Source organism: Callithrix jacchus, chromosome 19 (genome assembly GCF_049354715.1).
Source record: "Callithrix jacchus isolate 240 chromosome 19, calJac240_pri, whole genome shotgun sequence".
Classification (NCBI taxonomy): Eukaryota; Metazoa; Chordata; class Mammalia; order Primates; family Cebidae; genus Callithrix; species Callithrix jacchus.
The window spans coordinates 26,841,200-26,913,288 of NC_133520.1; the positions used below are offsets into that span (position 1 = coordinate 26,841,200).

Consider the following 72,089-nt stretch of genomic DNA (forward strand, 5'->3'; position numbering starts at 1 on the left):
AAATTCACTTCAATATAACATTATAGACAGGTTAAAAGTAATAGGGTGGCTTAAAAAATATGCAAACATCAGGCCAGGTGTGGTGGCTCACGCCTGTAATCCCAGCACATTGGGAGGCCGAGGCGGGTGGATCACGAGGTCAAGAGATCGAGACCATCCTGGTCAGCCAGGTGAAACCCCATCTCTACTAAAAATACAAAAATTATCTGGGCATGGTGGCACGCACCTGTAGTCCCAGCTACTCAGGAGGCTGAGGCAGGAGAATTGCTTGAACCCAGGAGGCAGAGGTTGCGGTGAGCCGAGATCGCACCATTGCACTCCGGCCTGGGTAACAAGAGCAAAACTCCATCTCAAAAATAAATATATATGCAAACATCAAATGAAGGAGAAGTGGCTGTGATAACATCAAATGGTATAACCTCCAGAGAAAAGAAAATTATCAGAAACAGGAAGAGACCTAATATAAAAATAAAAGTGTCAATCCACCAAGAAGACAGCAATTCTAAATGCTTAATTTGTATCTATCAGACAACAGAACTGAAAACCATGTGAAGCAGAAACTGAGAGAACTGCAAGGAGCCACAGACATCTTCACAATTATAACTGGAGAGCTCAACATCCCTGTCTCAACAATTAATAGAGCAACTAGACAGAAAATCAGCAAGGAGCCAGGTATGGGGGCTCTTGCTTGTAATCCTAAGACTCTGGGAGGCCAAGGCAAGAGGATCCCTTGATCCCAGAAGTTTGAGACCAGCCAGGGCAAGACAGGGAAACCCAGTCTCTATAATAAATAGATAAATAAATAATCAGCAAGATTATAAAAAAACTCAACAATACTATCAGGATTTACCCAACATTTATAGAACACTTCACCCAACGAAAAAGAATATGTATTATTTTGAAGTGCCCATGGAATATATGCCAAGATAGACCATATTCTGAGCCATAAAACAAATCTCATCAAATTTCAAAGAATTGAAATTATATAGCAGGTATTCCCTGAGCACCACAAAACCAAACTAGAAATCAACAATAGAAACATAACAGAAAAAAATCAAACACTTTGAAAGTAAAATATGCTTCTAAGTAACAAATAAATTACAAAGGAAGTCTCAAGAGAAATTTTAAAATAAATGGAACTGAAAGAAAATGAAAATACAAGATATCATAATTTATATTATGCAGCTTAAGCAGTCCTGAGAAGCATTAAAGCATACATTAGAAAAGAGAAACAATCCCAAATCAATAATTAAGTTCCATGTCAAGAATGTAGAAAAGGAGCAAAATAAACTCAAAACAAACAGATAAAATAAAATAATAAACGGAAGAGTAGAAAATAATGAAACAAAAAACAGAAAAGCAATAGAGAAAATCAGTAAAACAAAGAGCTGTTTTTTTGGAAAGGTTAATAACATTGACAAAACTCTAGCAAGACTGACAAGGACAAGAAAGAGAACAATATCAGGAATGAAAACAAGGGATAGCCATATGAAAAAAAAAGCTTGACATCACTGATCTCTAGAGAAATGCAAATCAAATCACAATGAAATATCATCTCATAACTTCAGAATGGCTATTAACCAAAATGTCAAAAAGTAACAGACGCCGGCAAGGTTGTGGAGCAAAAGGAACACTTATATATTGTTGGTGGGTGTGTAAATTAGTTCAACCATTGGGGAAGACAGCGTGGTAATTCCTCAGAGAACTAGAGGGAGAAATACCATTTGACCCAGCAATCCCATTACTGGGTATATACCTCAAATAATATAAATCTTCCTATTATAAAGATACATGCATGCATATGCTCATTGCAGCACTACTCACAATAGCATAGACATGAAATCAACCTAAACTCCCATCAATGGTAGACTGAATAAAGAAAATGTAGTACATATACACCACAGAATACTGTACAGTCATACAAAAAATAAAATCATTGTTTTTTGCAGGCACATGGATGTAGCTGGAGACCATTATCCTCAGCCAATGAAGGCAGGAATAGAAGCCCAAATACCACATGTTCTAACTTATCAATGGGAGCTAAATGATGAGAACACATGGACACCAACAGGGAAACTACATGCACGGGGGCCTGTCAGAGGGCTGAGAGTGGGAAGAAAGAGATTATCAGGAAAAATAACTAATGGGTACGAGGCTTAATACCTGGATGGTGAAATAATCTGTACAACAACCACCTGACACAAGCTTACCTATTTTACAAACCTGCATGTGTACCCCTGAACTGAAAAGTTAAATTAAACTTAAAAACAAAAGAAAAGAAAAGAAGGGATATCACTGCAGACTCTGCAGGCATCGAGAATGAAGGGAAATCAAGACAAAACAAACAACTCTACATATATAAATTTGACAACTCGAGTGAAAATAAACAATTTCTCAAAAACCACAAGTATGACCATTCATCCAGTAGTAGACAGATGATTTAAACAGTCACAGTGGCTCACGCCTGTAATCCCAGAACTCTGGGAGGCTGAGGTGGGCAGATCATGAGGTCAGGAGTTCGAGACCAGCCTGGCCAACATGGTGAAACCCAGTCTCTACTAAAGATATAAAAAGCCAGGTGTAGTGGTAAGTGCCTGTAATTCCAGCTACTCTGGAGATTGAGGCAGGAGAATCACTTGAGCCCAGGAGGCGGAGGTTGCAGTGAGCCGAGATCACACCATTGCCCTCCAGCCTGGGTGACAGAGCAAGACTCCATTTCAGATAGATAGATAGATAGATAGATAGATAGATAGATAGATAGATAGATAGATCGATCGATCTACTATTAAGGACATTTAATTTGTAATTTTTAAAACTCCCACAATAGAAATCTCCAGGCTCAGAGGATTTCAATGGAAAATTCTATACCCTCCCCAAAAAATATTAACACTAATCCTACATAATCCCTTCAGAAAATAGAAAAGAACACTTCTCAAATTCAAGGAATTTACAATGAAACACCTAAAACTAGTGAGTTCAGTAAAGCTTGAGCATATAAAATTAGTATACAAAAGTCCATAATATTTCTTCATACCAGCAATGAACATGCAGACATCAAAATTAAAAATACAATAACATTTTCATGACTGAAAAATGAAACACTTGGATATAAATGTGACAAAACATGCACAGAACTTGTATTGTGAAAGCTACACAACACTGCTGAAAGAAATCAAAGAGGGTCTAAATAAATGTAGACACGTACTGTGTTCATCAAACGTTAGAAGAGTCAGTACAGAAAAGATGTCAATTATCTCAAAATCAACATACAGATTTAACGCAATTCCTATAAAAATCCTTGAAAAATACTTGTACACATAGAAAATTTATTCCAAAATTTATGTTAAAAAGCAAAAGAACTAGAGTATCCAAAATAATTTTGAAAAACAAAAATTATAGTCAAGCATGGTTGTGCCTCTAGTCCCAGCGACTCAGGAGGCCGACATGGGAGGATTGCTTGAGCCCAGGAATTCAAGGGTACAGTGAGCTACGATTGTACCACTCGAGTCCATGTGACAGAGCAAGACCCTGTCTCTAAAAATCATAATAATTTTAAAATAAAAGAATACAAGAAAGAATTAAGTCAGAAAAAACAGTCTACCTGACTCCAAGACTTACTATATAGCTACAATAGTCAAGGGTATGTGACATTGGTGGAAAGACGAACATAGAAATTAATAAAATAGAAAATGATACACAGATGGTATATAAGTACATCATATAATTAGACTTTAGGGAAAGGCAAATTCAATCCACAGTGAGATGTTGTTACACTCCTGTAAGAGTGGCTACAATCAAAATAGTGACATCACCAAATACTAGATGCAGAAAATCTTTATCCTTCCTCCATCACTGGTGAAATTATAAAATGGCACAGACATTCTGAAAAACATATTGAGAGTTTTTTAAAAGGCTAAACATGAAACTACAATATGACACAGGAATTGCACTCATGGGCATTTACCACAGAGAAATGAATACAAAAACACTACTGTTTATATTAGTTTTAATCGTAATAGCAAAAAGAAAAGAAAAAAATATGTTCTACAATGGGTGAATGGTTAAACAATGGTGGTATATCACACCATGAAACACTAGTCGGCAATAAAAAGGAATAAACTATTGACCAAGTCAACCACCTGAACAAATCTCCAAAGATATTGAATGAATAAAGCCAATCTCAAAGCCACATGATTCCATTTATATAATATTCTTGAAATTATAAAAAGGAGAACATTAGTAGTTGCCTGGGCTTGAGAAGGGTTGGGAGTGAAAGAGAAGTCAGTGTGACCGTAAAACGGCAACATGAGAGATCCCTGAGGTAATGGAAACTGTGTATCTTGATTATTAATGTCAATATCTTGGTTGTGATAATATACTAGAGTTTTGCAAAATGTTAGAATTTAGGGAAGCTGGGTAAATAATGCCTGGACTCATTCTGTATTATCTCTTACAAGGGCATATGAAGCTACAATTATCTTAAAATATAAACAAAAGTTTAATGTTAAAAATCCATTTTACCAGCCCTGGGCAACATAGGGAGATTCCCCAGCCCCCTCCCCTAACTGTCTCTACAAAATACAAAAAAAATTCGCCGGGCCGGGTGGTACATGCCTGTAGTCCCAGCTACTTAGGAAGATGAGGCAGGAGGATCACTTGAGCCCAGGAGGTTGAGGCTGCAGTGAGCTATGCTACTGCATCTAGCCTGGGTGACAGAGTGAAACCCTGTCTCAAAACAAAAAAAAAAAATCATTTTAGATACACATAAGTCAACACCTAACTCACATTAAATGCATATCAGTTTTTAAACAGGACTAGTCAATAATTCAATATGACACAGAATTTCATGTGTAGAATTGTATTGAATATCTAGAATGCTTACCATATTTTACCAAATCTACTTATTAGTATAAAAAAATATGAGAGCAAACAAAAATTGAAGAAAAGAAATCAGAATATCAAAGAAATCTCTGCACCTTCATGTTTGTTGCCGCACTATTCACAACAGCTAAGATTTGGAAGCAACCTAAGTGTCCATCAACAGATGAATGGATAAAGAAAATGCAGTACACATACACATTGGAGTACTATTCAGCCATGAAAAGAATGAGATCCTGTCATTTGCAACAACATGAATAGAACTGGAGATCATTGTGTTAAGTGAAATAAGCCAAGCAAAGAAAGACAAATACCACATGTTCTCATTTATTTGTAAAAATCAAAACAATTAAACTCAGCTGGACACAGTAGCTCATGCCTGTAATCTCAGCACTTTGGGAGGCCAAGGTAGCTGGATCATTTGAGGTCAGGAGTTAGAGACCAGCCTAACCAACATGGTGAAACTTCGCCTCTACTTAAAAAATAAAAATAAATATATAAATAAAAATTAGCCGGATGTAGTGGTGATGGGCACCTGTAATCCCAGGGGCTACTTGAGACACTGAGGCATGAGAAGAGCTTGAACCCAGGAGGTGGAGGTTGCAGTGAGCCGAGATCACACCACTGCACTCTAGCCTGGGTGACAGAGTGAGACTCAGTATTTTTTGTTTGTTAGTGTTTTTAAAGAGCTCTCCCCTTCTGTTTTTCCGTCTCCCTCTTTTCCTCCCTCTGTTTCTTCCTTCCTTTTCCACCTCCTTCTTTCCTTCCACCAATCTTTTTTTTTAAAAGAGCCATTATTCCTCATTTTGACAAATTCACAGTTGAAATTTTAAATTGAGAAAGATTATATCATGGATTTAAGACTTAGAAAGAGACCAGGCACCATGGCTCATGCCTGTAATCCCAGCACTTTAAGAGGCCAAAGTGGAAGGATCACCTGAGTCCAGGAGTTCAAGACCAGTCTGGCCAACATGGTGAAACCCCATATCGATTATAAATACAAACATTAGCCAGGCGTGTTGGGGGGCGCCTGTTATCCCAGCTACTCAGGAGGCTGAGGCAGGAGAATCATTTGAACCTGAGAGGTGGAGGCTGCAGTGAGCCAAGATTTCGCTGTTACACTCCAGGCTTGGGCAACGAGAGCAAAACTCTGTCTCAAAAAAAAAAAGGCTTAGAAAGAATCAAAAAGGGAAACAAGAAAATAAGTGAAGAAAAAAGAGAGGAAAGAAGGAGAAATTCTTTACTTAGGGCTGCTGTGTGCCAAGCACTGTCACCGTTAATCTCATTTTGTGCCCATAACATCCCTGTAAGGGAGATACTAGGATATCTGCTATACAGATAAGCAAATTGATGGCCACGGAGAATGAGTCAACTGCCTCTAAAAAGAAATTTAAGATAGCAAATAGGAAATACAGGTAAGGTGCAAATGCACCATGCTGATCATTTAGATTATGTAAATATTTTATATTAAACACAAAATATTAAAAAGCAGGTTTTTTTAAAGCCCAAAAAACAGGAAAGAGTAAACCAGAAAACATGTTACTCCCTGGGATCCTTAAAACGTGCCCAGGGAATCATTACTGGGTATATATCCAAAGGGCCATAAATCGTTCTACTATAAGGACACATGCACATGAATGTTCATTGCAGCACTGTTTACAATAGCAAAGACCTGGAACCAATCCAAATGCCCATCAATGATAGACTGGACTGGGAAAATGTGGCACATATACACCATGGATTATTATGCAGCCATCAAAAACAATGAGTTCGTGTCCTTTTTAGGGACATGGATGAACCTGGAGACCATCATTCTCAGCAAACTGACACAAGAACAGAAAATGAAATACCGCATGTTCTCACTCATAGGTGGGTATTGAACAATGAGAACACATGGACACAGGGAGGGGAGCATCACACGCTGGGGTCTGTTGCGGGGAATAAGGGAGGGACTGCAGGAGGTGGGGAGTTGGGGAGAGATAGCATGGGGAGAAATGCCAGATATAGCTGAAGGGGAGGAAGACAGCAAATCACACTGCCACATGTGTACCTATGCAACTATCTTGCATGTTCTTCACATGTACCCCAAAACCTAAAATGCAATTTAAAAAAAAATACCCAGGGAATAAGTGACTGAACAAAGAGATATGTCATATATAACCAGCTTTGTTGAATCTGCCTTTAAATTCGAAGCATTATAAGCATCATTATTCGTAGTAATTATTTACTGATTACAACTTTTGCTTTTAAGCATTTCTTTTCGCAGACATTTTCACTTCATACTTTCTTGAGCTCTGAAAGCTTGAGGCAAAGAGCACTTTCCACAGGAATAATCTCTCCCTTCTACACTAACCAAATAAATACAAGAGTCATTGTGCAGTAAGTACGCAGGGGAAATAAATCTTAATCAGCTCTTGACCTCCTGTCTAGCCCCACTGCGAATGCCACGCCAGCAAACATATGTTCTGCTCTTTTATTTTATGTATTAATAAACACCAGAAGTGCATGTCAGTCAACAATGCATTTGAGGTGAGAAGAAAGTGCGTCTCAAATCTTTTTATCCATGTGGAAATTGTAAAATAATCTACATTAATCATTTACTGTACTTCAAATGAAGTATGTGTCCAAAGAGACCATCTAAAGCATTTATTGTCATTGAACATACGGCTTGTTTTCAATATCTCCCTGATTATTTTCAACACAAACATTAGTAGGAGAGTAAAGGAAGTGTAATCTACCAGATTTCAAAACAGATGTCAATTATACTGAAGTGTTCCATGAGGGCACTAACTTTGTTACTGACATCATAATGGAGGCATCCAACTACTGTAATTAGCAATCTATTGAGTGGTATCTGTAATCCAATGAAAAGAACTTGGATTCCATTCTTAAGGTACATAACACCAGTAACAGTTTGTAGCTGTCCAAAGTGCCACATGCTATAAAAAGTTAAATGTGAAATATAATCACAAATAACAATCTTGGTAATAATTTACTGGAGCTATTTTGAAGTGGTTGAAAGCTAAGTTGGATCAAGGGAAAGATGATTTTTAAAATATGTTTACAATCACACTAGAATCTTAGAATCATAGTTTAAAACTCCATGTCTTTTTTTTTTTTTTTTTTTTTTTTTTTTTTTTAAGCATCAGGGCTTTGCTTTGTTGCTCGGGCTGGAATGCAATGATTTGATGATGAATCACAGCTCACTGCGATCTCAAAATCATGGATTCCAGTGATCCTCCCACATCAGTTCCTGAATAGCGCCACCACACCGAGCTAATTTTTTTTCCTTTCTTTTTTTTTTTTTTTTTTTTTTTTTGAGACGGAGTCTTGCTCTGTCACCAGGCTGGAGTGCAGTGGCATAGTCTCGGCTCACTGCAACCTCCGCCTCCTGGATTCAAGCGATTCTTCCGCCTCAGGCTCCCAAGTACCTGGAACCACAGGCATGTGCCACTCCGCCCAGCTAATTTTTTTGTATTCTTAGTAGAGACGGGGTTTCACTGTGTTGGCCAGGATGGTCTCGATCTTTTGACCTCGTGATCCCCCGCCTCGGCCTCCCAAAGTGCTGGGATTACAGGCTTAAGCCACCACACCCGGCAGCTAATTTTTTTTTTTTTTTTTAGAGACAGGATCTCACTATGTTGCCCACATTAGAACTTTGTTTCCAAGAGACATACCATTATATTTGAATATTGCCTTCAAAAATAAGTAAATTCAATAAGAATAACATTTTTAAGGAAAGATACGACTGCTGAGAAAATGGCTGTTGTGGTACAACATATTTATTTTTACAATTGGGGTAAAATAAGTGTATTTTTAGTTAATCTTATTATAAAAATATATATATATAATTAAAAAATTTTTAATTACCTTTTATTCTTTATTGTGTGTGTGGGTGTGAGGTGAGGGTGTTTGTTCCTCTCCCCTTCCTGGACTCCAAAGGCAGATAAATGTATATTTAGTACCCGTTCTTTTTTCTGCAACCTCCGCCTCCTGAGTTCAAGTGATTCTCCTGCCTCAGCCTCCTGAGTAGCTGGGATTACAGGTGCACACCACCACACCCAGCTAATTTTGTATTTTTAATTGAGATGGGGTTTTAGCATGTTATTCCAGCTAGTCTCCAACTCCTGACCTCAGGTGATTCGCCCACCTCAGCCTTCCAAAATGCTGGAATTACAGGCATGAGCCACCACACCTGACCTTGGTATGCTTCCTACATTGACGAACACTGTCACCATTTTTCCAGTGAACTAAGCTAGAAACTTGTGTCCTCACCACTGTTGCACACACCCGATCACTTACAAAGCCCTCTCAGTTCTGCCTCTTCCATATTTCTTCTCTCTGTGCCCACCTGTCATTTCTGACTGCCCTTCTCCACCATATAAGGCCCTATGATCTCTCATCTAAGCCACTGTGAGATCACTTCAGGGTCTGCTTCCATCTACCCACAAACCTCTCTCTAATCACACATCTCATTTTGTTCACCTGCACGGTGTGACTCTAGTTGTGCTCTTCACACAGATAACAAAGACAGTTTTACGTATAAGGGCCCTCCAAATCATTACAAATGGTGTCCATTTAGTCTCTTCACGTGAGGCAAAGCACGCCCCATGCGCTATTTCTTCATTCATTCCTTCCAGTAGCTACCAACTAACAAGCAACAAGGAACCATGCAGTCTGGAATGATATTTCCACTTTCCTTATGAACTTGAGCAGGTAATTTAACTATTTTAGACTCAGTCATCTCAATATTATTGTCTCAATAATAATAATCCTTTTATTATTATTATTAATCTCTTTTCTAAAAACAAAAATCCATTTTTTCTCAGTTTTGTTAAGAGTTTAACAGGGGCTGGGTACAGTGGCTCACGCCTGTAATCGCAGCACTTTGGGTGACTGAGGCAGGCAGATCACCTGAGGTCAGGTGTTTGAGACCAGCCTGGCCAGCATGGTGAAATCCTGCCTCTACTAAAAATAGAAAAAAAGTTAGCCAGGCGTGATGGCAGGTGCTACTTAGGAAGCTGAGGCAGGAGAATCGCTAGAACCCTGGTGGCAGAGATTGCAGTGAGCTGAGATCATGCCACTGCACTTCAGCCTGGGCAACAAGAGTAAAAATTTGTCTCAAAAAAAAAATGTCATAAGATAACAGAAGTAACTTATTTTTTTGTTAGAGGGGCTATAAGTTATTTTTCAATATACTTAAGGCTTTTAGGCTGGGTGCAGTAGTCCACACCTATAATTCCAGCACATTGGAGGCTGAGGCAAGTGGATCACTTCAGGTCAGGAGTTCAAGACCAGCCTGGCCAACATAACAAAACCCTGTCTCTACTAAAAATACAAAAATTAGCAAAGCACTGTGGTGCATCCCTGTAATCCCAGCTACTCATTAGGCTGAGGCGGGAGAATTGCTTGAACCTAGGAAGTAGAAGTCGCAGTGAGCCGAGATCACACCACTCAGCAATAGAGTTAGACTGTCTCAAAAAAGAAAAAAAAAAAAAAGACTTTTAGCTTCAGGAGAGACTCCACAGAAGCAAGACCTTAACTGTATCTAATAATCAGAGAAGGTGAATTCATTTCCCATGGGAATACAGATAGGTTGTATCTGTCCAGTCATAATCCCTCCTTGGCACCCCTGCTCCCATTTCCATTCCCTGGCCATAGTTCCTCCTGTAGTTCTTAAGCATGCCATGCCTCTGTTTGTCATGACTTCATCTTCAGCCAGCCTTCTACCTCCAGCCAAAGACCCAGGAAGCATCTTTAAGTCTACTCCTTCTCTTACTCCCTACATCCACTTAATCCAACAACAAAACCTGCCAGCTCCATCTCCAAAACAGATCCTGAATCCATCACTTGTCTCCATCCCCACTGTTAAAATTTCTGGTCCACACCATCATCGTGGGTCCCTCCTGATCGCCTGCCTCTTTTCACTCTTGCCATCTGACTCTTCATTCACAGAAGACAAGTTATCTTTTGAAAGTGTCACATCTGCAGTGAAGGAACAAAGTATTCTCAATAGAACTGGGGAGTGCAGAAGTGGAAATCTAATCTACCGAATGTTGCAGCCAAACCTCCCACCACCTGCTCTCTATCACACCGTGCTGTTTTATTCTCTTCATAGCACTGACCACAACAGGTGCATATTTCATGTGTCTTCTAAACGCTCTACACACACACTCCATGACAGCAGGAAGCTTATTTATCTGGTTTACTTCTATATCCCCAGTACCCCGAACAATGCCTTTACACTGTAAATATCCAAAAAAAACTTTCACATGAACATTCTTCCCTCTGCCTGTAACACTGTGCACTCACCTCATCACCTTGTTAATTTCTGCGTGTCTTTCTGCACCGCTTTCTTGGGAGCGTCTTCCTGTTCACCAGGTCTTGCCCATGGATAAGCCCATTTCCTTAAAGTGCTTGCTCTGGCTGGTGTTATATGCTTATCTGGGACTCTCTCCACACTAGAATGTAAGCTTTTCAAGAACAGGGATGTGTCCCATTTTTGCTCACTATCATTTCCCTGCAAAATGTCTGGCACATTCTCTGTCAACAGCTTTTAAGTGAATGAAATAAGAAATGAATGCAAATAACTAACATTACTAGAATCCATTCACTTAAAATTCATCGCAAGTTTGGGGAGTCCCCATCCTCAGGCCCACCAGCCTCTCTGGGACTTGTACTCATTCACTCAATACAAGCCCATGATTGCCAGTATTTAAAGGTATTATGCTAGGTGCTGTGAGCACTGCAAAGAATACCACACAGGCCACTGGCAGGGAGGTTTCTGCCTCAAGGAGGTACTGTGTCTTAAAAAAAAACCTGACCATTGTATTTGTGTATCTGAATTGTACAGCTTGAAGGAAAGAAAAGATAGAATGAAAGAGATAATACATTGGTTTGTTCACCTTAAGCTATAAATAACCTATCAGAAATCTTTGGCAGGCTGTGCACGGTGGCTAAAGCCTGTAATCCCAGCACTTTGGGAGGTTGAGGTGGGTGGATCAGGATGTCAAGATATCGAGACCATCCTGGTCAACATGGTGAAACCCTGTTTCTACTAAAAATACAAAAAATAGCTGGGCATGGTGGTGCATGCCTGTAATCCCAGCTATTCGGGAGGCTGAGGCAGGAGAATCATTTGAACCTGAGAGGTGGAGGTTGCAGTGAGCCAAGATCGCACCACTGCACTCCAGCCTGGCAACAGAGCAAGCCTCTGTCAAAAGGGAAGGGGAGGGAAGGGGAGGGGAGGAAAAGGGAAAGGAGGGGAGGGGGAGAAAGAAAGAAAAAAAAAAGAAAGGAAAGAAAGAGAGAGGAAGGAAGGAAGGAAGGAAGGAAGGAAGGAAGGAAGGAAGGAAGGAAGGAAGGAAGGAAGGAAGGGAAAGAGGAAGGAAGGAAAAAGAAAGGAGGGAGGGAGGGAAGAAAGAGAAAGAGAGAAGAAAAAAAGAAATATTTGGCAGAGAAGAAAGAGAGAAGAGAAATGCTTTCCAGAATACAACAGAAAGTTGAGGGCCAGGGCAGGAGCCCGTGGCTTCATGCACAATTCTACCCGAAGACAACTTTGATCAATCACTGGTGAATGTTCAGTCTAGAAAGGAGTCTCTGTTTACAAAAGCCCTAGTTGGAAAACAAACGTGTTTTATTGTTTGTATTGTTATTATGCAAGTATATGAAAATATATCCTTATCAGGTAAATGCAATGCTTCACGCTACTAGGACTCAAAGCCAATCCCAGGGATGAAATGGTCAGAATTCTGTTCTCTTAGAAGGATTGTGGACTGCAGCAAGTATATGACCTCAATATTTTTTTTCTTCCCCTGTAACAGAAAAGGATTCAACAAATCCCCATGAATGATGGTGGTGCTAAACGACAATGATTGATTCTAAGGGTAGTCACCTTGGAGGAGGAGGAGTTAGGTTGGAATCTCTTTGGTGAGCAAGGTATGCCCAGGCTGCTGAGCTTTTATATGGAGTTTCTTTCTTTACATTCTCCTCCTCTCTCCAAACTAAGAGGGAAGCACTGCCTATATTCAAGAGCAAGTATAATTCATTATTCATATTTTTTATTTTCTTATTTACAGAAAAATAGACCCTATCTGGCACTCATTGAGTGGTGATTTTTTTTAATGAGATGCTTAAGCCAGGACTGGTGGCTCACACTTGTAATCCCAGCACTTGGATCATTTGAGCTGAATTCAAGACCAGTCTGAGCAACATGGTGAAACCCAATCTCTACAAAAAATACAAAAATTGGCCAGGTGTGCTGGCACACACCTGTAGTCCCAGCTACACAGGAAGCTGAGGAGGAGGACAGCTCAAGCCCAGGAGGCGGAGGCTGCAGTGAGCTGAGATTGTGCCACTACGCTCAAGCCTGGGTGATGAAGTGAGACCCTGTCTCAAAAATGAAAGAAAAAAATAGAAATTAATAGATTCCATAGAGAAAATACTCCATTCATTTTGGGCAGACTTTTAATACTGGAAATTGTTAGGCACTATTTGTGCTTCCATGAAGTTATACATAGGTCCAACTAAGGTTTCTAGAAAAACAGGCCACAACAGTTCTGTCATCTGTCACCGCACCATCTAGCCGTGTGCCCGGTGATCACTTGCAAACATTTGCAGAATGACTGATGGTATGGAATAGCAAGAATAGCCAATGCCAAGCCCCAGAGTGGGAATGAGACTGAGGGCGGAATAGAACCAAGGCCCTCACTTCATCAACACCTTGTATTCACCATCTACAACAACTTTCAGAACCTATTCCTTTGGGCTAAGAATAGCAGCTTTTAGCAGCATCTCTAATTTTCCGATCTCGTAACCTCACAAAGCTGTTAATTCCACTTTTTTTCCTTTAATGAGAGTAATGCATTCATTGTACAGACCACTAAATAACAACAGGAAAACCAACAGGGACTCGAACTCTTGGGTTCCTGGGTTCCTAAAAGATAATAAGAAAGAAATTGTTCTGAAAACAAAAATACCTTGGCCTGGCATGGTAGCTCACACCTATAATCCCAGCACTTTGGGAGGCCAAGGTGGGCCTATCGCTTGAGATCAGGAGTTCAAGATCAGCCTGGCCAACATGGCAAAACCCTATCTCTACTGAAAATACCAAAATTAGCCAGGTATGGTGGCGTGCACCTATAATCCCAGTTACTTAGGAGGCTGAGAGGCATAAGAATTGTTTGAACCCAGGAGGCAGAGGTTGCAGTGAGCCAAGATCACACCACTGCACTCCAGCCTGAGCAACAGAGTGATACTGTCTCAAAACAAACAGAAAAAGAAAAAACCTATTGCCCTGCTCCGTCCTATTTTTTTTTTTTTTTATGGTTGGAAAGAGAGATGATCCTGTGCTCAGAGCTTTTGAATTACATCATTCCTTACCACTACTAACTTTTTCTAATCCTGAAACTGAGCACACCTGCTCTTTCCTAATGTGACTCTTCTTATTCACCGAGTTCAGAGGATCCTGTATCTTCCATCATAATGCTGCAACATTATAAATTTTCCCCAAGCGTGTCATGACTGCCCTGTATGGCATTTTGTACAGATTTTTTTTTTGAATGACCCTCTCAAAACAAAGTCCTGTGCAGGAGGATCAAAAATCCCTCAGGGAACTTCCTTCCTTTAGCAGATTTTCCAGAAGGAATGTGCTGTGGGCTCTTGATTTGATTTCCTGCCCCAGTTAAAAGCATCATGGTATAAGACATGTTTTATCCCTATTATTTTTACTTTACCAATGATGTTTGCTTAAAAAGAACGCCTATATTGGCTCTAAAACAAAGTAACCAATGATACTGATTGGATTGTCACATCCACACATTGGTCTACAGAGGGAGAAATTGACCTTTAGTCCAGTTGAAGCTGCTGAATTTGAATCACAGAAGTGCTGAGTCTTTTGACACTGTTACTCACAGGCTATGTGAACTGGGTAAAAGGTATTGTAGCAGAGATAACTGGAAAGAATCCTGACAACATAGATGCTTTCCTTCCTTCCCAAGGATGGGATGTTGACTGTTATCTTCCTTACTATTCCCCAAAACCAGCAAGTAGCCACCAATACTTTCCATGTGGACAGACATGCATCTTTTCTAAGATAACAGCTCAGCAAATAGACCTTTATTGCCTCAAGGATGCTACAAGCTCTCGTCCTTATTATTTTTCTAAAGTAAACAGTGACAGCCATTGTGTGTTGACTTGTTCTCAAAAAAGATATATTCAAGTCTTAAGCTCCAGTAACTCAGAATATGGCTGTATTTGAAAACAGGGTAACTGCAGATGTCATTAAGTTAAAATGAGATCATAGAGGCTCGGCGAGGTGGCTCAAGACTGTAATCCCAGCATTTTAAAAGACCCAGGTGGGTGGATCACCTGAGGTCAGGAGTTTGAGACTAGCCTGACCAAAATGGAGAAAGCTCGTCTCTAATAAATACAAAAACTTAGCTGGGTATGGTGGTGTGTGCCTGTAATCCCAGCTACTTGGGAGGCTGAGGCAGGAGAATCACTTGAACCCAGGAGATGAGGTTGCAGTGAGCCATGACTGTGTCATTACACTCCAGCCTGGGCAACAAGAACAAAACTCCGTCTCAAAACAAAATGTGAGTCATGTGGGTTTAAGGTGGGCCCTAATCCAATGCCTGGAGTCCTCAAAGGAGACAAGACACAGAGAGAAGAACACCAGGGGCTGCTGGGAATCGCCAGAAGCCAGCACAGGCACAGGGGATGGTTTTTATTCCTCAGAAACTTCTCAGGGGGCAAAGTCCAGCTAATACCTTGATTTCAAACTTCTGGCTTCCAGAACTGTGAGAATACATTTCTGTTGTCTTAAGCCTCCCAGTTGTGGTAATTTGTTGCAGAAGATTTGGAAAATTAATGCAATTAAGAAAGTTTCTCTTTCTTATAAAGACAGATGCTATTTTGCAAAAATGTGCTCATCCTCTGGGTCTCTGCAACACCTTTAAAAACTAATTAGACCAGGCACGGTGACTCATGCCTGTAATCCCAACACTTTGGGAGGCTGTGGCGGGAGAATCACTTGAGGCAGGGAATTGGAGGCCAGCCTGGTCAACATTAGGGAGACTCTATCTCTATTCTTTAAAACAAAATGTTTTCAACTCATTGATAAGCAAATTCCTCTGTCTTCAGTTCATTGTCTCTAAATTAGAAATAATACTCTTTGATACACACTACAGTCCTCTTCTCATAGAAATTGGAAGGTTATTTGACCCAAGATTCTTCCTATTGAGGACAGAACATCCACCTTGTTTAAGGAAAGGGGCTGCTGTTTTCTGTTATTTGAATTTCCACCCTTTGAAGGGTCTAATTCAGGATATGGAAAACAAAAGGTCCAATAGTTACTTCTCCTCTTCAAATAATACTGAATGAAAACAATTCTTACAGCATGTTTATTTTCAATTTGAGTAGTTATTCCAGGCTATCTCTGTATCAATAGGTTCAAACTCTTTGCAGATTATAGAAAAGTCAGGATATGAGGAATTCCCTTTTCTTCGGATTTAATTCTAAAGTATTATCTCAAAGAGGAATTACATGCTTCTTTTATACCCCACATAGTTCAATACAAGAAACACTGTCAGACAAAAGAACAAACATTGTACGATGCCGCTTCTGTGAGGTATCTACTCAGGTCAAAATCATAGAGACAGAAAGTAGAATGGTAGTTGCCAGGAGCTGGAGGGAGAGGGGAATGGGAGTTAATGCTTAATAGGTGTGGAGTTTCATTTGGGTAAATACCTGGAAGGGTTCAAAGAGATATGCAAAAAAAGTGGTTTTTTTTTGTTTGTTTTTTGTTTTTCATTTTTTTCTCTTTATTGTTACAATGTATAAACACATAAAACAAAACAATAGGGATCCTCTTGGATCTGTAGGAAGACAGTAAGGTAGAAAGAGGTCTCAGAAAAATATTTTTAAAGTACAAGACATACAGTGCCAAAGGTGTAGACCAAAGGTGTAGAAGGTTTAGAGCCAGCAGAGCGCTGGACTAAAGGCTCCGTTTCTCTCCCCAGAGCCAGGACAACCCCAGGGAGCCCTCCACCAGCAGCCAGTCCACTGCTGAGAAGGCTCTATGCTGAGAGCATTCCCCACGATGGAAAGAAGGGCAACATGAAAAGGTGACTAAGAGCTCCTTCCTCCCTTGAGGGTGACAACTGTGGAAAAGGAAAGGAGTGTCCCATGGCACGCTGACCCTCTCCCCAACTGCCCTGGGCCCAGATGCCCCCATACTTAGCATTTGCCAGAAGTTGTCCCAGGTAAGACCCTGCCTAGACCCACGAGGTGCCCAAAGTTCTCTGGGGAGGGTTGGGAAGAGGCTGTGTGTCAAACCAAACAGTTCTTTATTTGCGGTCATCACTGGGGCCGTTTCTTACGGCTTATTTGTCTGCTAGCCTGCTCTTCCAGCTGCATGGCCAGGCGCAAGGCCTTGATGACATCTTGCAGGGCTGAGAAGTGTTTGGCTTGCTGGGCCAGAGCAGATTCCGCTTTGTTTACAAAATTCTCCAGGTCATAGTCCGGCTGCTCAGTCATCTCAGAGAGCTCAAGCCAGCCTGGTCCTTGCTGTATGATCTCCTTGAGCTCTTCCACGGCCCTCTCCTCCAGCTCCCTGATCTGAGTCATGGCTTCATTAAAACTGGACAACTGGGAAGACAGTTGTTCTTCTTCCTTGGATAAATTGCCTGGAATCAGTGTCCCGTTAGAGCAGGCTTCCATCTCTTCTATTTCCATTTGAATCGACTGTTCTCCACTGGGCCCACTGTGGGGGCTTAGCTCCTTGACCCTGTCTGCATATCTCAGTGTGTTTAAAGTATAGTCACAGGAGCTTATGCCCGGTGAGATCATGGCAATCGTGCAAGTCCTAGAGTTCTCCCCGATGAAGGAGTCTCTCAGCACCTGTGTCAGCTTGCTCTCACGGAATGGGGTGTGAGCCTTGTTCTGTCCCAGGGCCCTGATGCACTCCCTCAGGGCTAAGAGACTCTTGTTGATCTCTGCACCTGTTTCCAAGATAACATATTTGCATATGAAACAAACTGTGTGTGGATAAGAAGGCTTAATAGAATTTTGAAACGATTTTGGATTCATGAGAAGTTGCAAAAAAATGTAGGAGTTTCCATGTACTGTACTCAGTTTTCCCTAATGGTTACATCTCATATATCTAAAATGACAATACCAAAACCAGGAAATCGAAACTCACAGTTCGAAACATGTACTGTACTCAGTTTTCCCTAATGGTTACATCTCATATATCTAAAGTGACAATACCAAAACCAGGAAATCGAAACTCACAGTTCATTCTGGTTTTACCACTTTCACATGCACTCACTGGTGTATGTATGTGTGAACCGTTATACACAATTTTATCACATGTAAATTCATGTAATCACTACCATCATTCAGATATAGAACTTGCCAAGTGCAGTAGCTCACACCTGTAATCCCAACACTCTGGGAGGCCAAAGTGGGAGAATTGGTTGAGTCCAGAAATTTAACACCAGCCTGGATGATATAGTGAGACCCTGTCTCTAAAAAAAAAAAATTTTGTTTTAATTCGCTGGGCATGGTAGCACACACCTTAGTTCCAGCTACTTGAGAGGCTGAGGTGGGAGGTTGATGCTGCAGTGAGCTATGACTGTGCCACTGTGCTTTCACCTGAACAACAGAGTGAGAACCCTGTCTCCAAAAAAACAAAAATACATTGGGTTATTTCCGTTTGGGGCTATCGCAAATAAAGTTGTTATAAACATTTACATGCAGGTTATTGTATGAACATAATTTTTCATTTTTCAGGAATAAATGTCCAAGAGTGCAACTGCTAGGTTATAAAAGTGCATATTTGTTTGCTTTTTTTCCAGAAAGCTGCCAAACTATTTATGAATACTAGAGTGGATGCACCATTTGACATTCCCAGCAGCAATGTATAAATAGTCAGTTTCTTTTCATCCTCTCCTCATCCTCATCAGTATTTGGTGTAATCACTATATTTTACCTTTAATAGTTGTGTAATGATATTTCTTTATGATTTTAATTTGCATTTCACTAATGTAGGTGTTTAATGGTGTTAATCACCTTTTTACCTGCCGTCTGTATATCTTCTCCAATGAAATGTCTATTCCTATCTTTTGTTCATTTTCTAATTGTATTGTTCGAGGGGTTTGTACTATTTTCAGAGTTTCTTCCATAGTCTGGAAAAGATACAAGGCACTTGTCAGACAGATGAGTCACAGATATTTTCTCCCAATCCGTATCTTATCTCCTTATCCTCTTTGTGGGATCTTTCACAAAGCAAAAGTTTTTAACTTTGATGTGGTCCCATTTCTCAATTTTTCCTTGCATTAACTGTTCTTTCGGTTTCAGGTCTATGAATTCTTTGCCTACCCCTAAGATCCAAATATTTTATCTATGTTTCTTCTGAGAGTGAGACAGATTTGAATGTTCTATTTTTCATGACCTATTCTGAGTTGATTTTTGAGGCTTATTTTGAGTTTCATTTATTTGCCTTTGGATGTCCAGTTGCTTGAGCACTATTTGTTGAGAAGTCCATTCTTCTTCCATTGAATCACTTTTACAACATTGCTAGGGGTAGAGCAATGAATAAGACAAAGCCCATGCCAACAATATATACATAAATTTTAAAATGTGTGTCATAATGTGAAATAGCGTTAAGTGTTATAAATGAGGGTAGAGTAATGCAGTGGAGAAGTTTGCCCTGATGAATTGAGTTATACAAATAGCAGAAAGAAAATTATTCCAGGTAGAGAAAACCAAAAGAGTAAAGGGCTCTGTGGCAGGAATATGCTCAGTATGTTCGGGAACACAGAAAATGGACCCCTATGGTTTAAGAGGTGTAATCTAAGGCAAAGAATGGAAATCAAGAAAACCAGAGCCTTGTAGGTGTCATTGGCTGAGGCTCAAAACCCCACTTTGTTTATGTATTTTGGTCAAGATAGCCAAAGAAAGACAACATAATAAAACTATCATTGCTCTTGGTTTTATTGGCATTGTCAATAACTTGCAACACAACTTCGTTCACTTGATAAAATTTGTTGTGTACTTATTATGAACAATGGATTGTGACTAAATGTCTGAAATGCAAAGCAAAGTAGAATCTGGCCCGTATGCTTGCCCAATTCATAGTTGAGTGGGGGTGCAAGGACATTAGGTGCCAATATAATGGCTACACTGTGATCATGAGAGATCATAAATAGCCAACGATCCACGTATTCATGATCTCTAATGATCTAGATACCTCACAGTAAGAACGCTGTGAAAGCACTAAAGAAAAAGTCTCGGGGTATACAGAGGAAGCCGTAGAGCCATGAGTAAGCATTTAAAAAAATATTTGAATTGGATCTCATAGGATGACTCAGACTTTGTCAGGAGAAGAGAACAAGAACAATTTAGAAGGAAGAACAGTGGTGGCAAAGGCATGTAATCCCAGGGCTTAATCCTATCTCTGTTAGTTAAAAGAGAAAATTATTCATCTTCCATTCATGGAAGTGTAATTCTGATGACCAGGATTATCTGCTTGGTTGGGCATGGTTCAACAGAAAAGAACACCAAGATAATTAGAAATTCTGACAACATTATCACTCTGAGGTCCATTATCTCAAAATTTACCTAATGTACTCAAAATGTTCTAACCCCAAACTTAAGCCTAATCATTCTGCTCCATGCCACTAAACCTCTGGTTCAACAGGCATATTTGCCTCATATCAGCCTCCAGTGACTTCTGCCTGGGGAGTATTGTTAGAAGAATCATTCCTTCATTGCTACAACTATATTCTTTGATCTCAGATTTAAGGTTCCTACTAACCATTAAAATTAAGTAAGCTTCTCTTAAAAGTATCATCATCATTAATATTTTCAATACACCAAGAATTGTGCTAATAAATAAAGGTTTTAAGCACAAATACAAAAAGGTTTCCCCCCAGGACATTCACTAAAGGAACTGACGTTACTAGGGAGACCCTCCTCAAAATTATGAAATAATTGGGAAATAATTACAGCCTCCAAATATTGACAGAGTAGTATAGTTCCTCCAATGGATGCAACACATATGCTGGGGACACACTAAATGAAATTCAATGAGAAATTCACTTCTCCACATTTTCAGTGTCTTTTTTGAAATGCAAATATCCAGGAAAGAGTAGGCTTTCTGAGGAAATTCCTGAAATCAAAGTCTCAGATGAGTTCAGGAGAAAGGCTTGATTTTTGTTTCACGTGGTTCTGGAAGATGCGAACATGCAGAGGTTGCCCATGAAGGTATTATTTGTGTGGTATGTCAGTATAAGAGGAGATATTAGAAAGAAATAGGTAGACACAATACAAAGCATGCCTTGCTCAAAATTTTGCATTATTGTATAACAAAATTTGCAACTATTTTTAAAAGTCAAAAGAAGTTACCCTTTGGACAAATAACCAAAGTTATTTATACATGGAACAAATATGCAGTTATTAGCCATCAGAATTTCAAGTATTTAATGACATGAGAAACCATTCATCAGTATGGGAGACAGCTAGAAAACCAATCATAATCCAAAGGAGGGAAAATGAGAGGCAGTAAAATATACCACAGTGTAAACGGTGGTTGTTTCTCACAGTGTATGGGGCATGTTTGCCACCCTATTGCTTTTTAAAATTTTTCTATGATGAATATGATTTACTCTATTAGCGGAATAACAAAATTTATTTGAAAGGGAAAAAAAAAGTTTCTCCCTGACATTAACTTCTATGCCAGCTTCCACGGATTTTGGAGATAAACCATTATACCGAGTCACCACTGCTGTGTTTGAAGGTCAACATTGTTTAGGTTGCTTTACCCCAAGTCAATGCATTCCTGCTCCTGGCTGCTCCCCTCACATGCCCTGCATGTTGCCTTTGACTTCAGGGAGATAATGTGACTTTTCCTCTGTGGCCTCACTATCTAGCTTAGAATACACACTATGTTCAAGATGGAAAGGAATTTTGAAGAGTCATGGTTTAAAGTGATATGATGAAACATTCTACAGGAAATGAAGGGTGAACTGAATGTTTCTGAGCTTGCAAAACAGAATAAAGTTCAAAAAACAGAGTCTCATTGTGATACCCAGGCTGGAATGCAGTGGCACAAATATGGCTGACTGCAGCCTCTACCTCTCAGGCTCAAGCGATCCTCCCACCTCAGCCTCCCAAGTAGTGAACTCTGGGCATGCACTGCCACGTCCATCTAATTTTTGTATTTTTTTTTTTAGAGACAAGATCTCACTATGTTGCCCAGGCTGGTCTCAAACTCCTGGGTTCAAGCAATCCACCCACCTTAGCCTCCCAAAATGCTGAGATTACAGGCATGAGCCACCACACATAGCAAAATATTTTAAATATCTAGTAGAAAAGAGTTATTTTACCTAACTTTCTTAAAATCACAGATAAATATGAAATGCAAAGGAGTATTTAATACACACATGGAAGGAATGACCTAAAATTGTTTTAAGTGTTTTTTAATAATTTGTATTATCTATTTTTCCATATATATATAACACACACATACATACATATATACACACATATACACACAAACACAAGTATACATATCTATAAATTTAACACATCCACATTACTAATCTTCAAACTACTTTTTTTTATATGACCAAATAAAGAACACCAGCACCTGCCTAAAAAGTAACTTGAGAATCTCCCCATAAACACAGACAGCCATGACCATCTAAGCCAAAGGCACATACATAGTTCCATCCCAACCCATGGCTGCCACTGGTCCAGTCTGACATTGCTCCCTGACTCTGTTTTGGCTTACACGCAGAATATAGTCAGAGTATTCCAAGGGTACTATGGCGTAGTGGCATTGTGTACTGACAAGTTCCTGTCAGTATCAAGAGACCACAATAACCTCAAAAGAGTAGTGCCATGAAACTCAGATCCCAACATTACTTAGCTTCTCTTCTGGCCTTGCAACAACAATTCCCAGTGCTGAGTTTCAAGAGAAACAGTGCGGTAGGGGAGCTGGCCACAAGGACCTCTCCTTCTCATTGGAGTATGCTGTCAGGACGAGGCCAACGCAAGTTTAGCAAAATCACTAACCATGGAAGGAGAATGCACCCACGCCAGCCACTGTGAAAGAAAATTTACAACTCCACAGAGAACACTTGACTGTGAAATCAAAATATCCGAGGAAAGAAGACAAATGTGTCTACCTCTAAAGAGAACATTCCACACAATTTCACATAAATGTAACGCAATTGAAACTTTTTGTGGAGTTTATAGTAATTGTACAGCATCAGAATTCTACTGAGTGATTTATACTTCATTTCAAATCATGCAATGTTCCAGCACCTTCATTTTTCAAATCAAGAAAGATAACATCACCGTGAATCACATAGATTCTTTAAATTTTCAAATACATGCTTGCTTTTTCACTTGACATTAGATTTGTCTTCAGAAATTGGAATTTGGAATCACTGAAGAGCAAAGAGCAATAACGTATTTTCCCCAACCACTCTGACCTCAACATCACATCTCCCCCATTCCACATCCAGTGGTCTCCTAGCTGGGGCAACCTTAGTCTAATTATTTGAGATTTGTGACCGCTAGGGATAAGAAAAATGACATGAATTAAAGGGGCATGAAATGAGTTTTGGAAGAATCTATAAATGAGTCTAATGTCCTAAAGATTAAACAAGAAAGAGAGAGAGAAAACTCCAGCATGACATACAGTCTTTTAAAAGACATATTTTTGTTTCCATTTTTGGAGGGTCTTTTTATCTTTAAATTCCAAGCTTCCATCTTCAAAATGCAAGACATTTACATGCCCTCTGCTTGCCTCTTATTTTGCAAGATGTGTTAAGATTCTTTCTTAAACCCCAAAATGAGAAAAGTAACTTTTATGTTTAATTTTTTTGTACATTCTAGTATCTATTGAGAAAAAAAGCCATGATAAAAAGGAAAAACCAGGAACCCCACATCTGACAACAATAAAAAAAAAAATCTCAGCTTCAAACATCACTCAATTGGCTGACATTTCTTTTTCCTATGGGCCAACAGCTGCATGACTCACTGATGTATGTTTTCCCTGCCTTAGCTCTGAGTGGGCTGATGTAAATAGGAAGTGATGAGGAAAATCAAATTGGAGCAAACACATTTTTTCAAGACTGTAACAGGAAGAGATAGGAAGCCCAGGAAGATACTTGATAGGTATTCAACTCTGTAGAAAGGAGGAAGTAGCATGTTGAAGCACTCGGCTAGTTATTTTCAGTTGCTGAACGGAAACGGGATACAACAGAGAAAGGACGCAGATAGGATGCGTTTTGTTGCATAGCAACACAGAGGATAGAAGCTACTGTACATAATTGAGGCCATCTGTCTGTATGAAAGACTGAGGAGAAACGATTTAAAACAAAGAAGAACAACCAGGTTAATAAAATATGTTTGCAAAGAATAAATGAGTTTCCATATTCCATCTAAAAAGCAAATTTTGTCATCATATAAAAATACCTTAATATTCAAATGTGATTTCAAGGAGCTCAGGGGGTTTTTTTGTTTGTCAGTTTTTATTGAGAAGAAGTCTCACTCTGTCGCCTAGTCTGGAATGCAGTGGCGCCATCTCGGCTCACTGCAACCTCCACCTCCCAAGTTGAAGTGATTTTCCTGCCTCAGCCTCCCGAGTAGCTGGGATTACAGGCACACCCACCACCATTATGGCGAATTTTTTTTTTTTTTTATTTTTAGTAGAGCCAGGGTTTCGCCATGTTGGCAAGGCTGATCTCAAACTCCTGACCTCAGCTGATCCACCTCCTCAGCCTCCCAAAGCATTGGAATTACAGGCATGAACCACCACATCTGGCCAAGTAGTTGGTTTTTTAATTTTTGGTTTTTGGTTTTTGGAGTTTTCTTTAGATGGAGTCTCACTCTGTTGCCCAGGCTGGAGTGCAGTGGCACAGTCTCAGCTCACTACAACTTCCACCTCCCAGGTTCGAGCAATTCTCTTGCCTCAGTCTCCTGAATAGCTGAAACTACAGGCACCCACCACCATGTCTGGCTAATTTTTGTATTTTCAGTAGAGATGGGGCTTCACCATATTAACCAGGCTGGTCTCGAACTCCCAACCTTGTGATTCACCTGCCTTGGCCTCCCAAAGTGCTGGGATTACAGGCGTGAGCCGCCTGGCCAGGAATTGCTTGTAATACATGAACATGATGCCTTGTGCTTCCATCTTGCCTTTGTATTACATTCCCTGCTTTGGATCAGCCACTTGCCTGGAAATTTCCAGAAAGTTTGCAGGTGGTTAGGCTGGTGAGGTGGGTTGTGTTTGCGAACTCTGAAAGACCCAATTCAGCCCTAAAAGTCAATGCTCAATAAACATTAGTGGTCAGCAAAAACACAAATCAATGGGGTGAGGGTGAGAGGTGGGGAGGGAAGTAAGAACACTCAGCCCACCAAAGATAACCCCCACTTCTGTCCTGTGAGTTCCCCAAAAAGCTTCTTGGGGAGTCACTTCTATCACAGACCCCTGACTGAATGGAAAGATGGGGAGCCACACACAAGAGTATTTCTGGCCAGGCATGGTGGCTCAGGCCTGTAATCCCCACCTTGGGAGGCCAAGGTGGGCAGATTACCTGAGGTCAGGAGTTCTAGACCAGCCTGGCCAACATGGTAAAACCCTGTCTCTACTAAAATACAAAAATTAGCAAGGTGTGATGGCACATGCCTGTAGTCCCAGCTAAATGGGAGGCTGAGGCAGGAGAATCACTCAAACCCGGGAGGCGGAGGTTGCAGTGAGCCGAGATCACACCACTGCACTCTGGCCTGGGCTACAGCAACTCCCTGTCTCAAAAAAAAAAAGTATTTCTTTCTTAGGAAGCCCCTAGTACAAGTGGGCAAATGTGAGAAGTGGACAGGTTTACCCATTAGGAACAGGAAGTTCTCTTCAGAAATAATGTCTAATTTCCTGCTGCCACAGGCTGTCAGCCCTGAAGCTCATTTTGCTTCTACAGAAACGTGATAGCCTATTTCCTTCCCTCTACTCCTGATATTCCCCAAACCTGCCCTTCTCTACACCATATGTTATCAGCAACACTTTTCCAGAGGCTGTGCTGCTGTCACCTCCTCTTCCCTGGCTGACAGATGCATTCTTGCTTCTCTCCTACAGTGGGGCATACCTGAGGGGACAGAGAATCCATGTAGTCACCCACCAGCGGCACCACAAGGCACCTTTTCAGGGGAAATCATGGTCTCTCCCAAAAAAAGCTCACATCTACTTCATAGAAAAGTTCACTTTGGCATTACACAAAGCAGAATGCCACCCCCGCAATATTCTAGTTGGAGGAGGTCTTTATACAATATCCAAGGGACAGAAAGGAGATTGCCAAAGAGTTAAAAAGAACATGAGCCAACACTGCCCTGGAAACAGATGAGACGCAGGCGTGAATGTTTGCCTATTTCCCAGTTATCCTTTTTGGGGTAATGTTTTCATGTGAGGCATTTTTTGAGTATTAACTTCTTGCACAATAATGTTATAGACACACAGCACATTTAAGAACGTGGACTTCAGAGTCAAAATACTGGGTTCCATGTCACACTCCCCTCTTTGCCAGCCTGATAGCCTTTTGGCTTTCTCATCTGTAAAATGAGCATAATTACACCAGAAACATCATAGGTTGGGGAGGAATCTGAAAGACAATTCATACAAAGCATGTAGATAATGAGCATATGCATACATAGTAAATCCTCATTAAATATCACCAATGAGCATTCCGGCAAGCCAGTTTTGTCAGATAAAGTTAAGAATATATCCGTAAGATCTTGGCCAGATATGGTGGCTTACATCTGTAATCCCTGCATTTTGGAAGGCCAAGGTGGGTTGATGACTTGAGCTCAGGAGTTTCAGACAAGCCTGGGCAACATAGTAAGACCCTGTTTCTACAAAAAACAGCCGGGTATGGTGACTCACACCTGTAGTCCCAGATACTCAGGAGACTGAGGTGGAAGGATCATTTTAGCTCAGGAGGCAGAAGTTGCAGTGAGCTGAGATCTCGCCATTGCATTCCAGCATGAGCGCTAGAGTGGGACCCTACCTCAAAAAAAAAAAAAAAGATCTTAATTCATATACAATAACTGAGACTAAAATGATGCAGAACACTTGAAAGTCACTGCAAAAAAAAGAAATGTGAAAAATAATTTTCCACATTGAAATATTATGAAATCACAATTACATGGTTTGTGCTATTTTTTCAAATGTGCTATTTGTTAAATGTATATATTAAGTAGTAACTCTGTACACATATTGAAAAATAAGCTTCATTTTTTTCTATATTAATCAAAAGTTGATTTATTATAATCAGGCATTTCTTTTGATGCTCACCCAGAAGAATCTGGATCAAGATTTCTTATAGCATATTAAGTTTTAAGCAATGGAGTGATTTCTGAGTTTTAGTCCTCAATTTCCTAAATCTTAAATATACCAGCAAGTTCTCAAACTCATGTGTATAGCCTCTTATTCTTGCTTAACATAGTTTACAGTCGTATGTTATAGAGCGCTCATGAAATGAGAAAGTCAACTGGAATACGTTTACTCCAGGAGTAGCCACAGTAGAATGGTTAGGTCCCCATGCCGACACTGTACTAGGAACGTGGGCACCGTGTGGCTTAATGTTACTCCTGCACTTTTATCTCCTGCAGAGTAAGATAATGCAAAAAGCCAGGTACTGGGAGTCCAGAGGCCGAGTTCAAATACCAGCACCATCGCCTCTAGTTGAGATACACTGGGTCCCCTCCTTAACCTCTCAGGGCCTCAGTTTCCTAATTTTTTATGGCATAAAGAATACAACTTGATACTACAGAATTTTTTAAATAAAATTAAATGGGGATATGAAAGTACCTAGCACAAAGGAGGCATTCAACAAATGTTAATTTCTTTCCATCCTACAATTCATAAAGAGAATTCCCTGTCTACATTGCTTTATCAGATACTTAAATGCAGGCACTATGTGTTCTTGATCCTCAAAAGACAGACATGGAGTAACAACAAATGAGTAAACTGTCTTGGTAACTGTCTCTCTCCTGTAGAGAACTGGCCTTCATAAATCCAGCATGACTCTATAATGTGTGGACAAAAGACCCTACAGGAACCGCTCCATGTATCATATGCCCTTAGGTGTAAAAAAGAGATAGACATTAGTTTCCATGCATTGCCTCAATTTGTGCTTATTTTATTTTTTTTTTGTTTGTTTTTGAGACAGAGTTTCGCTCTTGTTACCCAGGCTGGAGTGCAATGGCACGATCTCGGCTCACCGCAACCTCCGCCTCCTGGGTTCAGGCAATTCTCCTGCCTCAGCCTCCTGAGTAGCTGGGATTACAGGCACGCGCCACCATGCCCAGCTCATTTTTTGTATTTTTAGTAGAGACGGGGTTTCACCATGTTGACCAGGTTGGTCTCGATCTCTCGACCTCGTGATCCACCCGCCTCGGCCTCCCAAAGTGCTGGGATTACAGGCTTGAGCCACCGCGCCCAGCTGTGCTTATTTTAATTTTTTTTTTTTTTTTTTTTTTTTTTTTTTTTTGCCAATCAGTTTGAGCTTATGAGGTTAGCCTTGAACTGATGACCTCGCCTTCGCGAGCGCCATGACCTCTGGCGGGAGCCACTTTGGACCCTTAATATGTATTTTTACTCATAAGATGATTTGAAAAGTTCGACTCTCTTTTATGCTTATGTAATATTAGTTCATAACAAGCTATCTGTCACAGGTGATAGTTCTGGTTACATAATTTGCAGATCAATTTATGTCAACATAAACCTGTCCCCCACAGGGAAATCTCAGAGATTCATATCTGGAATTTGCTAAAAATCCTCACCTTTACTGTGTACCTTATTCCCCACTCCAAGTTATATAGTAATCAAGAAAAGGTGAACTCTGACAATCATACTGGCCAGGAATGCCAGGATTAGATTTACTAATTAAAAGAGGATATCTGTGTTAAAACATGTTCATCCTGCTTGTTAAAAGAAAGCTATTGGCCGGGCACAGTGGCTCACACTTGTAATTCCAGCATTTTGGGAGACCGAGGCAGGTGGATCACCTGAGCTCAGGAGTTCAAGACCAGCCTGGGGCCAACATGGTAACACTCATCTCTAATAAAAATACAAAAATTAGCTGGGCGTGGTGACACACACCTGTAATCCTAGCTACTGGGGATGCTGAGGCAGAGGTTGCAATGATCCGAGATCACACCATTGCACTCCAGCCTGGGTGACCAGTGGAACTCCGTCTCAAAGAAAAGGAAAGCAAGCTATTGCTCTGAATAACTCTCAGTAATGACCACATCAGACCTAACTGCTGTCACATAAAGAACTTTCCGTTACAACTGAAAGGGTTTCTTTTTCTATAACAGGATTTTCATTACATCAATAACCCCATATTTCAGAGATTTAATATAATATTGAAAGAAATAGGCTTAGTCCACTCAGCCAGTCATATTTTTAAAGTACAGATTTGATGTCAGATCCAGCAACATATTCTCTTAAGATTTTCTTTCTGAAAAGTTTGAACTGGGCACAGTGGCTCACATCTGTAATCTTAGCACTTTGGAAGGCTGAGGCAGGCAGATCACCTGAGGTCAGCAGTTCAAGACCAGCCTGGCCAACATGGTGAAACCCCATCTCTACTAAAGATACAAAAATTAGCTGGGCATGGTGATGCTTGCATGCCTGTAATCCCAGCTACCTAGGAGGTTGAGGCAGGAGAATCTCTGGGACCCAAGAGGCAGAGATTGCAGTGAGGCAAGATTGTACCACTGCACGCCAGCCTGAAGCAAGACTCTGTCTCAAAACCAAAAAAAAAGAAAAGAAAAGAAAAAGAAAAGTTTATAATCTGTAGCACACAAAATATCTCCGTTTTAAAATACAATTCCTACAAATTAGTAGGAAAACCCTAATTCTAGTTGGCTAATAATGAAAATTGTGCTTAATTATAAATGCAAGACGGGTATATCTCTAAGAGAGAGAGAGAAAAAAAAGAGAGTGTATAGAGAAGGAGGAAGAATAAAGTGGAGAGGAGGAGGGAAAGGAAGTCTAAGTGAAGAGGAGTGGCAGAAAAAGGAGGAAAAAAAGAATTTCGTGCCTCATCCACAAGTTTTTTTTTAAATACTTACATAGTAAAAGTCGGTGTTTTTATTTTATTTATTTATTTTGGGACAGAATTTCACTGGGTCACCCAAGCTGGAGTGCAATGGCGTGATCTTGGCCCATGGTAACCTCCGCCTCCCGGGTTCAAGCGATTTTCACGCCTCAGCCTCCAGAATAGCGGGGATTACAGGCAGGCACCACCACGCCCAGCTAATTTTTGTATTTTTAGTAGAGATGGGTTTCCACCATGTTGTCGAGGCTGGTGTTGAACTCCTGACCTCAGGTGACCCGCCCACTTCAGCCTACCAAAGTGTGAGCCACCCACCCCCGGCCGGTGTTTGTTTAGAAGTTTATAATCTACATTACATGATTTTGTCACTGGTGGGGGGTCGTGACTGCAAATTGTTCAAGGTCTTGGCATTTTGAACAACAAATTGGACAATACTCCCAGCAAAGCAAAGAAAGAATGAGGCTGTGAAAGAAAAAGCAGGGACTTACTGAAAACGAAAGTACACTCCACCGTGTGGGCGCAGGCAGAGCAGCAGCTCAAGGGCCCGGATACAGCAGCCTTTTGGGTCCAAATACCCACTAGTCGTTTCCCATTGGCCACTTCATGCTCCTCCCGTCGTGTAAAGGAAGTGGTAGCCTGCAATCAGTCTGATCGATTGCAGACAACCAGAGGCTGATGTGAAGTTACAAAACCTGTGCAAACATCTGATTGGTTGTAAAACCAATCAGAGGCTAGGGTGAAGTTACCAACTTACACTTCTATGCAAACGAGGGCTCGGCCTGCACTCAGTCAGCTGGTTGTGGACAGCAACTGTTCAGAGGCTGGCGTGAAGTTGCAAAGGAAGACTGGACCCTCAATCAGTCTAATTTGTTGCGGGCAGCCAATTTCCCCTCTGCCGCTCAGAAAATGTTGCGGGGAATTGCAAACTGAGTAGCCTCTGGTTCTTTTGTTACTTAGGCCTGGAAAGTTCCGGTTTTCCTTTCAATGTAGTTCTAGGAAGTCAGCGTGAAACAGCCTTAGGTTCCCTGCCTCCAGATTCTATTCTTCGGCTTCAGTATGAGTCTCTTCCTTTTCGGACTCCCGCCCCCACCCCGCCCCAAGAAGAAGGCAGAACAAGAATTACTACCCGCATTTGACATCTAAACGTAGAACCCCAAAGTCTGAGGGATTCGCCTCAGCTGTTGTGGCTTGGTCTACTGGCCCTGAATTCTCGCTCCTCCTAGGACAACCTGGGCTTCTCCTGGGAGTCTGAGTTTACAGAAGCTGATGCTGCCTAGCACCCATTTAATCTCCTTCACTTCCGTGGATAGTGTGCATATGAGTACCAGTTATTACTATGTACAATGTAATGGAGCATTTAAAAAAAAGAAGATACCATCTTACCCTAATGATCACCTTTCTGCCCACGGTCAGATTAAAATCCCCAAGAAAAATAGACTATTTCAGAAGATGGAGCACAAATAGCTTCCCTTGTTCTCAGCATTTGATTCCATTTTATTTCCTTTCTCTAATACTGTTTGAAATGAGCATACGGCTAAGCAGTCATTTTCTGAGGCATCCAGTATGTAATTGTTGAGGAAATAACTTTGTTGAATCTATCTTAGCTAATTTATTGTCATGTACTGTGCTGGGCTGAATTGCTACAAATGGTGACATTGCTGGGTTCGTGTAGAATGCTGGGCTCCCCACCCCCACTCTGCCAGAGCACCCCTACCTCCTCCTCTAGTGTACATATACTGGGTTTTTACATAACGTTTGCTTGAATAAAAGATGTTGTGGGGTTTTTTTTGAGGTGAGGTTGCTGTTTGATTCCTACCCCGCAGTGCTCCCAAGAAGCAGAGAAGAAAAGCACAGAGTCAAATAGCTAGTGGCAGAGGTGGCCCGGAGCAGGCAGGAGGCAAGATCCTGTGACTCATTCGGAGTTGTAGGCCTTAGACCAAGGTTTGACAAGTGAGGTCCGTGAGAAGTTGCATAAGCAGACCCACCACACACTGTTCGGCTTCTCCAAGTGAGAGGAAGAAAGGAGCGAAGGGAAAGCTGATGACTCAATAATAACTCATTAATTAATAATTTGAACCCCTAAGGCTGAGGGATTCGCCTCAGCTGTTGTGGCTTGGTCTTCTGGCCCTGAATTCTCGCTTTCCCACTCACTGAGTGGGGCAGTCCGAATCTGTTTCCTGGTGCATTAACTAGTGATGTCTTCCTGGGGCTCTTCGCCTTTTCTCTTCATGTCAGTTATTCTGCATTTGTCTTTTTAATGCTGCCTTTTAAAAACCTTTTTAAATTTGTCTTTTTAAAAACTTTAAAATATATAAATTAAAAGTGTATGCAAATTAAATTCATTCATATGCTCACTTAAACATTTCCTGAGTACTTTTTCCTATTTTTCTTTCTTTTGTTTTTTTTTTTTTTTGAGACAGAGTCTTGCCCTGTAGCCCAGGCTGGAGTGCAGTGGCGTAATCTTGGTTCACTGCAACTTCCGCCTCCGGGTCCCAGTTCAAGCTATTCTCCTGCCTCAGCCTCCGGAGTAGCTATAATTACAGGCCCACACCACTATGCCCAGCTAATTTTTGTTTTTAGTAGAGATGGGGTTTCACCACGTTGGCCAGGCTGGACTTGAACTCCTGACCTCGTGATCCGCCCGCCTCAGCCCCGGCAAAGTGCTGGGATTACAGGCATGAGCCACCGGCACCCAGCCTCCTGAGTGCTTATTCTGTACAAGCAGTGTGTGCTAGGGATGTGGCAGTGAAGAAAGCAGAGACAGTCCCTGCCTCCTTGGAGGAGTCTGTGTGCTAGGAAGGTAACAGGCTGCCGATAGCCTTGCTTTTGTTTTCAAGAAGCATTCTTTTTTTTTTAAAATCAAATTAATACAAATCTTACCTATATTAATGGGAAAACTTCAGTGTTTAAAAGTTATTGGCAAAAAAAAGTTTAAATTTTTACTATGCACTAAAAAGAATTCAAAGGAAACAGATTCCTCGTTTTTGGTGAATGAAATCCACCCAAACTGGATGTAGTAATAAAGTCCTAAAAACCTCCATTATATAGAATCTTAAGCATTTTTTCTTTTTTTTTTTTTTTTTTTTTGAGACAGGGTCTCACTCTGTCACCCAGACTAGAGAGCAGTCATATGATCATAGCTTTCTGCAGCTTCAATCTCCCAGTTTCAAGCCTCCCACCTAGGCTCCCAAGTAGCTGGCACTACAGGTGCACACCACACTCCCAAGTGATTTTTTTCTATTTTTTGTAAAGAGAAGATTTTGCCATGTTGCCGAGACTAGTCTCGACCTCTTGGTCTCAAGTGAATCTCCCACCTCAGCCTTCCAACGTGCTGGGATTACAAGGCATGAGCCACCGTGCCTGGGTCTTAAGTATTTTTAACAAGACAGGGCATTCAAAGTGTAGTCTCCAGACCTGTATCATCAGCATTACTTGGAAACTTGTTTGCGAGGCACACTGTCTCACCCCAGCCTAGACCTACCAAATCAGAAACTCCGAGGATAGGGTGCAGCAATTCGTGGTTTAGTAATCCCTCCAGGTGCTTTTGATACATACCAAAATGTAAATGCCACTTGTATAAGATAATGTCAATCAAAGCCACTCCTAATGAAAAAACTCTATGCCTCAGTAGGTTGCTATTCCCCATACCTGGAACTGCTTAAATATCATCCATAGGCCAATTTTTAGCACCTGGTTCTTAGGCAAGACAAATTTGAGAATAAAGCGAGCTTTACTAGGGTTACCCTGTGAGTTTTGAGTTCTGCTTTGAGCAAGCTCACTCGTTTTGTATTCACTTGACCGAGACTTGCCTTGTTATTAGTTGCAGTAACCCTGCCATATTATTCTTTGTAGCCTGTTGCAATAGTCCCAGCTAATATTTTGACCTTCTCATTTCCTAAATACTCTAAGTGACAGCCTCCTAGCCTTGAAAGCCAGGGTCAAGAGTTTCCATTTCCCACCTGCCTGCTGTGTGTGTGTGTGTGTGTGTGTGTACACATATGCATTTATATATATATATATATATAAGCATTTTAGGTATTTTAAATTTTATATGTATATTTATTCTAAGAATATACACTCAGATTCTTTTTTTCTATATTTAAATCTATGACTTTATTATAACAGTTTTTTTCTTTTTCTTTTTTTTAATTTCTTCTTTAGTTTTTGGGGTACATATGCAGATCATACAGGACTGTTGCATAGGTACACACATGGCAATGTGGTTTGCTGCCTCCATCCCCTGTCACCTACATCTGGCATTTCTCCCCCTGTTATCCCTCCCCAACCTCCCCACCCTCTGCTGTCCCTCCCTTGAACCCCACCGACAGACCCCAGTGTGTGATGCTCCCTTCCCTGTGTCCATGTGTTCTCATTGTTTAACACCGCCTATAAGTAAGAACATGCAGTGTTTGATTTTCTGTTCTTATGTCAGATTGCTGAGAATGATGGTTTCCAGATTCATCTATGTCCCTACAAAGGACACGAACTCATCATTTTTTGTTGCTGCATAATATTCCATGGTGTATATGTGCCACATTTTCCTTGTCAATGGGCATTTGGGTTGATTCCAGGTCTTTGCTATTGTAAACAGTGCCACCGTGCCCGGGTAATTTTTGTATTTTTAGTAGAGATGAGATTTCACCATGTTGGCCAGGCTGGTCTCAAACTCCTGACCTCGGGTGATCTGCCTCCCTCAGCCTCCCAAAGTGCTGGGATTACAGGTGTAAATCACCATACCCAACCAATAGCTTTCTTTTCACCAGGGAGGATGAACATGTTTTAACACAGTGCTCGGATTACTAAATGTAATATAAATGGGTGGATGGATTGAAGGATGCATAAATCTGCACTGATGGTCTTTGAAAGCACTAGGAAATCACCACTGTGATGAGCCACCATGCCTGGCCAGTGTTCCTTAATATTTTTAAAACTGTACATGTGTTTTACGCCTGTTTGTGCTAATGCTGTGTTATAGCCCGCATATCTCAGTGGCATATAAGGACAAACGTGTTTTTCTTGCTCCAGGGTGTGGAAGGTTGGTTGGTCTTGACTGCAGACTGTGGGTGGTGTGCAGGTGAGCTCCACATGCTTCCTCGTGCTCCCTGGACCAGCATCTGCTCAGAGCATGCTCTCAGGGTAGTTGGCAGAAGCACAAGGAAGCAGGTCAAATCAGAGGAAGATTTAAAACCTTTGCTCACATCATAGCCGTTAAGATTCCACTACAAGTCTGGGCACAGTGGCTCACGCCTATAATCCCAGTACTTTGGGAGGCCAAGGTGGGCAGATTACTTGAGGCCAGAAGTTTGAGACTAGCATGGCCAACATGGTGAAACCCCATCTCTAATAAAAATACAAAAATCAGCTGGTTGTGGTGGCACATGCCTGTAGTCCCAGCTACTTGGGTGGCTGAGATAAAAGAATGGCTTGAACCTGGAAGGTGGAGGTTGCAGTGAGCTAAGACCATGTCACTGCACTCCAGCCTGGGAAACAGAGTGAGACTCCATCTCAAAAAAAAAAAAAGATTCCATTGTAAGTTCAACATCATTCACCATTCGCCATTAGGGAAAGGAAAATCAAAACCACAATAAGATACAACTTTACACCCAGTAGGATGGCTACAATCAAAATGACAGACAATAATGTGTGTTGAGGAGGATGTGGAGAAATTAGAACCCTCTTTCATTACTAGTAGGAATGTAAAATACTTCATCTACTCTGGAAAACAGATTAACAGTTCCTCAAAATGTTAAACCAACAGTTACCATATGACCTAATTCTACTAATAGGTGTATACCCAAAAGAGAAAGGAAAACATACACTCATATAAAAACTTGTACACAAACATTCATGGCAGCACAATTCATAATAGCCAAACAATGGAAACAATCCAGTCTATCAGCTGATGAACACGTAAACAAAAGGTGGCATGTCCATAAAATGGGATATTATTTTTCCATAAAAAGAAATGAAATTGTGGGCATGGTGGCTCATACCTGTAATCCTAGCACTCTGGAGGGCCAGGGAGGGCGGATCACCTGAAGTCAGGAGTTCAAGACCAACCTGGCCAACATGGAGAAATTCCATCTCTACTAAAAATACAAAATTAGCTGGGCATGGTGGCACATGAATGTAGCCCCAGCTACTTGGGAGTCTAAGGCAGGAGAATCGCTTGAACCTGGTAGGCAGAGGTTGCAGTGAGCGAGATCACACCATTGTACTCCAGCCTAGGCAACAAGAGCAAAACTCAAAAGAAGAAGGAAGGAAGGGAGGGAGGGAGGGAGGGAGGGAAGGAAGGGCTGATGATACATGCTACAGTATGGACAAAACTTAAAAACATTGTAGTGAGTGAAAGAAGCCAGAAATACTTATATGAAATGTTCAGACTAATCAAATCCATAAAGGCATACAGCTGGTGTATGAGGAGGGAGGAATGGAGAGTGACTGCTAATGGACCTGTGGTTCCTTTATGGGGAGATGAGAATAATCTGGAATTAGATAGGGGTGATGCTTGCACAGCATTGCAGATATGCGAAAATCCACTGAATTGGACACTTTAAATGGTGAATTTTTAATATGCAAATTTTGGCTCAATAAAAAATAGGATTTCATTGACCAAAGTAAATCAATGAGATAAGAAAATACATGTCCTCAGCTTAACGTAGGAGGGAATGAGAAGTCACACAGCAAAGGCTTGGCTATATAATCCATAACTGGAAGACATGAGAAGTAGAAAAAAATGATCCAACCTAGTAAAAATAATTTTATGTATTTAAGCATTTATTCAAAATTTTAAAAGCAGGGGGGGTTCTTAACAAAGAAATTTGGGAATGTCTAAACTTAAATGCATATGTGTGTGTAGTAACATATCTTTTGCAGAAATCCTTGTTTTAGGAGCTTTTTGAAATAAGATGGAAATAAACCATATAAAACTTCATGAATTAAGGATGAGAAACAATTGGAATTTGTGAAGTATCTGAATTATAAACATTCTTGAAGTTCACTTTTATGCCGTTCAAGTACAAACAACATAAACTAATCTAGGGGAAAAAAATAACCTGGTAGAGATCTTCAGAGAATTAGTTTAGTGAGAAGATTTTGAATTACAATTAGCACATAAATTATCCATGCATAAATTGTGCTTCTGAAATGCTTTGTGGAATTTTTTAAATGCCTCAAAATATTTTATTCTGTTGAAGAACCTAAAAATCTCTTCCTGACCTCTAGTCTTATTAACGTATTTAATGTGTCTTTTCTGTAAATTAAGTGTTGATTATAAACCTCAGTACTGCTCCTGACTTAACCATTACCAATTGGAAATTACTCAAGTTCCAATTCTACTTGGTTTTATTCAAAGTAAATCATGGTAAAGCACTGAATAGGAGGCCAGGTGTGGTGGCTTGTGCCTGTAATCCCAACCCGATGGGAGGCCTAGGCAGGAGGTGACAGAGTTTAAAAAAAAAAAAAGCACCTGTATTAGACTGTTCTCAAAGAGCTATAAAGACATACCCAAGTCTGGGTAGTTTACAAAGGAGGTTTAACTGACTCACAGTTCCTCATAGCTAGGAGACCTCAGGGAATTTACAATCATGGTGGAAGGGGAGAGGGGAAATGGGAAACTTCTTCACAAAGTGGCAGAAGAGACAGCTGGTGAGAACACCGGAAAAACTACTCTTTTTAGAACCATCAGATCTCGTGAGAATTCACTAACTATCATGAGAACAGCATGGGGGAAACCATCCCCTTTATCCAATCACTTCCCTCCCTCCATATGTGAGGATTACAATTGAGATGAGATTTGGGTGGGGACACAGAGCCAAACCATATCAGCAGTGAATGGGAATAACAAAAGATTCTAAATTCAGCTCTCAGAATTAATTCGTCTGGATGCTCTGACTCCTGATCCAGTGTTCTTTTCCCTACACACGACTTAGCTGGCCAATGTTAATGCTGGCCTGAAAACAAAATGCTCTCCTACATAGAAGTTTTTCTGTGAAGCGCCATTCACTAAATCTTCTTGGCTTTATCTAAAACTGATCTGATTGTGTTGCAGTTAAACTCATGCCTCTATCATCTCACCATAACCAAAATTAGGCTAGATAGTTAGAAGCAGTCTGAAAATTATCAACATGCTCCAAAGGAATGATTCTTTGTTTCAAGATCCAAGAGAAACTGGGTACAACCTTGCCACACACAGAACCCTACTAAACTGCAATTACCCCCTTCACATTCACTGCTCAAGACTCAGTTCTTCAGAAGCGGGTGCACCATCGGCTCAAGGACCCTTCATTTCATGGATTACCAGAAAAGATCCAGAAGGAAAATAAGCAAGGTAAGGAAAGGGAGAGCAGCCGTGTCAGAGGCAATTCATGTACTGCAGGACTACTATAGTATTAAAACCGAAGAGCAAGAAGAAATGCAAGAAAACAATTATAAGAAAAAGAAGAAATACTCCCTAGTCCGGGGCCAGATAGCTAGGCTGGTTCTATTCTTTCCAATAGGAGGCCTCTGCGGCAAAAATGCTCTGCCAGATCCTCAGTCAGGCCAAGCATCATCGAGCTTAATCCCTCTCCTTGAATTTACTTAAGCTGGAGGTACTGGAGCAACATTGTATGTCTTGCATTTGGCATTGTTCAATCCAGGTGTTAATTGAGACAGAAAGCATAACCCAGAACACTGGAACAAACTGGGTCCCAATGATTGATACAAGTTCTACTCAGTAAATGTGGATTATAAGGAACTGAAGAAAGTCCAGATTTCTTTTCTTTTTTTTGAGACAGAGTTTTGCTCTGTTGCCCAGGCTGGAGTGCAATGGCAAGATCTTGGCTCACTGCAACCTCCACCTCCTGGGTTCAAGCAATTCTCTCGCCTCAGCCGCCTGAGTAGCTGGGATTACAGGTGCCTGCCACCGCCCTTGACTACTTTTTGTATGAAGGGTAAAGATGGGGTTTCACCATGTTGGCCAGGCTGGTCTCAAACACCTGACCGCAGGTGATCTTCCTGCCCCAGCCTCCCAAAGTGCTGGGATTAAGGCATGAGCCACTGTGCCTGGCCAAAGGTCCAGATTTCTAAATGAAATGTTTCACCATAAAGCTGCTTAGAATGAATGTCTTCCAGAAGCCATTCACACAATTTTCCACTTAAGTAGGAAATATTTCTCCTCTAAATGCATGAAATCATGTTGATGTGTTAGAGATTGCACTGATTAATAAATATCTGAAACTTTGAACAAAGGAAAAAGATAGCCATTTTCTGACAAACAAAAAGGAGCTGAAAGAAAGAAAAAAGGAGGAAGAAACTGACAAATGCATAACAGGAAAAGCATACAACATTTTTTTTTTTTTTCGTTAAGACAGAGTCTCGATCTATCACCTAGGCTGGAGTGCAATGGCAAAATCTCAGCTCACTGCAACTTTCACCTCCTGGGTTCAAGTGATTCCCCTGCCTCAGCCTCCTAAGCAGCTGGGATTACAGGCATGTGCCACCACACCGGGCTAATTTTTGTATATTTAGTAGAAATGGGGTTTCACCATGTTGGCCAGACTGGTCTCCAACTCCTGACCTCAGGTGATCCACCTGCCTCAGCCTCTCAAAGTGCTGGGACTGCAGGCCTGAACCACCATGCCCCGCCTGGATTCAATTTCTTAAACGACTCTGTCACTCGCTCTTCCAAAACCCATTTTCCACAGAATCAAATCCTTAGGAATTTTCAAGGCCCTTTTTATCTAACCACAACCTACTTTACTAAAGTTATTACTTCCCAATGCAAGCTCTATTCTCTTCAGGGTGAACTCCGCTTTATTTCCACATGTATCGGCACATTTCAACCTGCTCCCTTTCCAGCCTGACTTGGCCTTTTCTTCTCCAACTGTTTAAATCTTGTTTGTGCTTCAAAACCCAGTTTAAGTCACTTCTCCATAAAAATTTTCTCAACCACAGAAACCCACCTTCATGACCCTCTCCTGTGAAATCTCAAACCTCACTATCTGCCACAAACTGAATAACTTAATTATAGACTATGTTGCACTGCTATTTAATTTACAATTGTCAGCCAAGCATGGTGGCTCACGCCTGCAATCTCAGCACTTTGAGAGACTGTTGAGGAAGGATTGCTTGAATCCAGGAGTTTGAGACCAGCCAGGGCAACATAGTGAGACCCTGTCTCTGTGAAAATAATAATTAAAAATTAAATTAAAATGTACGAGTATCTAAGACTTAACTGTAAACTCCAAGAACCAAAGATCCTAATCTTACTTTTCTTTATATCCTCCTACCTATGCCTTTCACAAAAAGGTGTTTAAATGACCAAATAAATAAATGAATGAATATTATGATGTTAATAAACAGCTGATAACTTGGCTAACACTATTTGAGGCTTATAGGAAATGAAAACAGAAGATTAGTGCTTGCTGAAAAGATAAAATGCATATCAGCAAGAAAATATTACCAAATAAATATACCATTGAGTATATACTAGCAAAACTAATTGTTCAGTAGACATGTGTATTATTAAATATGATATTAGCGTAACTACACTAATGAAAAAAGCTAAAAAAAATTTCAACCTAAAATAGTATTTAGCCACAGAGTTGGCTTTTTTTTTTTCTTTTTGAGACAGAGTCTCACTCTGTCACCCAGTCTGGAGTGCACTGGCGCGATCTTGGCTCACCGCAACCTCAGCTTCCTGGATTCAAGCAATTCTCCTGCCTCAGCCACTTGAGTAGCTGGGACTAAAGGCATGTGCCACCACACCTGACTAATTTTTGTATTTTTCACCATGTTGGCCAGGCTGGTCTCACACTCCTGGACTCAAGTGATCTGCCCACCTCAGCCTCCCAAAGTGTGGAAATTATAGGCCTGAGCCACTGCACCCAGCCAGAGTCATACATTTTTTATCTTTATATATTTTATTTATTTTTTGAGACAGAGTCTCGCCCTGTCGCCCAGGTTGGAGTGCAGTGGCACTATGTCAGCCCACTGCAACCTCCACCTCCCGGGTTCAAGCGATTTTCCTGTCTCAGTAGAGACAGGGTTTCATCACGTTTGTAAGGCTGGTCTTGGACTCCTAACCTCAGGTGATCCGCCCACTTTGGCCTCCCAAAGTACTGGGATTACAGGCATAGGTCTGGCTGAGTTATACATTTTTAATAGCATTAAAAGGTGTTCAGCAATGTAATAATTAACCCAACTCAGATTTGTTGTCAGAATTTTCAGTCAAGTGCTTGCTTCACTTTGGCAGCATACATACTAAAATTGGAAAGATACAGAGAAGATTAGCTTGTCCCTAAGCAAGGATGACACGCAAATTCATGAAACATTCCACATTAATTTTTTGAATAACGTAAAAAATATATATATTGGCCAGGCGCATTGGCTTAGCCTGTAATCCCAACGCTTTGGGAGGCTGAGGTGGGCAGGTCATCTGAGGTCAGCAGTTCAAGACCAGCCCTACCAATACAGTGAAACGCGGTCTCTACTAAAAATAAAAAATTAGCCGGTCATGGTGGTGCACGCCTGTAATCCCAGCTACTCGGAAGGCTAAGGCAGGAGAATCACCTGAATCGGGGAGGCAGAGGTTGCAATGAGCTGAGATTGTGCCATTGCACTCCAGCCTGGGCAACAAGAGCAAAATTCCATCTCAAAAAAATATATAAAAATAAAAAAATTAGCCAGACATGGTGGCACATGCTTGTAATCTAAGCTACTCAGGGGGCTGAGGCAGGATAATCGCTTGAACCAGGGATGTGGAGGTTGCAGTAAGCCAAGATTGCGTCACTGCACTCCAGCCTGGGTGACAGAGTAAAACTCCATCTTAAAGAGAAAAAAAATAGAATTTTCAGTTTAGGAATCAGGAGTAAAGAAAAACTGAGGAATAACTGTCTGCCACAAGGTATGTCCCTTTTCTCTCTTTTTTTTTTTTTTTTTTTTGAGACAGGGTCTCGCTGTGTCACCCAAGCTGAAATACAGAGCTCACTGTATCCTCAACCTTCCAGGCTCAAGCAGTACTTCTTCCTCAGCTTCCCATGTAGCTGGGACTACAGGTGCATGCCACCACACCTGGCTAATTTTTTTTTTTTTTTTTTTTGGAGAGGTTGTCAGGGGTGTCTCACTATTTTGCCCAGGCTGGTCTCGAACTCCTGGGCTCAAATGATCCTTCCACCTTGGCCTCCCAAAGTGCTGGGATTACAGGCATGGGCCACCATGGCTGGCCTCTATTTCTTACTCTTACCCCAACTGAAAACAGAAGCAAAGGAAAGAAACCAGGGAGATATAAGGAAGAACTCCCTTGTTCAACAATGTACTTCTGAGAAAAGTTATACAATTATTTTTTGAAGTCTCTGAAAAAGGAGATGTAGTTATAATTCTTTCAAATGTCCAAGGTATAAATTAGGTGATTTCTGAAGAATCTTTCCAAATTGTTTTTTTCTCCGACATGAAAGTTGGGAACTTTTAAGGCCATACCCAACCATTGGACCTCTCAACTGCTGGACCTCTCTTTCCCGCTGCTGATTCTCCCTCCTAAGCATTGGAAGAACTTGATACTCCTAATGACACACCCAGTACCCATTACCCAAAAAATAGTGTTCTCTGAACTATGGATGCCTTCATGTCTCCTGCAGTGTGATGCCAAATCACAGTTCCCACATCAAGTATTCAGCAATACACCCAACACAGCAACACGTTTAAGCTTTAATCCAATGATGACATTTCCGCCATGCAAATAAGACCCACTTCCTATGGAGTATCATATCAGTGTATTCGTTTACACTGATAATACCTCATTTTATCTGCATAATACGTTGCACTTAACCTTCCTTGGAAACACTGTGCTTTCTATTTCATAAATTGGTTAAAGGATTTGATTTATTTGAAACCTGCAACTATACCTTGAGAGCCATGAGGGTTAAAATTAGGACATTAAGCCACGGTGAATAGCACATTTATTGTAGTCATTGTCAGCCCTCTCAACCTGAAAAAGAATTGTTCCTTGACACATAGGATGGGGGAGAACATGGTGTGGTAAAATGTGTGTGTGTGTGTGTGTACAGGATTTGTCACTTATTAGAAGCTACGAATATTGAAGACAGTATTATTATCACTATTATTTCTGTCATAAGAATTATTATATTAATAGAAAAGGCAAAAAAGAAAAAGAGCACAAATTCACCCAAAGTGAAGTAGAGTTAAAAAAAGAAAGTCAGAAATGAACTTTCAGGAGAGTGCCTGGTTCAGAAGCTTACAGTGAACTGATTCGACTGATTTTTTGTTTTTCCAAATCAAATATGTCTTTAGAAATGGTTCCTGGAACACCTGGGTCTTCAGTTTTGTACTGTTCTTCTTTTCTTATGCACCCTCTACCTATCAACTCCTACTCTCAAAAAACAATATGACATTAATTTTTTAAAATGTGATACCTCTTTCAGAGGCATTTACTTATTAAGTCCTCCGGACATTTTAAAGACATTTTCAGCAACAGTAGGCAACTAGGGACTTCCACAAAAAAAAAAAAAAAAAAAAAGGTAGATTTACTCATTTCATATGAAAACTACAGTTTTTAAAAGCACAAACTTTTGTAAGAGTCATAGCTTACAGCTGGGTGCGGTTGCTCACATTTGCAATCCCACCACGTTGGTAGGCCAAGGCAGGCAAATCATGAGGTCAGGAATTCAAGAGCAACTTGGCCAACATGGTGAAACCCTGTCTCTACAAAATTACAAAATTAGCCAGGTGTAGTGGTGGGCGCCTGTAATCCCAGTTACTTGGGAGGCTGAGGCAGGAGTATGGCTTGAACCCAGGAGGCGGAGGTTGCAGTGAACTGAGATTGTGCCATTGCACTCCAGCCTGGACAACAAGAACAAGACTCCATCTAAAAAAAAAAGAAAAAAAGTCATAAGCTCACATTAACAGATAGAACTGGAGGCCAGGCCCGGTGGTTCATGCCTGTAATCCCAAGCACTTTGGGAGGCCGAGCGGGCAGATCACTTGAGGTCAGGAGTTGGAGACCAGCCTGACCAACATGGTGAAACCTCATCTCGACTAAAAATACAAAAATGAGCTGGGCATGCTGGTGTGCGCATGTAATTCCAGCTGCTCAGGAGGCTGAGGCAGGAGAATCGCTTGGTCCTTGGAGGCAGAGGTTGCAGTGAGCCGAGACTGTGCCTGGGTGGCGGAGCAAGACTCTGTCTCAAAAAAAAAAAAAAAGAAAGAAAAATTAGAAGGAAGAGGGATAAATGGCAACAGAATCCCCAAGTTGGCAGCAGGAAAACCTGAAAAATAACCCAATGTAAACCAAAAGTCTCAGGAATTGGTGGCAATAGTTATCTCAGTAAGTCAAGGGTAAAAATGAGCAAAAAACAGAATTGTTTGCAAGTTGTTTTAGAAGCAATTAGACCCTGGGTCCCCTGACCCACTTGGTACAGTCAGGTAACTGTCCTCTCCACACTCCTGCAGATGAATGAAGTTGATTCTCCGGGCTCTGATCTGGATAATGCCAGGCACAGTTGAGGAATGAGTACTATATTAACAAGAAATTTTAGTGGAATACTGGCTGGGCATGGTGGCTCAAGCCTGTAATCCCAGCACTTTGAGAGGCTGAGGCGGGTGGATGATGAGGTCAAGTGATCAAGACCATCCTGACCAACATGGTGAAACCCCGTCTCTACTAAAAAATACAAAAATTAGCTGGGCATGGTGGCACATGCCTGTAGTCCCAGCTACATGGGAGGCTGAGGCAGGAGAATTGCTTGAACCCGGAAAGTGGAAGTTGCAGTGAGCCGAGATCGTGCCACTGCACTCCAGCCTGGCAACAGAGCGAGACTACATCTCAAAAAAAAAAAAAAATTCAAAGAAACTATCATTAATTTCTTCGGAGACATGAGAGTATATTGCTACAAGAAATAAGAAAGGATGCTATATTACAAGACAACTGTCACAGGAAAATAACTGAATAATTTTTTTAAAGGACAAAACTCAATAGAAGAGTTTAAACTATGGTTAAGGAAATATCTCTGTAAGTAGAGCAAAAACACAAAACAAAAAGTGGAAAAAGTAAAGGAAAGCTAAAGAAATTCAAATATATTCTATCCAAAATCTAGATGTCTGAATAATAGGAGTTGTAGAAATAGAGAAAGAGAAAATAGAAATAAATGAATCATCATGGGCTGGGCACACCTGTAATCGCAGCTTCTCAGGAGGCTGAAGGGAAAGAATCATTTGAGGCCAGGAGTTCCAGACCAGCCTGGACAACACAGTGAGAACCCATCTCTACAAAACAAAATAAAATAAAAGTCAGCCAGGCAAGGTGGCATGCACCTGTAGTCCCAGCTACTTAGGAGGCTGAGGCAGCAGGATTGCCAGAGTCCAGGAGGCCAAAATTACAGTGAGCTGTTAGCTCTGATCACACCATTCACTCCAGCCTAAGTGACAGGGCAAGAACCGGTCTCAAAAAAAAAAAGGGGGAGCAAAAAACAAAACAAAGCATATATAAGGCCTGAGAAATTATCAAGGATATAGTACAAGAAAATTCTGCAGAATTGAAGGGCATGGGTACCAAGATTGAAAGAAGCAGTCAACTGGTTAACTGCTCAGGACACCTTAGTGGATAAAAATAGACCATATTAGGACATGTGATTGTACAACTTTAGAACACTGGAAATAAAAAGCTATGAGATGAAAAAAGGAAGTGGTGTGGAGGACCCACATGAATGGTTTTGAATTTCTCAACAATACTACAAGCTAGATAACAACAGTGTGCCATACCATGAGAATGTTCAACTGAGTGCCATTTTTTTTTTTTTTTTTTGAGACAGAGTTTCATTCTGTTGCCTGGGCTGGAGTGCAGAGTGCAATGGTGAGATCTCAGCTCACTGCAACCTCTGCCTCCCAGGTTCAAGCCTTTGTCCTGCCTCAGCCTCCCGAGTAGCTAGAGTGAGGGGCCACACACCACCATGCCCGTCTAATTTTTGTATTTTTAGTGGAGATGGAGTTTCACCATGTTGGCCAGGATGGTCTCGAACTCCTGACCTCAAGTGATCCACCCACCTTGGTCTTCCAAAGTGCTGCGATTACAGGCATGAGCCACTGCGCCCGACCTCAAGTGCCATTTTTAAACATGCCAAAATTTATTATATGGAGGCAAATAAGTACTTAAAGGGAAATGTTTTAGCTGTGAAAATGTAAATTAGAACAGTAAAAAAAGACCTGGTGCAGTAACTCACACCTGCAATCCCAGTACTTTGGGAGGGTGAGGCAGGAGCATGACTTCAGCCAAGTAGTTCAAGACCAGCCTGCCAACATAATGAGACCATCTCTTTACAAAGAAATTTAATAATTCACTGAATGTGGTGGCATGCGCCTATAGTCCCAGCTACTCAGGAGGCTGAGACAGGAGAATCACTTTAGCCCAGGAGTTCAGTTACAGCGACTTGTGATTGCACCACTGCACTACATTCCGAGTGACAGAGTGAGACCTTGTCTCCAGAAAAAGAAAAGAATGGAAAAAAAAAGATTTCAGATAATCATCTAAGCTTCCACCTGAAGAAACTTCAAACAGAAGAGCAATTAAATTCTAAACAAGGAAAAGAAAGGAAAGAAAAATTAGAGTGGAAATCAATGAAATAGAAAACAGAAACAATGGAGAAAAGTCAATGAAAACAAAAGTTGGTTCTTTGAAAAGATCAATAAAATTGACATGCTTTTAGTTAGACAACCAAAATCCATTTAAGTACCTACTCTGATATGAGCTGTGTAAAACAGTTATACATACACTCTACCTCGGAGAGTTTTATATTCTAAGTGACTATAAAATCTCTTATATGGAAGTTAATTAGACCAAAAAAGATATGCTAAATTCAAGGTTGATGATGGTCCTTGACAGTAGGATGATACCTCAAACTTTTAAAGCCTGTGAGTGGTATAAGGTCACTTCCAAATGTGTAAGGATGGTTTCATGACCCTTGTTAAACTTTTTTTTTTTAAAGATGGGGTCTTGCTATGTTGCCCAGGCTGAAGTGCAGTGGCTATTCACAGACACAATTATGGCACTTAAACCTCAAACTCCTAGGGTCAAATGATCCTCTAGCCTCTGCTTCAGCCTCTCAAGTAGCTAGGACCATGGGCACACACTACTGCATGGTTTTATCTTTGTTTAAGTTCTGTTTTCAAATATCTATGTTCAACTGTAACAAGGAAGAGGGAAACTCAATTCAAAAACAGTAGGGAACGGAAGAGTGCATATCTACAGATATTAAATAGATATATTAGGTATATTTGATGTATTCGGATAATTTTTCTTTCATTATTTCACCTTTGTATTTTCCAGTCCATAAAGTCTATGTAATGCTTAGAAGATTCATTCAATTATTTCCCCTACTTAAACCAATATCTATGGCTACAACTGATCTTAGAGCATTTTAGAAATATCAACGGTGGTTGTCTAAAATTTTTATGACTTCAGCTGGAGTTTTGCTTCTTTCTCCTTTTGGCTTAAATTCTGGGTTTTCTGAGTAATCATCTATCATCTGGCCTCCTTGTGTGTGCCTTGATGTCTTCTTCTTACATTGGGTGTAATTTTTGTGTGTGTGGATGAGAAAGGAATGGGAGAAACATCTGCAAAGAGGCCAGGCATGGTGGCTTCTGTCTGTAATGGCCATGCATGGTGGCTTATGTCTGTAATCCCAGCATTTGAGAGGCTGGGATGGGAGAATTGCTCGAGCACAGGATTTCAAGACCAGACTGGGCAACATAGTGAGACCTTGTCTCTACAAAAAAAAATAATAATAATAATTAATTAATTTGCCATGCATGGTGGCACATTCCTATAGTTCCAGCTACTTGAGAGACTGAGACAGAAGGATCCCTTGAGTCTGGGTGGTAGAGGCTGCAGTAAGCCATAACTGCACCACTATTCTCTAGCCTGGGCAACAGAATGAGACCCTCTGTCAAAAAACAAAATACAGCTGAAAAGATGAAAGGTAGGGAGTTGTGAAAACTACTGTTTCTTTATTCTGTGTATGTACATGTGTGCACATGTATGTATGGGTATATGTATGCAGGTCTGTGTAGATAAACACAGTTCCAGTTGCAGCGCTAAGAAGCAATCAGCTTTATATGTGTATCATACATATATACACAACTATATACAAACACGTGCATGCACAGGATAAAGAAAGAAAAATCACAAGAATAGTCACAGAATAGAGGGAAAAAAGGGGATGTGAATGGAGAGAGCCACAGAGGGGGATTCTATGATACTGACAATGATCTATTTCTTTCCTTTTTTTTTTTTCCTTAGGTCAGGACTGAGCGTCACCCAGGCTGGAGTGCAGCGGCATGATGGCATGATTCTGGTTCACTGCAACCTCAAACTCTTGGCTCAAGTGACCCTCCCGCCTCAGCTTCCAGGATAGCTGAGACTACAAGAATACACCACTATGCATTTTTGCTTTTTGTAGAGACAGGGACTGACTGTTGCCCAGGCTGGTCTCAAACACCTGGCTTAAGCTATCCTCCCACCTCAGCCTCCCAAAGTTCTGAGATTAACACTGTGTCCAAATGGCACTTTTTAATTTTAAAACAAAATTTAATAGCCTCCAACTCATGAAGAGCTGTTGCAAATCATTACACAAAATATAAATGTCCTAAAAGGAAAAAGGACAATGACTAAGACTATGGACAGGCAAGTCTCACAAAGGGAGAAAAAGACCAGTTGTGGTTGCTCATATCTGTAATCCCAGCACTTTGGGAGGCTGAGGCAGGTGGATTGCCTGAGGTCAGGAGTTCAAGACCAGCCTGACCGGCATGATGAAACCCTGTCTCTACTAAAAAAACAAAAAAAAAAAATTAGCTGTGTGTGGTGGCACATGCCCATAACCTCAACTACTCGGGAGGCTATGGCAGGAAAATTGCTTGAACCAGGGAGGCAGAGGTTGCAGTGAGCCCAGATCGCACCACTGCACTCCAGTCTGGGCGACAGAGCGAGATTCCATCTCAAAAAAAAAAAAAGACAGGGAGAGAAAAAAGTAAACAGCCCATGGCTTAGCCAAGGGTCTCTATAAAACACAGCCTGAACAAGATTTAAGAATGAATGCTTCATAAGGAGCTACAATCCCAGGGCAGGGAGATTGAAGGATGAGAAGCAGATGCAGCAGGACCTGCAGCACTCAAAGAATGCAACTCATTGCAGGGCCCACGGGGACGCTCATACAGACATGCAGGACCTGAGAATAGTCCCTGCATGGGATAGAAGTGAAGAGTAAATTTAACCACTCTACCTGGGTTTCATAGGCTTGACCCTTTCAGCAGCGTCTCAGTGAACCAGATCTCAAATCTTGGTTGTGTTTCTGCTGGGAAAAGCCAGTAACTCTGGCAGAGCCTCTGCTGCAAAACTAGAACTCGCAGATCGCAGGATCTGTCGTAAGTGACCAAGGGCCCCCAAGACAGGTGAGACCAAGAAAATCCAAGGTGACACACAAGAAGTATGCGATGCCACCAACGAGTGTACAAAATACAATATATCAAGGAATTGAAAATTAAAAGAAAAATTAAATAATTTGGGGGGAAATGGTGGACGGGAAGGTGGAAGAGGAGAAGACGGAAATGTTGCAGCCATCTGAAGCCACGGGCAACAGAGCAAGAGTTTGTCTCAAAAAAAAAAAAGAGTGAGTCTTTTAAGAAACCAGGAAAAAAACAGACCAGGAAAGTATAGTGCAATTACAAGGTCCAATTTGTGGTTCAAAGTCATGAATATAAAGTAAGACCAGTCAGCAGAGTTATGTGTTAATATGAGAATATTTATCTTTAAAAAATTTAGACATTCTCAGTGATTCATACGGAAAAAAGGAAAAGCTAGAAAAAAATGAGGTACCTAAACATATTTTATGAACAAGTGACATACAACAGACTTGACAACTACTTATAATACAAAGTCTATGAAAGCTAGACTTTTTTTAAACAAGCTAGTTGAAATGTTTGTCATAGAATCCATTAATTTTTAGATATTGAAAATGATGGATTTCTGATATGTGCCCAGGATATAATTTCTCTTTTTAATGTAGAAATTTTTTTAAAAACTTATTAATGAGACAGGGTCATGGTATGTTGCTCAGCTGGTCTTGAATTCTGGGACTTGTGCAGTCCTCCTGCTTTGGCCTCCCAAAGTGCTAAAATTTACTGGCATGAGCTACCACACCCAGCCACAGGATATAAATTCTAAAAATCATGTTACCGAAAAGATGACGCCTCAGTTATATTCCACTTTGATGAAAAATGTTAATGATATTATTAAATATATTTAATATTTTGTGTCTTCGTCATGTGAACTTTTGTCTACGTGTCAGCACCATGGATTAATGACAAATGCAACGTGTTACTTTCACATCAACAAACTTCTTAATCTTGAATGCCAATCTCACACATTAATGTGACTGAAGGAATTTTTACACATGGGAAATCAGTAAAGGAAGGTGCCGGGCAGTTGTCATTGACAATGGAACAAACAAGGGTCTGAGTGGCTTAAGAATCACAGCCATGTGTTCAGTTCACATCGTTTAGTTATGTGTACTCAGGAAGTAATTACAGCAGAACGTAAAGTAACAGCATTGCCGGCTATGGCAGCAAGACTGGGGCCACCTTTATCATTCTTTTGCAGCCAAAGACGACAACATGACATGAAAGAGGTTATGGAGCTGCCTGATCATGTACTCCTATGATATGGTCAAACACTGAGGAAGAGCAGCTACTGAAGAAAGAAAAAGAAAAACAACCATTTTCGTTCAAAAGAAAGCCTTAGCACTAGACTTTGCAGAGACGAATACCTGCAGCACAGAGCTCACTCACAAGCAGTCCCTTGCAGAGAAAGTGGTTTGTTGGCTAGAGAGTGCCATGAGATGGCAAGTATTGCCTGATGATTCCTGCCTCGAGGAGCTTCAAGTCATGCCACTCCACCAAAGGGGCTGGCACTGGTGTGTGCAGTAAGTGCGAACTGAGATGCAGGTGGAAATTCAGAGCTTTTGCTAATCTGAAAGCCGGTCACATTGCTCCACTGGTACTTTTCCAAACCCAAAGCTTAAGAATAAATTTTGTCCACATAATTATGTTTATCATGTGCATACATTTTTTTTTCTTGTAAGCGAGGTCTTGCTCTGTCTCCCAGGAGGGAATGCAGTGTCATGATCATAGCTCCTGGATTCACGTCCCACAATGACCTGCTAGGTTCAAGGGATCCTCCTGCCTCAGCCTCCCAAGTAGCTAGGACTTCAGTGATGCCACCACACCCATTTAATTTTTTAATTTTTAGTAGTGGCTGGGCATAGTGGCTCACACTTCTAATCCCAACACTTTGGGAAGCCAAGGCAGGCAGATTGCTTGAGACTAGGAGTTTGAGACCAGTCTGGGCAACATGGTGAAACCCCATTTCTCCTGAAAATACAAAAAATTACCCAGGTGTGGTGGCACATACCTGTACTCCCCTCTACGTAGGAGGCTGAGGTAGGAGGATCACTTGAGCCAAGGGAGTCAAGGCTGCAGAGAGCTGTCCTGGGCAACAGAGTGAGACTCAGTCTCAAAAAATAATATAATAATTTTTAGTACAGGTGGGATCTCACCATGTTGCCCAAACTTAAATTTCTTAAAACAAAAAACATGAGCACAACACTATTCAGTATTTTTCTTTAATTAGCAAAAAAGCTTACATTTGTAGAGCTGTCCAATGAAATTTCAGTTACCAGTGACCCCATCTTCAAAGGCAGAATACAAAGAGTAGAAATTATTTAGTTGGTTACAATTCAGAGGTGAGAACATCCGGTAACTTGGTGGCAAGATGGCCACATGGCAACAAACACTATGTCCCCTCACTGCCCTTAGCTGGCACGAGCATCTCCTTGGTAGACAAAGGTCAGTCTGAGGACAACAAGCACCGCGGCTCTAAGGTGTCTCGGTAGGAGGTATTGTGCCTGGGTCTAATGTCGAACTTCTAAAATATTACCACAAAAACATATGAAATTATAATCATTATATATTGATCTTATTTTGATCAATTGGATTTACTTTGGTATTAAATTTTTTTTTTTTTTTTTTTTTTTTGAGAGAGTCTGTCACCCAAGCTGGAGTGCACTGGCACGATTTCGGCTCACTGCAACCTCCTCCTCCCAGGTTCAAACAATTCTCCTGCCTCAGCCTCCTGAGTAGTTGGGATTACAGGCACCCGCCATCACACCTGGCTCCTTTTTTTGTATTTTTAGTAGAGACAGGGTTTCGTCATGTTGGTCAGGCTGGTCTTGAACTCCTGACCTCCAGTGATCCACCTGCTTAGCCTCCCAAAGTGCTGGGGTTACAGGCGTGAGCCACTGTGCCCAGCCATTAAAATTTATTCTTTGATGATTATATTTGCCTTTAGCCACAATTCCACTAAATATTAATTTTAATAGTCAACTCTTACTACATTTGGTCAAAATGTAGATGGTGCTCTTCTGCTTTGTAGTTAAAGAAACCACATGTGCATTGCATAAATACTACATGGGAAGAAAACTGGCCAAAATGCTGACCATTTCACTGGGTGCCAGTGAATTCTGTTCTGCTTTGTACATCATTTTTTCTCAGTTTCTTCAAATATATATCTATAGATAGATCTAAATACAGATGAGGAGGTTGATAGGTAGGTATATAGAGAGACTTAAGAAGAAAACAAATTCTCTTTTTGCAAAAATAACAGTTACGTAACAGACATCTTTTAAATCCAGACTTTGACAACCCTGCTTTTACATTGTATTACAAATGAGCCTGTTGAAATTGTTTTGAACCTTATGATAGCCTGGGCAACACAGTGCGACACCATCTCTCCAAAAAAATTTTTAAATAAAAATTAGCTGGTGTAATCCCAGCTACTCAGGAGGCTGAGGCAGGAGAATTGCCTGAACCCAGGAGGCGGGGGTTGCAGTGAGCCGAGATCGTGCCATTGCACTCTAGTCTGGGTAACAAGAGCAAAACTCCATCTCAAAAAAAAAAAAAAAAATTAGCTGGGAGTGGTGGTATGTGCCTGAAGTCCTAGCTACTTAGAAGCCTGAAGCAGGAGGATTAGTTGAGCCTAAGAGTTCAAGGCTGCAGTGAGCCATGATTGTGCCACTACACTTTAGCCTGGGAAACACAGCGAGACCTCATCTTTTAAAAATAAATAAATAAATAAATAAAATATGATAACACTGCACAAATTATCAGTTTTGGAGTTCATTCTGGGGTTCTACAGTGATTTTAAATGGCTTTTGCATCATTATATTTGCAATGGGGATCTGTAAACTGAGATTGGATATTCATTTAGTTAATTCACAACCTAACTATTGCAAATAGGGGAGAGAAAAATTTACATCTACTACCTTATTGCAAAGACAGGTTTAGGCCATTTGGCAATTGTAGTTTAAGACAAAAGAATGAAAACTGAAATGCTGAGTATGAAAGTGAGATCAATTAGAACATCACTCAACCTAACTTTCCCAAGAAACTGATTTCAACCAGAAACGTTTCTGTGAAAAAAATTGGGCTTTTGTTTTCTACAGTCTGAGGTAGGAAAACAAGGCTTCCCAGTGCATGGCAGTCTTGACAATGATCCTCAAGATCTGATCTTTGCCTTCAGCCTTGGCTGAGGAAAAAAGAAACCCCCCACCCACCCACTATGGGAGAGAGGACCTGAAAATTTGTAATTTTTTTTAATACACAACTATATAATATATGAAAAAGTGATCATTCTACCAATGTCATAGAATATTTTTAAAAATCAAAGTGAATTAAACGTGTTAAAGTATAAAAGAAAAGAGAGAAAAGAAAAAGATAAAACATAAAAAAGAAAAGAGAAAATAAAAGAAATATGTATGTGGTCTTAGGGTAGAAAATGATCTTTTTAAGCAGGACAAAACAAGCCTACCAAAGCAGTAAGGGAAATGCAGAAATGGTAAATTTTCCTTGCACAACATACAAGGTTTGTTGCAGAAATATTTATAAGAGTAAAAATAGAATACTACAAGCTAAACATCCACCACTAGACAAATCATCATACAGTCATATAACTGAATAGTATGTATCCATTAAAAAGAACAAACTATATCTGAATGTCCTGGCATGGAAAGTGCTTCAAAATATATTATTTGACTAAAAAAGAAGTTTCCAGAAATTAAGTATAGTAAAAATGCACAGAGGTATGTATGCACAAATGAGTCTATATGTAATGAGTACTATTTTGAAAATAGTAAACATAGAGTCCTTATTTCCTCTATAAATCATATTCTCCTACAGTCCTATCATCTTACGGCTCCAGGGAAAAGAGTTCAAATGCTACCTCCACATGGGGAACGATGTGAGCTGACCATAGAGAAAGGGGAAAAACTAGAGAAAGCCCTTCATCTTCTAGAGATGGAACAAAGTGGTCAGAACTCAACAAGTGAGATGAAGAAAATCTAGATAAACACGACTAAATCTGAGAACACTAGAGCTAACAGTAGACACGTAGAAATAGCATTGGCAGAAAGAGAGATCTACCAAGGAAAACATAATCAACACTGTGCACAACGTGCAGAAGATCCAGAGGTTCCCACCTGCTCAGGGAGCAAGGACATGCTGGAAGGACTTGAGAAATGTCAAGGACTTTGAGCCAGAATGCAGCAGCTACAGGACCAGAGACCATGAGGGATTCCAAGTTCAGCAATAGCAGGTGCTAACACATGCCAAAAACCAGGTGAGACTTCTGTCACTGATGGTTTAGTGAGAACACATGTTGACATGTACAGGGAAAAGCAAAGGACAACTCAGCTGGAGACAGGCAAAAACTCAGAAGACAAAATGTGATCTTGCCTCCATCACCTCTCAAGCCCCAGATGTACTTCTCTTATCACATGAGACAAGACAGCTTTACTCCATACCCAGAAGCCTCTTGGGGAGAAGCCAGGAATGGAGAGAAATCTTGGAAGTCTGAGTTAACCTGAAATGGGCGTAACTGGAAGAAACTGAGCCAACATGCGTTCTCAAACAGATGTTCCACCACAGAATCCATTGCTACCCAGGCATAGAAGCTATATATTTTTTGGCATACTATGAATTACAGACTATTACATTTACACCAAACTACAGTCAAAATTTGAAATTCATTTTGAAGATTACGTGAACATGACTTAGTGATAGTTTGGATATTAAAGTGTGAGAGAGAGGAAGAAATCATTTATGGCCCACAAATATCTAGTTTGCTTGCTGAACAGAAGATAATACTATTAACCAAGATCTAAATATAGAATGGAGAGCACTTGAGATAGGAATAATGGGAAAAAAAGAATTAATCAGTCTAATTTTGAATCGGTTGAATCTAAGGGCTTTTGGCACATCCTTGCAAATGTGTCACAAGACAGCTGGAAATTCTGATTCAGAAAAAGGTTTTGGAAGTCCATAGCCAGGAACAGATAGAATTCTTCTGCTTCTGTAACCAACTCTCTTCTGTAATTTTTTTTTTTTGAGACAGAGTCTGGCTCTGTTGCCCAGGCTGGCGTGCAGTGGCAAACCTGGCTTACTGCAACGTCAAACCCTTGGGCTCAAGCCAGCCTCCCACCTCAGCCTCCCAAGTACCTCAGACTACAGACACACACCACCACACTTGGCTAACTTTTTTTCTTTTCTTTTTTTTATAGAGATAGGATCTCATTTTGTTGCCCAGGGTGGTCTTGAACTCCTGGACTCAAAGCATCCTCCTGCCTCGACTTCGCAAAGTGCTGGATTAGAGATTTGAGCTACCACACCCAGTCCAACTCTCTGTAATTAAGCTCTAACTGTGTAGTAATCTCATCCCAATTATCGACTCCAAGAGGGTAAAAAAAAAAACAAAACACATGTTTTATAGGTCTCCAATTCCCATCAGATTGTGCTGAGAGTAGGCTAAGGCCCTGCGGATACCCAAGACTGAGCCATTAAACACTTGCTTTCTTGGTAGGTGCTAAACAGTGAGTACAGGTGGTATTTTCAGAATGAAAAGGATCTCAGGTTGGCAGACATAGTGCTCTTTTTATGTGCCTTCCCTGAAGACGGTGAGGTAGCTGTGCTGTGGAAAACAACGCCTGTAGATCTTGGAAGGTGTGCAGATATGAACCAAAGGCTCCCTCGAAATCAGAGGTCTTAAGTTATAGCCTAACACTCCCCACCAAATGAGTCAGTCACGGCCCTTTATGCTTCAGTTCCTTCCACTCACTCAAGTAAATAGAAGGAAAATGTCTTAAGTCAATATATTGTGAATGTGTTAAAGGCATAATCTATAAATATCCTAGAGATTCCTCTAAACCCACTCCACAATAGAGTGGAAGGCTACTAGGCGTCGTGTCTATCTTGGATCATTGTTTAACACTTCAGAAAGCAATAGACAGAAGAAGTTCAGAGTATATTCAGAAATAAAACATAAATGAGGATCAAGGCAATACACTCACATAGTCCTTTTAATTTAGTTACACAGGACTCTTTTCCTTTCTCCCAAAACTCTTACTCCCAAACACGTACTGTTTCCTCCTCCTGAAAGACCATTAGATTTCTTTTTTCTCAGAAAACTCCAACTCATTCCTCAAGGCTCACCTCAAAGTTTCTCCCTTCTGAGAAGGGTTCCCTAGGCAGAGTTGGTGACCTGTGATACAATGCTTCAATATAGGAGTGTTTTACATTCCATTACCAGCTATTTCTATTTGTTTTGGCCAGGCATGGTGGCTTACGCCTGTAATCCTTGTACTTTGGGAGGTGGAGGCAGATGAATTGCTTGAGCTTAGAAGTTCAAGACCAACCTGGCCAACATGGCAAAACCCCTTCTCTACAAAATATATATTAGATATTATATTATTATATTACATTTTATATTTTTTATTTTAATTATTTTTATATTATATATACATTATATTTTATATTATTTTATATTATATACAATATTTTATATTATATAATATATAAAAATAATATATTATATATTATATATAATTAACATATATAATATATATTATATTATATATTATATAATATATATTATATTATATATTATATAATATATAATATTGTATATATATTATATAGTACATATATACAAAAATTAGCCAGGAGCAGGGATACGTGCCTGTAGTCCCAGTTACTTAGGAGGCTGAAGTAGGAGGATGACTTGAGCCCAGGAGCCCAGGAGGTTGCAGTAAGCCAAGATTGTGCTGCAGCACTCAAGCCTGGGCAATAGAGTGAGACCCTGACTCAAAAAAAAAAAAATCCCCTACTAGACTTTGAACTCAAAGCTACAGCTATATAGGCGAGAGAGAGCATTAACACAAATACCTAATGCATGCAGGGCTTAAAACCTAGATGACAGGTTGATAGGTGCAGCAAATTACCATGACACATGTATACCTACGTAACAAACCTGCAAGTTCTGCACATGTATTCTGAATTTAAAGTAAAATTTTTAAAAATTATTAAAAAAATAAAGTAAAAAAAGAAAGACTAGAGGTATATAATTTATTATTTTTTAAACCCAGAACCTAAGTACACATGTACTAAGTTAACTTAGGTTCTGGGTTAAGTACACATGTACTAAGTAAAAAAAATTACTACACATTGTTAGCAGAAGGTGCTCAGTAATTTGAATTATGCCTCTGGTCTTCTGTTCCTGGTCTTTAGACTGATGCCTTGGAATCAACTTACACAGAATGGAAAAATGAATTCAGGTATGAGTTATACAATTCATTAACTATAATCTCTCTCCCTGGAAAACATAAAACACTATTCTATAAACACCATATGCAAATGCTTGGCAGATTTAATTATAATACTAAAGTTTCTAGAGAAGCATCTCTTATATTCCCTTATTGTTAATTTTCTGACTATTCAAAGACAATAAAAGATGGAAAGTATTTTTGGCTTTATCTGACAACATTGTCATAATGCATTTTGACATTTTTAAATGTATTTGAAGCTGATGAACTGGAGATTTTGGATTTTGGCATTAGAGAAAGAGCTTGAATTTCAGCCAGTGGATTCCCAAGATAAATAATAGTGATTTATATTGAAAATGTTACTGAACACAGGGTCAGCTGCTAGCAACTCAAAAGCCAAACTTTGAGAGACAAGGGTTGGTGGGAGGAAAAGTAGGTTTATTTGGAAAGGCAGGAAAAACAAGAAGATGGTGAACTAGCATTCTAAAGTATCATCTTCATCAGTACAAATTTCAGGTTCTTTTTATGTTAAGGGCAGGGGAAGGGAAGGGGGTTGGGATCAAGAGGTAATCAATGAACACAGATATTCTGGGTGCAAGCAAGGGGCCAGGGATGTTAGGAGCTTCTTTGTCTTTAGTCAGGTCACAATGCTCCTATAAATCTTTAAGAAAACATAATTGTTTACATATTTCTCTTGTAATCCCAGAGTTAGCTTTAAAAACTACATTATTGCTATTTTTGTATTTTATTTCAGTGCTCTAAAATTATCCCTGCCTATGTGCTAAACCATTTGACTTGGCAAAGAGCTGATATTCAGGTCCTTGTAAGAAAATGGGCTGGACACAATAGACCACATCTGTAATCCCAGCACTTTGGGAGGCTAAGGCAAGAGAATTGCTTGAGTCCAGGAGTTTGAGACCAGCCTGGGTATCATAACAAGACCTTGTTTCTACAAAAAAAATTTAAAAATTACCCAGGCATGGTGGCACATGCCAGTGGTCCCAGCTACTTGGGAGGCTGAGGTGAGAGAATTGCTTGAGCCCAGAAGTTCTATCCTGTAGTGAGCTGTGGCTGTACCGCTGCACTCCATCCTGGGCAATAGAGTAAGACTCTGCCAAAGAAAAAAAGAAAGAAAGAAAATGTTGGAGAACGATCCAAGATGGTCGATCGCTAACATCTCGGGATTGCAGCTCTCAGTGGAAGCGCAGAGAACTAGAGGACACCACATTTTCAAATTCTGGTTGCTCACGGAGCAGAAGAACCCCAGTGGAGGAGTCACACAGGTCGCCAGGGCAACTCTTGTGGCCAGCGCAGCGGTTTCGCCGGCACCTCAGCACAGCAGCTCTCGGAGCAGAGTAAAAAGGGCTGGCTCCCCTTCCGACCGAGGTTTGGAGGACCCACATGGGTCCCCAGCACGACTCCTGAGGCCGGCGCAGCGGCTGTGACAGCACCTCGGCGCGGCAGCTCTCGGCGCAGAGTAAACGAGACTGGTTCCCCTTCTGACAGAGGTTTGGAGTCCCAGGAAGGCAGAGTCACCTATTACCAACCCAAGAAGGAAGCCAGACAGGGGAATCCTGGGCAGAAAAGCACCATCAGTCTTAACGCCGCTGTTCTGGCCCTGGGAACTAACAGCTTGTACATCCACTCAAGAGACCTAATCTGAAAGTTGGTAATTTCAAAGACGACAGGAGGATAAATTTACAATGATGGGAAGAAACCAGCATAAAAAGGCTGAGAATACTCAAAATCAGAATGCCTCTCCCTCTAAAGATGATCACAGTTCCACATCAACAATGGAACAAGGCTTGATGGAGAACGAGCGCATCCCAATGACAGAATCACTCTTCAAGGAATGGATAATAAGAAACTTCTGTGAGTTAAAAGAACATGTTGTAGCCCAACGTAAAGAAACTAAGAACTTTGAAAAAAGGTTGGATAAAATTCTATTGAGAATAGACAACTTAGAGAGGAATGTAAGTGAATTAATGGAACTGAAGAATACAATACAGGAACTCCAAGAAGTATGCACAGGTTTAAACACTCGAATTGTTCAAGCAGAAGAAAGGATATTAAGTCCAACTTAATGAAATAAAACAAGAAGACAAGATTAGAGAAAAATGGATAAAAAGGAATGAGCAAAGTCTACAAGAAATGTGGGACTATGTGAAAAGACCAAATTTACATTTGATAGGTGTACCTGAATGCGACGGAGAGAATGAATCCAAGCTGGAAAATACCCTTCAGGATATTATTCAGGAAAATTTTCCTAAACTAGCAAAGCAGGTCAATATTCAACCCCAAGTAATACAGAGAACACCACAAAGATATTCCTCAAGAAGAGAAACCCCAAGGCACATAATCGTTAGATTCACCAGGGTTGAAACGAAGGAGAAAATACTAAGGGCAGCCAGAGAGAAAGGTCAGGTTACCCACAAAGGAAAGCCTATCAGACTTACAGCAGATCTCTCAGTAGAAACTCTACAAGCCAGAAGAGAGTGGGGACCAATATTCAACATCCTCAAAGAACAGAACCTTCAGCCCAGAATTTCATATCCAGCCAAACTAAGCTTCACAACTGAAGGAAAAATAAAATCTGTTATGAACAAGCAAGTACTCAGAGATTTTATTACCACCAGGCCTGCTTTACAAGAGCTTCTGAAAGAAGCATTACACACAGAAAGAAACAACCAGTATTAGCCTTTCTAAAAATATACCAAAAAGTAAAGAGCACCAACATAAAGAAGAATTTACATCAACGAATGGATAAAACAGCCAGTCAACATCAAATGGCAGTAACCCTAAATTTAAATCGACTAAATCCCCCAATCAAAAGACACAGCCAAAACTCAATGGCATGTTACATCCAGACCTGTTTCACATGCAAGGATACACAAAGACTCAAAACAAAGGGATGGAGAAAGGTTTACCAACCAAATGGAGAGCAAAAATAAATAATAAATAAATAAAAAGCAGGAGTTGCAATTCTCGTATCGGATAAAATAGATTTTAAAGCAACAAAGATATAGCGGTAAAAGGATCAATGCAACAACAAGAGCTAACGATCCTAACACCCAGATACATAGAGACTTAGATTCAATGAGACAGAAAATTAATAAGGATATCAAGGACTCGAACTCAGATCCGGAACAAGTAAACTTAATAAAAATTTATAGAGCGCTCCACTTCAAATACACAAAATATACATTCTTGTCAATACCACATCACACCTACTCATAGGTTTAAATGAAACATTGGATGATTGGCCATTATTAATACCCATTTTTTTTTTTCAGAATAAAGCAATATTTCTATTCACCCTCCCTCTTTCTCCTCCTTCTTCCTCTCCTTTACTCATCTTTTTTTCTTTCCTTCTCTCAAAAAAAAAAAAAGAAAAAAGAAAAAAAGAAATCAACTTGTAAACCTCTAGATCCAGGTCAGCAATGTCTCTCTCATTGCTTGATTTCCTTCCTTCCCTTTCCTCCCTCACTCCCTCCCTCCCTCCCTCCCTCCCCCCTTCTTCCCTTCCTTCCTCCTTCCCTCCCTTCCTGCCTTCCTCCCTTCCTCCCCCCACAAAAAAAAAAGAAAAAAAATGTATCAGACATTGAAAAACAGTTTCAAGTTCTCATTGACTTCACTGTTAGAGGGTTAAAATGTCTTTACAAAGTTGGGCATGGTGGCTCACACCTGTAATCCCAGACCTTTGGGAGGCTGAGGTGGGTGGATGACTTGAGGTCAGGAGTTCGAGACCAGCCTGGCCAACATGGCAAAATCCTGTCTCTACTAAAAATACAAAAATTAGCTGGACATGGTGGTGGGGACCTGTAATCCTAGCTACTCTGGAGGCTGAGGCAGGAGAATTGCTTGACTCCAAAAGGCAGAGGTTGCAGTGAGCAGAGACTGAGCCACTGCACTCCAGCCTGGGTGACAGCAACAAAAAGTCTTTATAGTGGCTACACAGGTTATAGTTCATTACAATGTCGTGTTGGACCAACCATACTCAACCATAATGTTATGTGTGAATGTGTTTAACCAACTGAGAGGTGAATTGCAAGTAATCTATTATAAAAATAATAAAATACCAAAAGTTATGTATGATATTTTATACATAAATTACTGTACACCCAAGATAGGCCCTATCAATATATTATTATTATTCCTTGGAATTTGTTATTCTTTCCAAATTAGAGATGAAAAGTTATAGCTACAGATAATTCTGTAGGAAATGTATGTCAACTGCCACCTCCCCTGTCTGCAATGTGGTCCATAGTTAGGAAGTACCCCTAGCTTTGATGGAAATTATGAATTATTTCAGTGCTTCATTTCTCTACAGTTTGAAGGTGAAGATTTTTCAAAATGTAAGTATGCTTCTAAGGATATGTTCCATCTGTGAATGTTAATAAGTAAAGACAGAAAATCATAAATAACTACCTCAAATTCTAGAATGCCTATTAATGAACATGATGGCATGAGGAAATAAATTTCTTTAGCTAGTTGTCTTAACCTAATTCCATGTCTCTGTTATTTTGGGATTAGAAGGAGAACCATCTTGAGGAAGGGATGTATAAACTTAAAGTGAAGATAAGAACTGTGAACTCGCTTTTTTTATTTTGGGTTTTTTTGGGGGAGGGTTGTTTGTGACATGGTCTCACTCTGTCACCCAGGCTGAAAGTACAATGGTGCAATCTCAGCTCAGTAAACCTCTGCCTGCCAAGCTCAACCAATCCTCCTGCCTCAGCCTCCCCAGTAGCTGGGAATACAGGCACACACCACCATGCCTGGTTAATTTTTTGTAATATTTTTGTGGAGACGAGATCTTATGCTATTTCCCAAGCTGGTCTCAAACTGGTGGGCTCAAGTGATCCAGCCTCATTCTCCAGAAGTTCTGGGATTATGGGTGTGAGCTACCACACCCAGCCAAGAGTAGCCAACTCCTAAAATTTTCCCATCTTTCCCAAGAGCCTTAGGCATTATAAATAAATGTAAGTCAAAATTTTTAAATTATTTATACACACTTGATAGATTTCTACCTCAAATTTTTTACATTCTCTGGAGGTGGAAACAAAAGGAAAAAGATTTGCTTTCTAGGGAAAATGGTATTGAAGGGGAATTTAATCTGTATTTTTATTACCAGTATTCTGAAGTTATTTGTTCAATTTTTTAAAAATTAAAGGATCACAGCTGTTATTTTAGAAATGTTCCCTCCTCACCTATTGTGTGTCTTGCCCTTTGGTCTCTTTCATTTTTCTTGTCGTTTCAGACTTAATGTTGCTGCTCTCATCATCATTTATCCCTTTCCCTTTGATCCATCCCATAAATTACCCCCTGCCCTTGATCTGAATTTGACATCACCAAGACCAGGTTTTACCTCTCTACTTTCCATTTTCATTCACTTTGATTTCCTGTGCTTCTCTTTGCCCTCTAAATCCTGTCTCTTCTACAGAATCCTTGAGGTCAACACTGAGATTCGAGTGGCAAGAAATAATGAGTTTTAAATGTCAAATGTCCTGAGAAAAAGAAAACTTTAAAGACGTATTTTGAATCAAACTCTTTTTTTCTTGATATTTTTCTACTGTCATAAGAAGTTATGATTTCAAAGAGCTGGAGATCTATTTTCATACATAAAAGATATCTCATCTTACACAAAGGTCACCAAGCTTTAGGAAACACTGGGAGACAAAAATATAGGCTTTTGAGAACGCAATAAATATATCCAATTGAAAACAAATTGTTCTATAGTTTTCCATAATTTTCAGTTTCTTATGATTACTACTTAATATTTATTGATGTTTCAACTGAAATTTTACTGTAGAACAGCCAGCTTCCCTTCATACTAAAAAAGCCAACATTTATCAACCACTTACTATATTCTTAACATTGCTCAAGGCATTGGGAGCTGTAGAAACAAAAAATATATAATCTCAGAGGTTTCAGTCAAATAAGAAAAGCAGATCTATAAATATGTAAGCAGTACAGTGTAATACATGTGTACTCCAACATTTGCCAAAACAATGATGAAACCATGGTGTCAGAAGATCAGAGATAGATTAGATGTGGATCCTGCCCTTAATGAATTTACATTCCAGAGAAGAAGAGAAGATAGGTACATGACAAATGAAACAAAGGAGAAAGTGAAACCTTGTTACATTTTCTAAAAGGGGCTATGAAATTTTGGAAGAGAAAATTTTATTTACATCTATGGGAAATCAGAGAAGATTTCATAGAGATAATCATATGAAAGCTGGACCTTGAAGACATAGCAGCGGGGAACTCTATTGTTTCTACTCGGTATTGCCATGAACCTTAAACTGCACTAAAAAATAAAGTTCAAGGTCAAGCATAGTGGCTCAAGCCTATGATTCCAGCACTTGGGGAGCCCAAGGCCGGCGGATCACCTGAGGTCAGAAGTTTGAGACCAACCTGGCCAAAGCAGATTATTTAATCTGTCCCTTCTTCTACTCACAGTAGCAACTGCTATTGGATTGATACACACTGAAGAAGTCTGCCTGGGCTCTGCCCCAAAGAACTGCAATCAGCTTTCACAATTCAGCTGGTCACCGTTGGATGCCATATTAGACACTCTTCAGCCCACTTAGCACCCTGAGTGAAGGAACTGGGGAAGATCTCTTTTGCAGAACTTTCCTGGAGGTACAGAATTTCAGGTTCTCCTGATAATAGGCTAAACCAGTTTTTAGGGCATCCTCATTAGGCATATGCATGGCATGGGAAATGGGATACGGAGACCTCCTATGAGACACTATTCATACTACAGCTTGCTAATCGGGGTGCTAAAATATACTGGTAAACCGCAAATGGATTACAGGCATGCTGAGAGATACTAATCTCCTTGGCACCCACAGCAACTAGGCTGGCTTGTCCCCAGCAGAGTTGCCTCCATCCTTAAGTAGCCTTCTTTGAAAATCTTCAGAGAGTTGAAGGAACATGAGCAGAGGCAGATACATCGCAGACGTTCCTGCAGGAGACAAGTACAATGATGACAATCTGGTATGTACTGCTTCACCAATCACAGAGCATAGCCAAAAAACATGCTCTCAGCTGGAAGCAGCGGCTCCCACCTATAATCCCAGTACTTTGGGAGGTCATGGTAGGAAGTTGAGGCCTGAAGGCAAGAAGTTGAGGTCAGAGTAGGAATTTGAGGCCAGAAATTTCAAACTAGCCTGGGCAACATAGAGAGGCACCCATCTCTACAAAAAAAAAATTTAATTAGCCAGGTATGGTGGCACATGCCTACGGTCTAGCTACTGGAGAGGCTGAGGCAGGAGGATCACTTGAGCCCAGGAGTTCAAGGTTAAAGTGAGCTGTGATTGCACCAGTGTACCCCAACCTGGGCAAAAGAATAAGATGTTTCCCCTCCAAAAAAAAAAAAAAAACTATTACTTGGATATTGACTTTAGGAGCCAGCTCTCTATGTTATTTCAAAATAATAATAGAGATACATTTTAAAGAATGTGCTTACTTTTTAGAGTAGTCACTTAGAACACACCAATACCGATAAGCATATAGACGGATTTAATATATGCAACAAACACACAATGCCAAGGGGCGTATAGATGCATTTAATATACACAACAAGAAAGATTCAACTACTGTCTGCCCAGTGCTTGCCATCAGCCTTGTTGCCACCCTCTGCCCTAATCTTGCTGGCTGGAATGCTCTTAGGAACCTGTTAAATAAACTCCTCCTGCCATGAACCCTTTGTTCCAGGAAATTGATGGGGACTCCTGACAGGCACTGGACAGTCAGCACTTAAATCTCTGCCATCATGTAAGTCAGATACACCTTCCTATTTGCTCTTAATGGATCCCAACAATGCAAGTGCCTTTTGCAAAATTTTGCTTTATTATTATATTGAAATTCCTGGTATGGAAAAGTTTTATATAAATTACATGCCGGGCGCAGTGGCTCACGCCTGTAGTCCCAGCACTTTAGGAGGCCGAGGCAGGTGGATCACGAGGTCAAGAGATCGAGACCATCCTGGTCAACATGGTGAAACCCCGTCTCTACAAAAAATACAAAAATTAGCTGGGCATGGTGGTGCATGCCTGTAGTCCCAGCTACTCAGGAGGCTGAGGCAGAATTGCCTGAACCCAGGAGGCGGAGGTTGCGGTGAGCCGAGATCACGCCATTGCACTCCAGCCTGGGTAACAAGAGCAAAATGCCGTCTCAAAAAAAAAAGAGAGAGAGAGAGATCTCTGTATTACATTTATAAGGAGAAAATAAGGAAAGGCTGTTATTTCCAACGTAATTGAAGTGTTCTAATTATTTTAAATAATTGTGAAGATTGGTTTAAATATTTGTCAAATGTTTCTGGGAATAGAATCTATTGTTGAACATAAAAATATTCAAGAGACTGTTATTGAAAAGTCTTAATCAGAAATTACATAAAGTCATTCAACTATATATAACACCTAATATTAAGAAACTTACAGTCATAAAAGCAAGTTTAAGGCCTCATTAAAAATTATGGAAATAGAGCTTCGATAGCTGAATACATGGAGGTTCTTGGAGGGTTCCAGGGAGGGTATGAAAGTTCCATTCCCCTTCCCCCATATGTATGTATGTATTATAATAAACTGGCATTTTTAAAAAAATTTAAAATAGAGAGTTGTGCACAGTGGCTCACACCTGTAGCCATAAAGCCTGGCTGGTAAATGGAAGCCAGGCTTTCCTTTACGAGGAAGCCAAAACCCTGAGAGAGAAGTTTACTTTATTGCTATTGTCTGCAATGAAATTCTGGCGCACTACTACAAAGAATCGAAGGATCCTAAACACTTCAAGTCAGAGATACAGGACCGGGACAGTTAAAGGAAGCACAAATAGACAGACAGCAGCCCATCATGTGCTCTACAAGCTGGAGACAGTGAGTGAGGTTGGAGATCTAGAGGCTTCAGACCAAAGTAGAACATCTGTCCACAAGTCAGTCAAAGACGACACAGGGTTTTGCATGGGTTGATGAATGGTAGATGACAATGGATGATATTCAGGAATGTGGAAAAACAAGCATGAGCAATGAACATTTCTCACCTGCGAATGACATACTGAGTCATGTCCAAACAAGCACATGACAATTGATGAAGTCTGAGAATTTGAAAGAGCTACTCAGGAAGCTACCAAGAAGAAAATTGGCATTGTCCCACCTGCAATTTCTGCCTCAAGCATTCCCCTACTGCGTTCTTCCGGCCACTAGAAGGGGGGTATGGCCAGAAGAAGGCAGTAGGGAATGCCTGAGACAGAAATTGCAGGTGAGACAATGCCAATCACCCCTCCGTCTGCCTCTCGCTCCATCACCCTCGATCCACAGATGTATCTGAATTGCTGACAGGTCCCAAATATTGGCCCCAGAAAAAGTCTGCCCCAGTAACGCTCATGCTTCTAGACCCTGAGAAAAAGGCCACCCTGAATGTGCTTAGCACATACTCTTCAGGTAAGTCACATCAGCCCAAATCAGAGTAACTTCATATAGATATCTCATGGGGTTTTATATTTTCATTTTGGCTTTGTTAAAAAAAAAAGATATAGAAAAAGATGCTTTGCCACAGAAAAATGTTCCTTCAACCTGAGTGTGCATATGATTAAGTAATTTCGCATATGATTCCCTAAGTATGCCACACAGCATTACATAAGATGTTAGCAATAAGACTTGCAAGGGACAGAAGGAATCTTTTGTGGCCCTAGCAGTAAGCCTGGGAGGAAGCCGTGTTATTGGGCATTTGATAAGGTTGGTGAGGACTTCAAAAGTAAATAAATGAAAACTTTGCAACACTCTGTTACAAGGTGTGGTAAAAAAAATAAATAAATAAAGGTAGCCAGGTGTGGTGGCTCACGCCTGTAATCCCAACACTTTGGGAGGCCAAGGTGGGTAGATCACTTGAAGCCAGGAGTTCAAGACCAGTCTGGGCAACATGACGAAATCCCATCTCTACTAAAAAAGAAAATACAAGGCTGGGAGTGGTGGCTCATACCTGTAATCCCAGCACTTTGGGAGGCCAAGGCAGGTGGATCACAAGGTCAGGAGTTCGAGACCAGCCTGACCAACATGGTGAAACCCGTCTCTTCTAAAAATACAAAAATTAGCTGGTTGTGGTGGTGCACACCTGTAATCCCAGCTACTCAGGAGGCTGAGGCAGGACAATCGCTTGAACCTGGGAAGCGGAAGTTGCAGTGAGCCGGGATAGCACCACTGTGCTCCAGCCTGAGCGACAGAGCAAGACTCCATCTCAAAAAAACAAAAAACAAACAAGCAAACTACAGAAAGTAACTGGGTGTAGTTGTGCGCGCTTGTAATTCCAGCTACTTGAGTGGCTAAACCCTAGGAGGTGGAGGTTTACAGTGAGACAAGATTGCACCACAGCACTCCATCCTGGGCCACAGAGTAAGACTCTGTGTCAAAAAAAAAAAAAAAAAAAAAAAAGTAAAGTCAATTTCCTCTCATCAAACCTGAAGTTCTCCAAAGTACTCTCAGGCATAACATACTTAATTGTTAAATTCTGAACTGCTGATCATCAATATTTGAATACCAATGGTTATTAAGGTCCCTATTTTGTTGAGTGTGACGCAAGATTTGGGGCCTAATTAATTCTTTAAACTTTGAAAATTTTAATTAACAACCTTTAGAGGCTCTAAGCCCAATGAATGATAATTTATTTATATTTTCCACAGAATTTAATAAAGATTCCACTTAGAGTGAAAAAAGAAGACAGTGCATAAAAGGACTGAGTTAGAAATGGAATGAATTTATGGCAGTGAACTGCTTCCTGCTCTGTAACCAGAAATGACTCATTTGGCTGAGGGTGCACTTCTCTGCAATGGGGAAACCCATACTGTGGAGATGCCTGGTTTTGAAGACCAACAGATTGAGCTCAATTCTAGCTCAAAACTTTGCTGCCTGTATAACTAACCTTGATCAGCACCTCCAAATGCCAATTTTATTAGTTTGATTTACCTTTTATTTAATCAATCAAAAATACTTATGGGGCACCTTCTCTGTACTAGGTATTATTCAAACTGCTATAAATTTAGCCATAAAAGATCCCTGTCCATCACAGAATTTACTTTTTAATAATTTTTTTTTTTTTTTTTGAGAGAGAGTCTCACTCTGTCACCCAGGCTGGAGTGCAGAGGCATGACCTTGGCTCACTATAACCTCAACCTGCCACATTCAAGAGATTCTCCTCCCTCAGCCTCCCAGATAGTTGGGATTCCAGGCACACACCACACATTCCCCTAATTTTTGTATTTTTAGTAGAGGTGAGGTTTTGCCATGTTGGCCAGGCTGGTCTCAAACTCCTGACCTCAAATGATCCACCTGCCTTGGTCCTTGATACAGAGGAAGTGCTCAGAAATATAAATTTTCTCCTATTTCTCCAATATGCTTACTACTTTTTCAAAATTTATAAACATCTCAAAGGAATAAAAGTTCCACTTGTTTCTGTCTTTTAATAAATAAATAAAATATATGTCTCCCAGTGCTGTGTAATTTCTTTTCTCTTTGTAATCATTTAAAATAAAAAATAGTGAATTGTCCCTCAGGCTTCATATAGACACCCTAAATCTCCTTCAGTGCACCCCAGCGTGTGGTGCAAATATCATTTTGAGGCCTGGAGTAGTGGCTAATACCTGTAATCCTAGCATTTTGGGAGGTCAAGGTGGGTGGATCACTTGAGGTCAGGTGTTTGAGACCAGCCTGGTCAACATGGTGAAACCCCATCGCTACTAAAAAAAAAAATACAAAAATTAGCTGGGCATGGTGGTGCACATCTGTAATCCCAGCTACTTGGGTGGCTGAGGCACGAGCATTGCTTGAACCTGAGAGGCAGAGGTTTCACTGAGCTGAGGTCACGCTATTGTACTCCAGCATGGGCAACAGACCAAGACTTGGTATCACAAAAAAAATCATTTTTGTGTGCCAGGAGATGAAAAAGCTTAGGAGAGACTTATTTATACTGATACAAATTGACCATAAGATTTGCAGAAAATATACAAATGAGGTGTATTTGCTAGAGTATGGATGTCTTTATCAGTCCATTCCCTGGAAAGGCTACCCTTCTCTTGAAACTATTTGGAAATGAATCAAAAGTCCTGAGTTTTATAGAGTAACCATGATTCTTTCAATTATTTCTTCTCCCAATTCCTAAGTAACACATCCTCATCTAATTCTTTTTGATTTTTCAGATATTGCCAGTAGACTAAATTGATGAGAAGCAGGAGCGGCCACGAGAAACAGACTGCTTGAACTCGGAAGTGGAAAGGAAGGGGTGATTTATTCGGCCAGGAAGGAACAAGGTGGCATAGTTGCCTAACAGCCAAGCTCAAGCTTGCAGAGAAAGTCCCTGCCCTTTAAAGGCTTACAACTCTAGAAATCACATGTGAAAGGGTCTTGGGCTTACAACTCTAGAAATTACGTGTGAAAGGGTCTTGGGCCATGGAGTAGGCATGGGGTACAGTGACTTAGATGGGGTTTGATCTTGTTAACGTAAAAACAGTGCCTTTCGGAAAGATGCCTCCACACCAGGCCTGCTATAGGAGGGCGATTAAGGTGGCACCCGGTCTGCCAGCCTTTACTTCTCCTATTGAAATGCAGTGTGGAAGTCAAGGGGGCGATGATTTTAGATGCTTAAGGGTGATTAAGGGTTTCCTTCCTCACATGGAGTATCTGCTTATCTTATATTCAGTATTCAACTATGTAACCTGGGAAGAATGAGCAAAAAAATGGTACTGTGAATACTTAGACTTTGAACCAACCTTAACCACAAGAGTCAAGGAATGGGTGTCCCAGAAGGGAGGTTGGAAATGGTCTCAAATGGAAAAGGACACACAAAGAAGTGTAGGAGAAGCAACTTTACACAAAGGATGAGGGCAATGCCACCCCAGAGTAAACTGTGACCCACTGTAAGAGAGCAACTTAAAATGCAGCTCACCGCATATGAAATGTCTCCAGTTGAGCTTGAAGGACTAAAGCCCAGGACAAAGCAGAGAGAGAAGCCTCAGATCTTGGCCTGTGTAATTTTCTGTGACTCCAAGATCAAGTAAATAAATAATGGGCAATAACAACTTCGTTTGGAGCCATTTAAAATGATTGCTTCCTTCAGCAGTGTTGCAGGACACCCAGCACACAGATAGGACCTGACAGGCAGGCGGTCAGGAGATGGCGTGAAGCCATTGGTAGGAAGGCATCTGGGAAAAGAAAAGCACTTGCCTGAAATCCCCAAAGCTTTCTCCATTAGTGCCTGTTTTAAAATGCCCAGAGCATTTCTGTGAACTATTAAGGGGAGGCAGAGTTACCTAATGAGGCTGTTAAATTCATTAGTTGTGTGCTTGATCTATCTCTGTTTCAAATGTGCATTGGAACAAAGCTTAGGATGTTAAGTCTGTCAGAGGTCATAATCAATAGCAATGTGGTCATTTGGTCCTGAGCCTTAGTGAAAGGTTGAAGGCTCCTCCTAAACCCTTTCTTTGAAAATGCAAATGGTTAATTACTGTCATTTGCATCTGCAGCTATGCAAGCTATGATAATGATAATGAAATCTATGCCTCCGGCTGTAAGCCAGTGACCTGAGGGGCTGAGGGAAGATTCTCTCCACCTGTGTACAGGGATTTCAGTTTCTAAAGCACGTTAGAAAATCTGGGGAATTGTTCAGAACTTAGGGCAAGCTCCTAACTGTAGACGAGTTAGCTTGAATCTTACCTTCATAACTCCCAGGAATTTTACATGCCAGAGTTTGCTAATCTCCATGTTGCCAAACACACAGAATTTATTTGGGTCAAATACTGTTTAATCATGATTGAATTCTAATTTATAAGTCTATCAAAATATGTGCATCAAGGACGCCTTAATTCAAGTCTGTTTTTCTATTAGACCAAAAAGAAAAAAAGCTCTGCTTTTTATATAAAGACAGTAATATTCTTAATATTCTTTTTTTCTTTTTTCGAGATGGAGTCTCACTCTATCACATCGGCTGGAGTGCAGTGGCGCAATCTCAGCTCACTGCAACTTCGGCCTCCCAGGTTTAATTGATTCTGCTGCCTCAGCCTCCCAAGTAGCTGGTATTAGAGGCATGTGCCACCATGCCTGGCTAATTTTTGTATTTTTAGTAGAGATGGGGTTTCACCATATTGGTCAAGCTGATCTCAAACTCCCGACCTCAGGTGATCGGCCCACCTTGGCCTCCCAAAGTGCTGGGATCACAGGCGTGAGCCACAGCACCCCACCTACAGTGGAATTTTTGTTATTGTTGGAAGTGGAAGAAACTATTACTGATTTTCATTTCATTTTAATCTTTAAAAGATTTTTTTAAGACCTTTAAATTTCATTCTTTCCCCTTCTTTCATTCCATGCTTCCTTTCCTTCACCTTTCTTATTTTCTTATTACTGCTG

At 40.6% G+C, this 72,089-nt stretch overlaps 1 protein-coding gene, 2 non-coding genes and 1 pseudogene across 3 annotated transcripts; 3 read left to right on the plus strand and 1 right to left on the minus strand.

The window, feature by feature from the left end:
- Positions 1-35,130: 35,130 nt before the first annotated feature.
- On the plus strand, positions 35,131-36,112 carry LOC144580329 (zinc finger protein 714-like). Its single transcript, XM_078356417.1, has 3 exons — positions 35,131-35,141; positions 35,232-35,289; positions 36,011-36,112. Exons 1-3 carry the CDS (start codon positions 35,131-35,133, stop codon positions 36,110-36,112), a joined length of 171 nt encoding a protein of 56 aa, XP_078212543.1.
- A 2,409-nt stretch (positions 36,113-38,521) lies between these two features.
- LOC108589110 (cytochrome c oxidase subunit NDUFA4 pseudogene) lies at positions 38,522-49,258 on the plus strand (annotated as a pseudogene).
- LOC118149575 (U6 spliceosomal RNA) lies at positions 41,225-41,331 on the plus strand. The gene has a single exon (XR_004737153.1). It is a non-coding gene; the product is annotated as a U6 spliceosomal RNA (small nuclear RNA).
- A 4,285-nt stretch (positions 49,259-53,543) lies between the features above and the next one.
- LOC118149610 (small Cajal body-specific RNA 20) lies at positions 53,544-53,678 on the minus strand. Its single transcript, XR_004737181.3, has one exon.
- Between the last annotated feature and the right edge of the window lie 18,411 nt (positions 53,679-72,089).

What these genes read in the sequence shown, in the direction of transcription:
- LOC144580329 (XM_078356417.1), top strand. An exon ending in TGGGAGGCCAAGGTGGGCAG is followed by an intron (nt 35,290 to 36,010) that starts ATTACTTGAGGC and finishes CTGTAATCCTAG; the next exon opens with CACTCTGGAGGGCCAGGGAG.